This window comes from Ictalurus furcatus, chromosome 5 (assembly GCF_023375685.1).
Source record: "Ictalurus furcatus strain D&B chromosome 5, Billie_1.0, whole genome shotgun sequence".
NCBI classification, from domain to species: Eukaryota; Metazoa; Chordata; class Actinopteri; order Siluriformes; family Ictaluridae; genus Ictalurus; species Ictalurus furcatus.
In genome coordinates, this window is record NC_071259.1 from 9,683,805 (window position 1) to 9,755,893 (window position 72,089).

The 72,089-nt window shown below is 39.2% G+C and overlaps 2 protein-coding genes across 2 annotated transcripts; both read right to left on the reverse strand.

Moving 5' to 3' along the window:
- Window positions 1-10,295: 10,295 nt before the first annotated feature.
- On the reverse strand, window positions 10,296-15,125 carry LOC128607653 (ATP-sensitive inward rectifier potassium channel 1-like). Its single transcript, XM_053624728.1, has 2 exons — window positions 14,702-15,125; window positions 10,296-11,627 (listed from the first exon to the last, which is right to left on the reverse strand). The coding sequence occupies exon 2, from the start codon at window positions 11,609-11,611 to the stop codon at window positions 10,490-10,492; it is 1,122 nt and encodes a 373-aa protein (XP_053480703.1). The 5' UTR covers window positions 11,612-11,627; window positions 14,702-15,125; the 3' UTR covers window positions 10,296-10,489.
- A 5,102-nt stretch (window positions 15,126-20,227) lies between these two features.
- On the reverse strand, window positions 20,228-27,804 carry parapinopsina (parapinopsin a). Its single transcript, XM_053624729.1, has 4 exons — window positions 27,273-27,804; window positions 26,812-27,140; window positions 26,191-26,433; window positions 20,228-20,492 (listed from the first exon to the last, which is right to left on the reverse strand). Exons 1-4 carry the CDS (start codon window positions 27,610-27,612, stop codon window positions 20,364-20,366), a joined length of 1,041 nt encoding a protein of 346 aa, XP_053480704.1. The 5' UTR covers window positions 27,613-27,804; the 3' UTR covers window positions 20,228-20,363.
- Window positions 27,805-72,089: the final 44,285 nt, after the last annotated feature.

Consider the following 72,089-nt stretch of genomic DNA (forward strand, 5'->3'; position numbering starts at 1 on the left):
TCATGCCACATATTTTCAATTGTATTTTCAAAAGCCTGGGCTTTGATTTATCCATTAAAAAATACAAAAGCTTATTTTTTTTTCAAGCCATTCCTTGTGCCATGTGCTTTAGCTCACTGTTCTGTTGGAAATATATACAATACCCTCCAAAAGTAGATGTGTTATACAACTTAGAACATGGCACCTTTTGTTTGATCCCACCCATTTTTCAAATGATCAAAAATATTGAAACACATGAGTGAATGGTGTTTCTTGTTGCCTTTGCTGTTCCAATACTTTTGGAGGGGACCGTTTACTTTCCCTGAATGCAGATGTCTGGCTGATTGAAACAGGTTCTCCTCAACAATTTGCTTTTACATCCATCCATGTTGCCTGTGATGGCAACAAGATTTTCAGTTCCTCCTGTAGAAAATCAACCCCAGAGCATGATGCTACTACCAACATGCTTGTTCACAGGAATGGTGTTCCTTGGCTGTTGGGCTGTATTTGGATGCTTTGGCTTTCAACCAAATGGCTCAACTTTAGTTTCATGAGACCATTATTTTCCCAAAAGCTGTCATATTTCGTAACATGGCCTTTTTTCAGAATTAGCTTCCTTTTCTCCCCTCTCCCATAGAGGCAGGATCTGTGAAGGGCTGATGATATGGTTGAGGTCTGCACAGGTTCTCCAGTTTCACCCAGTGAGCTCAGAAACTCTTTCAGCTCAATTTTTTTTAACAATTGCCCTTCTTACCTGAGTACTCAGTTTTAGTAATTTCTGGGTTGTGCCATATTTTCTCCCACTTTCTTATAATGGATTTCACAGTTGTTCTAAGAAGATTCAAAGCTTTACAGATGTTTTAATAACTGTCTCTAGCAGGACTGATCGTGATACCTCTCAAAGTCAGAGATATTCACTGTGTAAGCATACATTTGCTTACAGGTAGATTTAAAATCGACAGGTGCACCCTGTTTAACATATTTAGTGCTCAAGAAACTTAAATGCTGCTCCTAACTTAGATTGCTAAAAGAAAGGGGGTGAATACTTATACATTTTGCAGTTTCTTTTCAGTTTTTTTTAAAAATTAATTCTGAGGACATCTGAATACTTTATTTAATTGTATTTCTGTAGAAAGCCACTTCAAAATGAGCAGGAAAAATTCCATTCCCATACCAATCCCATACCAATCAGCCATAATATTAAAACCAACAGGTGACATGAATATCATTGATTGATTATCTCGTTACAGTGGCACCTGTCAATGGGTGAGATATATTAGGCAGCAAGTGACCAGTCAGCTCTTAAAGGTGATGTGTTGGAAGCAGTTAAAATGGGCAAGCATAAGGATCTGAGCAACTTTGACAAGGTCCAAATTGTACTGGCTAGACGACTGGGTCAGAACATCTCCAAACCTACAGGTCTTGTGGGGTATTCCTGGTATGCAGTGGTTAGTACCTAGCAAAAGTGGTCCAAGAAAGGACAGCCAGTGAAACGGCAACAGGATCATGGGCACCCAAGGCTCATTGATGCACATGGGGAGCAAAGGCTAGCCTATCTGGTACAATCCCACAGAAGAGCTACTGTAACACAAATTGCTGAAAATGTTAATGCTGGCTATGATAGAAAGGTGTCAGAATACACAATGCATCGCAGCTTGCTTAGTATGGAGCTGTGTAGCTGCAGAACGGTCAGAGTGCCCATGCTTACTCCTGTCCACCACCGAAAGTGCCTACAATGGGCACATGAGCATCAGAACTGGACAGTGGAGCAATGGAAGAAGGTGGCCTGGTCTGATGAATCACATTTTCTTTTACATTATCTGGACAGCCGGATGCATGTGTGTTGCTTACCTGGGGACGAGATGGCACCAGAATGGACTATGGGAAGAAGTCAAGCCAACAGAGGCAGTGTGTTGTTCTGGGCAAACCTTGGGTCCTAGCATTCATGTGGATTCATTTGTGCACCTCTAATATATATATATATATATATTTATATATATATATATATATATATATATATATATATATATATATATATATATATATATATAATCTCATAAAAGTGAGTACAACCCTCACATTTTTGTAAATATTTGATTATATCTTTTCATGTGACAACACTGAAGAAATGACACTTTATTACAATGTAAAGTAGTGAGTGTACAGCCTGTATAACGGTGTAAATTTGCTGTCCCCTCAAAATAACTCAACACACAGCCATTAATGTCTAATCCACTGGCTACAAAAGTGAGTACACCCCTAAGTGAAAATGTCCAAATTGGGCCCAAAGTGTCAATATTTTGTGTGGCCACCATTATTTTCCACCACTGCCTTAACCCTCTTAGGCATGGAGTTCACCAGAGCTTCACAGGTTGCCGCTGGAGTCCTCTTCCACTCCTCCATGACGACATCACGGAGCTGGTGGATGTTAGAGACCTTGTGCTCCTCCACCTTCCATTTGAGGATGCCCCACAGATGCTCAATAGGGTTTAGGTCTGGAGACATGCTTGGCCAGTCCATCACCTTCACCCTCAGCTTCTTTAGCTAGGCAGTGTTCGTCTTAGAGGTGTGTTTGGGGTTGTTATCATGCTGGAATACTGCATACTGATCATGCTCTGCTTCAGTATGTCACAGTACATGTTGGCATTCATGGTTCCCTCATTGAACTGTAGCTCCCCAGTGCCGGCAGCACTCATGCAGCCCCAGACCATGACACTCCCACCACCATGCTTGACTGTAGGCAAGACACACTTGTCTTTGTACTCCTCACCTGGTTGCCACCACACACGCTTGACACCATCTGAACCAAATAAGTTTATCTTGGTCTCATCAGACCACAGGACATGGTTCCAGTAATCCATGTCCTTAGTCTGCCTGTCTTCAGCAAACTGTTTGCGGGCTTTCTTGTGCATCATCTTTAGAAGAGGCTTCCTTCTGGGACGACAGCCATGCAGACCAATTTGATGCAATGTGCGGCGTATGGTCTGAGCACTGACAGGCTGACCCCCCACTCCTTCAACCTCTGCAGCAATGCTGGCAGCACTCATACGTCTATTTCCCAAAGACAACCTCTGGATATGATGCTGAACACGTGCACTCAACTTCTTTGGTCGACCATGGCGAGGCCTGTTCTGAGTGGAACCTGTCCTGTTAAACCACTGTATGGTCTTGGCCACCATGCTGCAGCTCAGTGTCAGGGTCTTGGCAATCTTCTTATAGCCTAGGCCATCTTTATGTAGAGCAACAATTATTTTTTTCAGATCCTCAGAGAGTTCTTTGCCATGAGGTGCCATGTTGAACTTCCAGTGACCAGTATGAGGGAGTGTGAGAGCGATAACACCAAATTTAACACACCTGCTCCCCATTCACACCTGAGACCTTGTAACACTAACAAGTCACATGACACCAGGGAGGGAAAATGGCTAATTGGGCCCAATTTGGAAGTACTCACTTTTGTTACCAGCGGTTTAGACATTAATGGTTGTGTGTTGAGTTATTTTGAGGGGACAGCAAATTTACACAGTTATACAAGCTGTACACTCACTACTTTACATTGTAGCAAAGTGTCATTTCTTCAGTGTTGTCACATTAAAGATATAATCAAATATTTACAAAAATGTGAGGGGTGTACTCACTCTTGTGAGATACTGTATATATATATATATATATATATATATATATATATATATATATATATATATATATATATATAATATGAAAAGTACAATTGATCTTCATTGTAAAAATGTCAGAATTAAATTTGTTTTGGGTATGTCTCTCAGATAGATATTGCTTAAAATACCCTCAGGTTAATAAACATTTTTGAAGAAAGCAGATGTATTGGTGATATAATCTGTTGTGTGCAACCAAAACATGCACCCATGTTATTGCAGCCTATGTTTGTGTATTAGACAGGCAGAAAGACCAGCTCCTCAGTTCTGACACAGAAAAAATGTTTGTTTAAATCTGTGATGGTCTCAGTTTTGTGGATGGGTGTGTATATGTGTGTGTGTGTGTGTGTGTGTGTGTATGTGCGTGTTGAGGGGTTTGGGCAGGGGTGCATTTATATATGACTATTTCTGCCGTTCTTACGGGAACTGTGTCTGCATTATCCTATGCATCTCAGAAAATATGGATAAAGAAAAGGAAGACTAATATCCAGGACTGATATATTTTAACACACTTAGCATGGCTAGACTTTATAGTTTACAGTTATAGAAATGGAATGACAGTAAAACACAGTATAATCAGTATAATCACACATATAACACAGTATAATCACACAATCTGGTGTCACCCAGATGAAGATGGGTTCCCTTTTGAGTTTGTTTCCTCTCAAGGGTTCTTTCTCTTGTTGCCTTAGGGAATATTTCCTTGCCACCATAACTGCTGGCTTGCTCATTACGGATAAATTAAAATAAAAAAAAAATTATATCTTGATTTCTGTTAGGCTGCTTTGTGTTTATGACCATTGTTAAAAGCACTATACAAATAAAACTGAATTGAATTGAATATTTGGAAATTCATAATCGTTATATTTATGTGCCATTATCAAAATAATGATCGCGTTCAAAATTATATAATAAAATCAGGATTTCAGACTATACATTTTGACTGGCATAGATGGTAATATACTTTAGGATAGCAAGAGTTTGGAAATGTATAAAGGTGGTACCTTTGGCCTTTCTGATCTCATTCTTTTTTCTTTCTTTCTGTTTTTTCAAATAATATGGCACATTAATAGTTTAAAGGATTTTTACAGAAAATAGTAGAACAAATGTTTTATGCTAATATTTATTAGTGTTTATAAAATTTGTGAAGGTTTAACTATTTAAAAGTATTAATTCAAAGCAAACATTATTTCACCATAACTTTTATTCATAGCAAACAACATTGTTAATGTCCAAACTGGTTCTCTTCAGTAATTAATTACATTTTGATGAGTATCCAAATGTATTGTATTTGGACACAGCACAACAACGCATTAACAGGTTTTGTGCAAGGCAAGCCAGCATTTGGCATTTCTGCAGAAGACTGCACTATGTATTGCAATACCACTATGTAGTGTAATAACATTAACAAACAATCCTATTGCCAACATTGGAATATGGTAAATTTAATAAAATGTGCATATCAATTGAATTCCTTATACACTGACAAGGCTGTAATACTATAGTGTAACAAACAGTATTACTAACATATAGTATTGCCAGTTTTTATTAAGCATTCATTAATTCATCTTCAGTAACCAGTTTATCATGGTCAGGTTTGTGATAGTCATGTGCCATTTGAATTTTACACTGTGCCATTGCAGATGATATTTCATCAAACATTATCCCTAGTTATCAAATACAGTTTTAAAAACCTTGGTATTATGATTAAAAATTCTGCATTATGCCACACTGTAAACATTTAAAGTATTTATTTATTTTTACAGTTTGACACAGACTTCACCAAATTTGGCATTCTTATGTTTGAGGGCAATGTTTGGTCGCCCAGCAAAGCTGACTCAGTTTTGCCACATGGTGGCGCTATAATTATGAAAAGCATGAAATTGGCTGTAACTATGGAGCCGTTGATCCAATTGACTTCAAAATTTGGATACAGTGTCTTTGTTTATCTCAGTTGCCATAACTGTCTGTGAGCACATTCACGTATGTTGAAAAACATGGCCGCCATTGGCCAATCAAATTTCAGTAGCTATTAGACAAGGTTACCAATGGCCGATCGGAACAAAACTTGGTGTACCTTTTTGACTCTTGGTCTAAGAGGTTTGTGCAAAGTTTTTTAAAAAATCGGCCATTTTCAAGATTTATGTCGTGTTAACGGTGGTATATAACGCAGTGTTGTCAAAATACACAAGTAATATATATCATATGATAGATCTTTTCATTTGAAACAACTTTGCCTCAATATATCAAATGATAGGTCTTCTCTTCCTAAACATATTTGCCTCAAGAACCATTGGTGTCTGTCAAACCATTTGGTAAATATTTCAGATAATGTTAAAAACCTCCTTTTGAAAGTAGGTTTTAAAAATGGAGGAGTTTGGCCACTTATAATACTTTATAATAGTAAAAAAAATACTTGAAAATGGCTGTATGAATGGTGTGTAAATGATTGAATATCATTCAATGTTCCAGCTATACACATATTCTTTGTATCATTAGATCTTCTGATTCTGAACAACTTTGCCTCTAGGACCACTGCTGTCAATCAAATCGTTCGTTAAATATTTGAGATTATTTCAGAAACCTAGTTTTGCGAAGTAGTCCTAGGTTTTTTGCTCAACTGTAATAATGCTATAGCAGGATAATTCATTGGACTACTTATATCAATAATTATCAAAAAGAAATTTTGATTTACTCTTGTAAGGGCACATCAAAAAGTTTGAAGTGGGCATGGCCACTTTTACTTAAATGGCTATAACTCTTGAACAGAATGAGATATTTTCACCAAACTTGGGATAATTACATATGGACTCAATTTGAGGTTAGATGTAAAAAAAACATTACTGAGTGTGACCAGTTGGTGGTGCTATAGCAGAACAAAACATAAATAAATGTGGAACCATTGGTCCAATAGACTTGATAAATAAATCTTGCAAGAATTGTCCTTGTCCAAGTTCCAATCAGCATATACGAGGACAATTGTGAATCTTGAAAAAATGGCCACCATTGGTCGAGCAATGTTCAGCAGCTATTAGACAAGTTTAATGAAGGCTGACATTTCTTAAAATTATATTGTTTATTTATTTATTTTTATTTAGGTGCTTATAGGATTGCACAATATTAAGTAATATCTTTTATTGTCTTTAAGGGCCCTAAATGGCTTGAACCCCGATAATTGCTGCTTGCATATTTGAATATTTGCTTGTTTTTGGCTCATGCATTCTAGTATTAAATTATATATTTACATTTAAAGCATAAACTATATTTAGGTAATTTCACAAATATTAAAGGCATTTATTATGTTTTTGAATTGTATCTTACAAATATGGTAATATTACAGAAATTAACATAAAAATACATTTACTCAATGGCAGTATGTCTATTAATGTTGCCATATTTTTTAATGTAAGTATTTTTGCATTTTAAAGTAAGTATTTATTGAATCATAGTTGGAATTTTACACATTAAACAAATTGGGACATTTGAAATGTCCATCAATAGATCAAAACTGTCACAGCTATGGAGAGTTGGAGACGGATGCACATGCAGATTTAAAAAAAGTTTTAATGAAGATGAGGACAAAATATAAAAAGACAATACATATGAGGCAAGAAAGCATAACCTGACAACAGAGGAAAAACAAAGCAAGGCCAAGTGCACTGCAAACAGTGATTATATACACAAAGGTGCTCGTTAGCAGGAATAGGAACAGGTACAATTGGTCATGTGATTGTGATGTAGAGGTGCAGTGGCTGCAGAGCTCCCTCCAGCAATACATGACAAAAACAAGCGTGATATAATTTCACTTTCATTTCACATATAAGATACCTAAAATTATTTTATATATTTAATTTTATTTGACATATTTTATTGTATTATTATGTATTATTATATAAGTCCCCATTTTTAGGAGTGCACCTTTATTCATTTTAAATCAACCCTATATGTACAGATAATTTTCAATAAAAAAAAAGTAGAAAGAGGCATAGTATAAACCATCAAACCAGCAAACAGAGCAGACAGATAGATATATGATATTACAGCCTATCCTTGGAACACTGGGAACAAGGCAGAGAACAATTCATCCTGATAGAAGGAAACTGGTGAACCAAAAACAAATTTAGACAAATAAAGGAAGAACATTTGAAATTTCACACAGACCCAAACAAGGTGTGTTTCTTAGCACTAAGAGGTTTAAGCCCGGATAAATACTTTTAAAAAATCAGCTTTTCTTATGAATTTTATTCAAGCTGTTCAAGATACACAAGATAAATATAGAAGAAACACACATAACATATACATGCACAGAGGTGAGTTAGGGAAATGCTAACTAGGCTTTCAGTTGGCTAGTAATCTAGTTGCCAGCTCAAATATTTTGCAAGCTTATTAATAAGAAGACCAGTACTGTCCACAGGCTATTAGTGCTCTGGCTTAACCAGTAGGCCACCTAGGAAAAGTATGATAACAAAAATGATAGCAAATAGTCAACATCAAGCAAAGTCCTTTTAGTAAAGTCTGTCAATCTTTGCAATGCTGTTATTTACAGTGATTCAAGACCTCTTTAATGGGGAGAAACCAAAGACTGTATATGAGTGGACAACCATTCACACCACTCACTCCCATTGTGAGTTTTTGAAGCCATTTACGGGTTGAAATAGTAGTAACCATCTTGAAAAAAGTGTAGCCAGAGTCTGCGCAGTAGAGATGTTGGAGCCAGAGCATGAGCAGTAAATACGTCCAGGTGGACATTGAGTCTGCCTCTCACCCACCCACAAATTACAGGATGTGGGTGTGCATGCTGTAACCTGAATTGCAACATAAGCTGGTTACTAACTATTTATAGTAAACCACATTATCAGGGTCAGCTGAACTTGTGAAAACAACAGAACACTATTCCAGAAAATAATTTGATTGTGTTGTGTAATTTAAAATGAAAGATTTTAAGGGCCTCAGATATATTTTGGCTTCACTTTTGAATCTCTGTTGACGACCATCCATATATACAGTCACTGGGAGAAAGCCATATATCAGAAATGGACTGGCAAGATGCCATTTCAAAGATGAATTTGACATGAGTGTAAAAAAAAATAAAATAAATCCGATATGGGCCATTCCATTTGAAGACAAAAAAATATATTTTTATATTTGTATATTTGAAGACAAAAACAGATACAAATATTTTGAGCACTACACAGATTCAGATAATGCCAATGTGTTACACCCATATACACTCACCACTCACTTTAATAGGAACAACAGTTCACCTGCTCATTTATGCAGCCAATCATGTGGCAGCAGCACTATGCATAAATTCATAAAACCATGCAGATACAGGTCAAGAGTTTCAGTTAATGTTCACATCAAACATCAGAATGGGGAACAAATGTAATCTCTGTGACTTTAACCGTGGCATGGATGTTGGTGGACTGGTTTCAGTATTCCAGAAACTGCTGCTGAATATGCAGGTGTACAGGTGTTCCTACTGTGAGTGTATATATACAATATATTTGATATATTTACATATTCATTTTCTTTTACATGATTCAATGTGTCTGTGTATAGAACAATATATTCAACAGTCGGGGGGCATAGTGGTTAGCACATTTGCCTCTCACCTCTGGTGTTGGGGGTTTCAATTCCCGCCTCCACCCTATGCATGTGGAGTTTGCATGTTATCCCTGTGTTCGGGTACTCTGGTTTTCTCCCCCAGTCCAAAGGCATGTTTTGTAGGCTGATTGGCATTTCCAAATTGTCCATAGTGTGTGAACGGGTGTGTGAGTGTATATGTGTGATTGTGCCCTGCAATGTGTTGACACCCCATCCATGGTGTCCCTTGCCTTGGTCCCCAAGTTCCCTGGGATAGGCTCCAGGCTCCCCACAACCCTGTGTAGGATAAGTGGTAAAGAAAATGGATGGATGGATGGTCATTCAACAGTCTGCATAATATGGTAGGCTATTTGTCATAAAATAAACATTTAAACTTGATCAGGCCTCTGCCTCTGAAAAAGTAACTTCCTCTTTATGTTGAATCAGGAGATGCTATGGGGGTTTCAAAAGACATGCTTCTCCTAAGCACTTTTTCATGAACCAATATGTTAACATAATAGTGTACTACTTCCTACTTTCAGCAGCAAGCAGGAACTGGAAAATTCTTTAAGGTGCACTTTGGCTTTCCAGTAAGTTATGATGCTGATGGCCAGAGAGTTGCGGGCTACAATAATAATTAATGTTGCATTAGCTAATACTTGAAACATATGGTTAATATGGTGCACAACAGCAAACTGTGCTGCATTCAGGTAATTTTTCCTAACTGATTCATTCCACGTTAAAAAAATATCAAAAAACAAGTTTCTAATACACATACAGGGCTACAAAGCGCTACGTGACTCTGAAAAAATAAGAAGTTTACAGCAGAATAAGAAAAGCCATGTTTAATGGTTATATTCTAATGCAATGCCCGGGTTTTGTTACATTATACGCTGCTAAGAGTCAGAATGGATTATAGATCATGGAACAAACACTGTAATTGAGTTTCAGTTATTATACATTTATGATTGTTTTAATTGATTGAAAATGGAAACCTAAGGCACATATTATTTTTTCTGTGTGTGTTTTTGGTTACGTTATTTATTCATCCATCCATCCATCCATTTTCTGTTCCGCTTATAGTTAATAGGTCGCAGCCAAACCTGGAGCCTATCCCAGGGGCAAGATGGGGGACACCCTGGACGGGGTTTATTTATTCACATTTTATTTATTTATTTATTTGTTTGTTTGCTTTTTCTGTCGAGCATAATGGATAGAGCAAATAAGTCTTTTGGTGAATCCAGAGGTTCATCTTACATTTCGTTAGCACTGATTTGATCAATAATTTCAATCACTTCAAAACCCTGGTTATCAATACCATTTCTGGGACTATGATGATGACATTGGCCATTATAGAAGCAGTGAGCACAGTGTGCAGTTGGAATTGGGTCCACTCTGTCAAAATTGGAGAAGTCCACACAATATTTCCCTTCTTTACTGCGAGAGATGATAGGGAGGAACTTGTAACCCCACTTAATCTCCTGAGGGATGTAGGATGTCCTGACTTGGCAGGAGGAGCTGGTGGACTCATCAATGCCATCCAGAAACACTATCAGCTCAAACTCCTGTTGAAGCATTGTGTCTGAAGCAAATTTAAAAAATGGACTTGTCTTGTCAATTACATGATACAAGGTCAATGGACAAATGAAGAAGAGGTTGTCTTTTCCAGCATCAACACTAAAATCAATATTGACTTGGTCCATAATGATGGTCTCACCTTCTGGAGTTATTGTTGTCCTAAGCAGCTTGCCATATAGCTGGCTTCCAATCATTAAGGTTTTACGCAAGTTGGCCACCCTTATCTGCAAACACAGAGCTGCATTTTTGGGACAAATTACTGCCATTTTACTGAAGGTAATGGTCTTGGCTCTTTTCTTGGGTAAAGCGATTTTGGCCATAACCAATCCACACCAGAAGCAGTTAATAAATAAACCAATGATGGACTGGATAATAATTATGGCGACAGCACCAGGGCAGTATGGACTGAGCACTCGCTGACCATAACCAATAGTCGTCTGTGTTTCCAGTGAGTAAAGGAAGGCAGATGTGAGGCCAAAAACATTATATATACATGGTTTGTGGTCTGAAGGTGGATTTTGCCACCAAAGATCACCATTATCATGAGCAATCCAATACCAAATAAGTCCAAAAATGAACCAGCTAAGAGTGAAAGAGGCCACAAATAATAAAATAATGTAACGCCAGCGGATCTCCACAAAGGTGGTCCAGAGGTCCTGCACATACGCAAAACGATTGCTGTACCCCACGTTCCCATATTCAATGTTGCAGTGTCCGTCTTTGCGTACCAGACGGTTTTTGTAGATGTGCCACTTTGCTAGGTAGTCTCTGAACAACTGTTGCAAGGAGCGTGTCATTTTCCAAGTACAGAATCTAGACAAAAGGATAAAGTAAAGTTTTCTCAACTTAAAAGTTGCATTTTTGACTTTCATCAGAATAAGTTTTTTTTTTTTATATCAAGCAAGGATCTGCATGTAGTATTATTAAATATGGAATTAAATATATTGAGCATATTCAGAATAGAGCTATGTCTGCATGAAGACTTAATATCGTAATTGGTATAACACAAATTGGTATTTAAAGATTCCAATTCGACATCACTGAGACACATTGTTTAAAAGCAATTTGTCATTTGCATTTAATACAAAAATAAGATACACACATAATATTCTACATGTTAAACACTTTAAAACAGGAAATGTGTAATCACTTTGATTACTCATTTCAATTAAACTGTTCAGTGTTTGATATTATATTGGTGCTGAAATGATTACTGATTAAGTCAGAGTTCTGTTCTATTGGCTAAATATTCCATATTTTAATTAGGTCATTTAAACATTTTAAAACTTCTTCTGCTGTCATCTGTATCGAGTGTGTAAGCACTCGATATCAAGCCAATATCAAATTACAAATTGAATTGGTTGGGCTTGCTATGGCATGTAGCAAACAAACAGCGTGACTAAAGCCTGACATTCACTGTTTAAGGAAAGCACACTTAGTTAGCGATGTTTTAGACATCTTTAGACTGACTGCCTGCCAACTCTGAATTTTTACTCAATGCGATCTTATCAGAAAGCCTAGGTGAGATTGATTATAAAGCAAATGAGAACATTTCCACTTCATTTTGGCAGAAAAACCTAATTTTGTTTGATTTTGTTTGCCTAGTTCAGTTACACTGACAATCGATGTGTTTTCCAAGGCCTCCATACATATTTACTGTACAGCCAGGTCCATAAGTATTTGGACAGTGATACTCTTTTCCTAATTTTGCCTCTGTACACCACCACAATGAATTTGAAATGAAGTAATCAAGATGTGATTCAAGTGTAGACTTTCAGCTTTAATTCAAGGGGTGTAACAAAAATATTGCAGTTTAGTAATTGCACCCATTTATTTTACAGTGTCCCTCCATTTTCATAGGCTCAAAATTAATTGGACAATTGACTGATAAGCAGTTTCATGGCCAGGTGTGGCCTGTTTCCTCATTATTTCACGACAAATTAAGGAGATAAATAAGAAGGAATGCACTGGCGAGATCAGCTACACAAAAAGGCCTGAAAGACCATGTAAGACAACTAAAGTGGATGATTACAGAATGATTTCCTTGTTGAACATAATCCCCTTCACAAAATCTAGTCAAGAACACTCTGCAAGAGGTAGGTGTATCACTGTCAAAGTCTACAATCAAGAGGCACCTTCATGAATGTAAATATAGACGGTTTACCTCAAGATGCAAACCACTGGTAACACTCAAGAAAAGAAAGGCCAGATTAGACTAAAACAACCTCTAAAAAAGCCTGACCAGTTCTGGTGCAAGATTAACTTCTACCAGAATGGTGGGAAGAGAAGAGTATGGAGAAGGAAAGGAAGGGCTCATAATTTCAAGGGAGGAAATTCAGCATTAGATGATGTCCATGGGGTCCAGATTTCAGGCAGTCATTGACTGCAAATGATATGCATCCACGTATTAAAAATAATCCAAATATTTATGATTATGTTAGTTTGTCCAATTACTTTTTAGCCTGTGAAAATGATTCCTAAATGGTTAATGCAATATTTTTGTTAAACCATTTGAATTAAAGCTGAAACTCTACACTTCAATCACTTCTTGATTGCTTCATTTCAAATCCATTGTGGTGGTGTACAGAGGCAAAATTAGGCAAAAAGTATTTGTCACTGTCTAAATACTTATGGACCTCAAAAAAACAAAAACAAATATTATATATATATATATATATATATATATATATATATATATATATATATATTTAAAACATTTAAAAAAGTTCTAAAATATTTTTTGAGATGCACCTGTGTGTATGTATGTGTATGTACGTATGTATATATATGTGTGTATATATATATATATATATATATATATATATATATATATACACACACACACACACATACATACATACACATACATACACACAGGTGTATCTCAAAAAAATATTTTATAGTAATTTAATTCAAAAAGTGGAACTTCATATATTCTAGATTCATTACACATAAAGTGAAATATTTCAAGCCTTTTTTGTTTAAATCTTGATGACTACGACTTACACCTCATGCAAGTCATAAATCCAGTACATCAGAATATTAGAATAAAGAGTTTATAATACAGAAATGTCGATCTGAGAAGAGCTCTAATCAGCTAATTAACTCAAAACACATGTAACAGTTTCCTGAGCCTTTAAACTCTGTCTGGTTCAGTACACACAACCACAGTCAAGGGGAAGATGAAAGTAAATTTATCCCATTTATACACTGACACACCATATGAAATAAATGTGTCCCCATTCAATAAAATTGAATATCATACTGACAGAGATTGATTGCACTTCATACATCTGGCTTCAAACCCAGTGTATTCAGAATACAAAGTCATAAGTGATAATAAATGTTTTATTTCAATTCATGTAGGTGTCTAGTATTACTCAATAGGAATATGAGAGTAAACTGAACTGCTTAAAGCACAATGAGCAGTTCTGAAATGATGTGGGGACTAACAGAGATGCAGAAAAAGTTTTTTAAATGATCCTTTCACTGTCTGTGCTGCTCATAGTTGCTTTAAGGTGTTCAGTTTAATCTACATGACATACTCTTCTTGACTTTCCTAAACACTGTAATGCTCTCTTTCTTTTTTTTTTGTTTATTTTTACAAATCACATATGAACTGAGCCACTATTTATAACACAAATTAAAATGTACTCAACCTTGAAAAAAGTCACTCAATTGCTAATCCAGACACTCATTTAAATCACTGTATTCACTGTTACTAGTAAGAAAACCAGAGCAGATTAACAATAGAAAATTAAGGCAAATATGTTTATTTGCAATAATTAAATAGATTATTTAGAAGTTGGAAGACAATAAAGCAGTTAAAAATTTATTTGATTAAAATTAATTAATTAAGCGCTGTAGGAATTGATTGTTGAACTCACCTGCTATAGTTCTTCTACAAAAAAGTGCTCTTTCCTGTCTCTCACTCTTTATAATAAAACCAGCAAACACTTAAAACTTATGCATAAGGGAAATGTGTAAATTAATAGTGGCAATATTATATCTCTTGGGCTCCCTCTTTAAGTGTGTCTTGGCTTAGTATGGATCCTACCACTTAAGAAGGATATACTGACTGTGTTTAATGTTTACCTGTACAAAAAAAAAATAAAAAATCCAGTGCTTTTTTTAACTGCTGGGTTGGGCATATTTTTGCACTATGATACCACAACACACAGTGAAATGATAGTGTTACAGGGTTACCTAGAGGGCAATAAAACAAAAACAGCATTTCATTCCAATGTACTGTATATCAGCTATATAGAGGAATGATAATAAAAACCCACTTGAATTGACGAGCAGAACAGAAAGTGTCAGAAGATTACTACAAAAATGTTAATTACAACTAGCTTATTACAATAATAAGGACAATGCTGGTTTGTTATAAAACTTACAAAGTATGTGTGAGAATTATGTGGTAATTAAATCATTCATTTATTTACATGAAAATAAATAAACACATTTAATAGCAAATTTGTTGATGGTGATCAGTTTCTATACATAAATCTCAATGTGCCAAAAAGACAGTTGTTATCTAAAATTCCCTAGGCAGTCTATGTTCTGTTTATATTCTTGGGACATGCTACATATTAAGCTACACTCTAAATTCTCTCTACAGAATCTAAATAATTCTGTCTAAAATCTTTTCACCAAATAGCTCTGTAAATGTACAGGTCCTCTGGTGATTCTAAGGTAACATTTATAGCCTTAATAAATTCACTTTGATGTATGTGGTCAAAATTGTTTTTTGGAAAGTTAATTGAAGCATGATCATATTTGCAGTTATCTATAAATGCAGCTGTTACAGACTCACGATTCTGTTGTATATTTTCTTAATAAAGAATGTGATGCAAATGCATTAATTTAATTTGTTAAATTTTAATGTTCACATAAAAAAACTGGAACACTATTAACCATAAATTGATAACTTTACAAATAAATAGATAAAGACACTTAAATTAATACATGTAATCTTCCATGCTCCAGTTGCCATGGATTGTTATGTATTTTAGTAGTTAAGTTAAGTAATACAAAATGTGTTAAGGGTTTTACCAAGTTAATGCTCTGCTGTTTTACTGCATGGAAAGCCATGCTTTACCTGGAATAGCTGTAGGGGTTGCAAAATTCCATGTTCCAGTGAATGCCCAGAATGAGATGCAAAAAGCACTTTCTTTTATTGTGCCTAATTATGTCACAAGAAGAGTGCAGATCAAGAAATTTAATTTAGAAGATTTAAAACAAAACAGATCTTATAGATTCAGTTCCTAGCACTAGCATGAATTTAGTAAAAAGGCATTTCTGATAAACTTTGGAATTATAGTCCATTATAGTATAGAAAATGAAGGTTCCAGAACATTCAAATAGCATTTCTTAAGCAACAGAAGTAAAGGCTCCAGCTGCTTAAATGTTAACTAGTGTATATAACTTGAACCTCACATTCCCACTCTCTTAATAAAGCCCTCAAGGCCTATTTAGCACCTGTACGTGTTAACAGACCCATAAACACATTTCCATGACTACAATGAATGTTTTTTTTCTTGGAACAGCCACCTGAAAATTTTCATTGAAACAATTTATTGTTTATAAGTTATAAATCAATAGTGATAGTAAATAGAATAAGTAAACAAATAACATAATTCTGGAAAAATAACTTTTTAGAAGGTACCACATAAAATGTTTCCACACCCAATTCATCATAATCCCCAACAACAGTGACACTGGTTTGGTATTTAATCCTTATGTTCTGTTGGGGTCAAAATGACTGATATCCAAATTAGTTTAAATGTACAGTGCCCTCCACTAATATTGGCACTCTTGGTAAATATGAGCAAAGGAGGCTATGAAAATTTGTCTTTATTGTTTAACCTTTGTTTAACCTTAAAAAAAATTCACAAAAATCCTCTGCACTCATGGACATCAAACAATTGCAAACAGAACACAGGTTTATCAAAAAACATATCTTTGTTAAATATAGGTATGTAACAATTATTGGCACCCTTTTAGTCAATACTTTCTACCTCCCTTTGCCTAGATAACAGCTCTTCTCCTGTAATACCTGATGAGGTTGGAGAATACATGGCAAGTGACCACTATAGGTTTCAAGTCAGGGGACTGGGATGGCCATGGCAGAACCTTGATTTTGTGGTCAGTAAACCATTTTTGTGTTGACTTTGATGTATGTTTTGGATCATTGTCCTGCTGAAAGATCCAACCACAGCCTATTTTAAGCTTTCTGGTAGAGGCAGTCAGGTTTTCATTTAATATCTGCTGAGATTTGATAGAGTCCATGATGCCATGTATGCTCACAAAATGTCCAGGTCCTCTGGCAGGAAAACAGCCCAAAAACATTAAAGAGCCACCACCATATTTAACCCTGGACATGAGATACTTTTCCATATGGCTACCTCTTTGTGTGTGCCAAAATCACCTCTGGTGTTTATTGCCAAAAAGCTCAATTTTGTTTTCATCTGACCTTAGAAACCGATCCCATTTGAAGTTCCAGTAGTGTCTGGCAAACTGAAGATGCTTGAGTCTGTTTTTGGATGAGAGTAGAGACTTTTTTCTTGAAACCCTTCCAAACAACTTGTGGTGATGGAGGTGACATCGGATTGTAGTTTTAGAGACTTTCTGACCCGAAGACACAAGTAACTTTGGCAATTCTCTGGGTGTGATCCTTGCACAGTGCTTCACAGTGCGTTGAGACCATATAGACACACGTCCTCTTCCAGGTTGATTCATAAAATTTCCAGTTCACTGGACCTTCTTAATTATTGCCCTGATGGTGGAAATGGGCATTTTTAATGCTTGTGCTATTTTCTTATAGCCACTTCCCATTTTGTGAAGCTCAAGAACCTTTTGCTGCACATCACAACTGTATTCCTTAGTCTTACTCGTTGTTATGACTGACTAAGGGAATTTGGCCTATGTTACCTCATATTTATACCACTGTGAAACAGAAAGTCATGGTTGAACAATTTTCTGTTCCTAGTCACCCAGGTGTACTAAAATGTTTTTAAATATCAATGGTAATATACTTCAAATATTTTTTTCTCATATGAATTCATAGGGGAGCCAATATTTGTTGCACACCTATATTTAACAAAGATTTTTTTTGATAAACCTGTGTTTTGTTTGCAGTTGTTTGATATCCACGAGAGCAGAGTATTTTTGTGAAATTTTTAAACAAAATATCAAAAGGTTAAACAATAAATATAATTCACAACCTTCTTTGCTCATATTTACCAAGGGTGCCAATATTAGTGGAGGGCACTGTACCAAAATGATGTTCCTAAACATGAAATTAAATGAACTTTAGGATACATTAGATAACATGATTTAAAATTCATGTATATTACATAAATAATTAGCTCATTTTGATCTTAACTAACTAATATATGAACACTGGATAATCACCAGGAGTGGTGTTTGAACACCTGGATACCTTATTGACCTGTAGATACTAAGTTTCATGGTGACCATACTATAAAAAGCCTACAGCAGTAATGGCAGACATTCCATCAGGAATCATTTAGCAGAATTTGGCTTAGGTTCTGAATGATGGAAGACCCTAGTGGTTATCTAGTGTTCATAGAACAGCATCCATAACCTTACGTTTTTGTGGTGTTTCAACTAATGAGGAGCTGATTTGAAGCGTGCTTTGATTATGGTTACTGCTCTCTATGTAAAATTTTTATAAGATCTTGAGCAAAAGGTATATAGTGATACTCAGGTAGCTGCAGTGCAGACCTCCTAGATTGGCATGATTCTCAGTAGAATGGCCTGTACTGTGTTTCTAGGCCACTGTTATGAACAGTCATCCTGTAGTCCCACATTCCACATAGACAAACACAGTGCTTAATGAATAGTTGGTTCCATGACCAGTTAGGCAAGGGGCCAATCACATTGTCTGTGATGACGACTCTGCCTAGGGAAAGATTCCCAGGGTGTTGCAACCTCTAGTGAGAGCAGTGGTGGAAACTAGAGTTACATTAACCAATTTGGGACCTCAAGTAAACCACTGAGGTTGGGTTGTCGACTGCTGTGTAACATGGGCAAAGTCAATGAATAATGTAGGCACACATACAATCTGCTGCAGTTGTGGGCCATACAGCTCCACTATGGAGAACGATACCCAATATTAACCAGAAAGGGTATGCCTAGGTGATAACCGGCCTGCTTCTTGGTGGAAGCCCATCAGAGTTCTTCATTTAAGTATGGTTATACTCTTCTGCCTCTGGTACTCAGAGGTGGCAGGGCCATTTGTCTACATCCCAGCAAACTGTAAGATATTTAATTGAAATTGTCATCCTTGAAAAGACATCCATGAACGAAACTATGTTCCAGAGCGATGAGTGCACAGAGATGCAAGAATACGGATGTTACCCAGTCTAACAGATTAAAAGGCTTAGATGTGGACTATTGTCCTTCAGGAAGCATGTGGAGTAAAATCCCTTGTTCCAACCTTGGGTTCTATTTTTCTGCTTGTACCTCTAACTTTCTTGGGACAGATTTTTTCTCATTGGGTTGGAATTTTTCCCCTGCCCTAAGCCCCAATCCCTGGAGCCCAGTTGTCTGAATCCTTGGATGATGCAAACGCTGCTCAGTAAAGTAATTTTTTTTGGACCATAAACATCCCATTGCCAGCTCTTGCCCTTCATGAATGGCTTCACTGGGTCGAGGATGTCCAGTGGAGGTCCACCCAAGTGTCACACCAAGGTTAAGTCAGTGGTGTTCAGATGACTGTCAGGTGTCAGAGAGTGTGACACTTACCTGTATTGAGTCTCATACAAAGCCAATGAAAATAATGTGGGTGTCTAGCCGATAAGCCAAGTTGTGGCCACTCAAGTGTGCCATCTGGCCAATTCATTGGGTTACAAAGACTTTTGATTGATGACTGTGCTCCTCCTTACAGGACTCCTTTTGGCCATAGGGCAAAGAGAGCTCCAGACACAGCGGGTTTTCAGGTGTGTGATTTAATGCTACAGCGGCTACTGAGGAGAGCCTTTTTCTCAGCTCAATGTTACTACATGATTAGTGCAGAGAACATCTGCCCTGAAGATGGTCAGTGCAAAGACAGCTGATTCCTTGCTAGTGGCTATCCCTGGCCTGCAGAGAGGCAAGACATCATCTGCCTGAGCCCAAAGCTATAGTGTAGCTGGTGATAACACCGCTGAAGCTGTTTATATAGTGAAAATCAGCTTATTTAGTAGTTAACCATGGCTTGTGCATATCTCACTTAATTTGTGAAAAAAAGTGACAGAATTCCAAAGATAAAGGATCATAACGATGCTTTATTTGTCAATTTCTGATAAAATGTAGCAGGATAAGCTTAAAAAATAATATATGTTGTATTCTATGAATCCAGACATACCTTACAGACTATGTCTTTAAACTATACCATTCAGCAAAAATAAAATATCCAGACAAAATAAATTCCAGAACTAAATTACACTGCAAAAGATTCACAAATATTATACACATAGAAAAGAAAATTACTGAATATTTGAAACACCTGTTTTTTAGGTTATGATACTGTGATACTTATGGTTATAATGGTGACACTGAGCTGTTCTTGCTGACTGTAGTAGTTAATGTATTGATGTCTGAATCTCGTCCTTCTTTGGATGCCCAAGGGTTTTTTCCACAGAAAAGACAAGGCAAAGCATAGTCCCTGAACTGCAAGAGAAGGACAAGAGGGAAAGAAATAGTTTAAATATTAATAACCAGTGCCTATTACTCTGTATTTTGTTGAGTTCATACACTGCATATTTTCAAAGTGAATTATGATCAAAGATGTACATACATGACATTAAATTACCCCCTTTTCATTACACTTACATGTAAGCAAGATAATCCGAAGGTAATAATATGCTGTAAGTCATTATTTACTTGGTAGAAATTAGTACATCATAAATTTATCTTTCTGTAAGATACTAGGTATGTTGCAAATATTTAAGAGCAAAGATCACATTTAGGCAAATCATTTATACATCATGTGGTAAATCTGGTGTTCAAAATATATAAATTGCCAGTATTCTGCATATCAGTTTGAAGATGAACGTGAAATTGTTGCATGTTTTCAAGAGATTACTGCAATTCCACAACTGACAGACTTATTTTCCTCATTCATAATTAAGAGTCTAAATCCTGTATGTACCTTTTCATCTGCACTCTAAAAAGTAATTCAGAGGATCTATTACCACAACTTAATTAAATGTGTGGTTGCAAGATAAAAATGAAAATTTATTGATTTAATTAAATATTTTAAGTTGCAAACATTATTTTGGTGAGTTGTGTTGACATAATAATGTTGATAATTACATCAACTTAATATTGTGTGTTATTTAAACTGAAATTTCTGCATTATTGTTTTAAAACAAAATTAAAGTTGTAGTAACTTAATGAAATTGGCTTGATAACTTAATTTTTCTCCACCTTCAGTTCAGGAAGTCCCCTCCCTTACTCTATACATGAGTCAACTATTGTTCATATCCCACTTGAGAATATGTTCAAATTCATTGCTTTAGTAGAATTTATTTGTAAATGAAATGATACTCACCTTGAAATGTCATTTGTATAATATTTATTCAGTCTACATGTCCTCTAACACAGTCTTAACTGTCTAAATTTGTCCAGGCATGTTAAATGGTTACATTTAGGCTACACCTGCTAATACAGATGATGGACTATGTTGTACTACTACATGTAACTAATGCTAGTCATATTTAGCAGTGTAATTTGAATTTCTACTCTTTAGTTTACCATAGCAGTGGATTAGAATGATAGTTTCATTTGACAAATCTGCTCATCTAGAGAGGGCTTTTCATTTGTACTACAGGAAGGGAATGCATGATTAAATTTCTGCTTATTCATGTACCTATCAACTACATTGTGTAGTCTAATTTCATGTACTGACACATTAAAAAAAAAAAAAATTAAATCTTTTGTCATTCACATAGATAGCCTTCTAGCTCCATTGTAGTCAATTTGCTCTTTGACCAATATTAGCAGCCTTTGGACTGTGGATAGTTCTATGAGAGGGATAAAAGTATTATACGCAGAGTGTTTCTTTTTTGTCTATATTACTCATTTCATTCAGTGCTTTTATGTCTATAAAACCTGCCGAGATGTTAGGTATGATATTTGTATTGTAAATGACACTGGATTTTAGTTACTATTGTTATACAACTTAAAGTTAGTAATTTTTCCTGGTCTAAAAGGCTGCATTCTACTGGAGAAAATCTCATCGGAGCAACTTAATTTTTAAAGTGATTGAAAACTTTAAAAAATATGGTAATTAAGTACATAACACTTAAATTCCTTTTAAATAATGTGAAAAAACTTAATTTTTATGAGTAATCAACTTAAAAACTTGTGTTTATTACAATAAAATATGTGTTTATACAAATGATTAATTAAGTGTTCATTGAAAATACATTTGATTGTAGAGGAAAAGGTAATTTCTCTAACTCAATATAGTTTGTTGGTTGAACTTAATTTCATTAGAAGTTGTCATAACTCAAAGAGATTGATGCAAACTGTTGCATTGATTTTTTTTGTTGAGCCTAAACATTTGTTTTTAGAGTGTGTGATTAGGTTCATTTGTGATTTTGCGAAAGAAAAGCCTTCAAAACCAACTACAGTACAACCATACACATAATCAGCGCCATTTTGTGCTATAAGTGGTTGCTTAGGGCACCCGGACCACAAGAGGTCCCCATCCTTTTTAAAGTAGAGATGCAAAAAAGGACACTACTGTTATTTGTTGAAAAGGTTTATGTATCAGGCAGTCATAGGGCGCCTCCTAGTGGTGTGAAAAGAATAGTAACTGCAATTTAAATTACAAAATAAGATAACTAATGGCAGAAGATCATAAAGAATCGGTGATGCAGATGCATCCAAAACACTGGTAAAAAATTAACATTAATTAATTGAATTTAGTCAGTTTGGTTGCTATCATGCTTCTGCTTATTGTAATTAAAATGAAAAATTAAGAACAGCCTTCTCCGAAGGCTCATTGATGTGCATGGGGCGCAAAGACTAGCCTACTGTAAGACTGTAGCACAAATTGCTGAAAAGGTTAATGCTGGCTATAATAGAATGGTGTCAGAACACACAGTGCATTGCAGTTATGCGGCTGCATAGCCACAGACCATATGCTGACCCTTGTCCACCATCAAAAGCACCTAAAATGGGCACATGAGCATTAGAACTAGACCATGGAGCAATAGAAGGAGGTAGCTTGGTCTGATGAATTACATTTCCTTTTACATCATAATCCAATATTAACCCGATTAAGACAATACTCTGATTAAGAAACTACCATGTAATCAGCAATTTTTAATTACCTTAATCCGATTAAGGTCATACTTGAAGTAAGCACAAATCAAATTAAGTCGTGTGGAGTACTCCTGTTTTAGTCGCATTATCGACATGTATTACAGACATGTAAACACCTTAATCCCATTATTAACGTCGTGTGAGAGTTTTCACCGCATTTTGCGACATGATCACACACGGCAGTGCTCAACCATTTTACGGCAAACAAGAGAGCATGGCTGCGTCCAAAACCGCATACTTGCCTACTATATAGTAGGTGAAATACATGTATATAGTAGGCGAAATACATGTATCTCGGCTACTATATAGTAGGTAAGGACGCGGTTTGGGATGCAGCCCATGTCTTCAAGCAGTCGTCTATCTGCAGGTACAGCATGACAAATAATTAACCACACTTGAAGCGTTCGTAAAAATTTTACATAAAAACACCCAAAATTGTATACTGTACCATAACGAAGATGAACTGTATGTTGATACGTGAAATTCTGGAGGGAACGTCGGACGGCGTGGCGCGGTGACGTAATGACGTGTGCTGTTAATCGTACTATGTTCTATAACATGCAAAACGGGAACACGAAAGGAGTATTCTAAAAGTGACTCATGTAAACACCTTAACCACAATATTGTCTTACTCAGAATAAGGTCAATAATTAGATTATTGCTGTCCATGTAAACGTAGTCACTGTTGCAGACCAAGTGCACCTTTTCATGGCAAGGGTATTCCGAAATGGCTGTGGCCTCTTTCAGCAGGATAATGCGCCCTGCCACACTGCAAAAATTGTTCAGAAATGCTTTGAGGAATATGACAAAGAGTTCAGGGTGCCGTTTTATATCACGTGACGCGCTTAATTGCCTGATCAGTCACCTGATCAAGGCATGATGTTACACAAACTTCAGATGTCGGTCACGCGCAAGGACACGTCCCACAGCGTGAAGCTCACGCAACGTTGAGTTCACATTGAAAGGGAGCACATTATTAGCACATTATTTGATGAGTTACTATGTGAATTTAATTTATATTTGAAAATATACATTTAAAATCTCATGACTGCAATGCACTCAATGCACTAAAAAAATTGGGACAGTCGACAGTTTACCACTGTGTAACATTACACTTATTAAGTGTGTGGGCAGTGGTAGCTCAGTGGTTAAGACATTGGGCTACTGATCAGAACGTCATGAATTCAAATCCTAGCACTGCCAAGCTGCCACTGTTGGGCCCTTGAGCAAGGCCCTTAATCCTCAACTACTCAGATGTATAAATGAGATAAATGTAAGTTGCTCTGGATAAGGATGTCTGCCAAATGCCATAAAATGTAAATGTAAAGTGTTTGGGCACTGAAGATACCAGTTGGTTAAGTTTAGCAAGCAGAATTTTCCCCCATTCATGCATTATGCATTTCTTCAGCTGCGCAACTGTACTCGGCCTTCGTTGCCTTATTTTGCACTTCATAATGCACCACACATTCTCAATTGGAGACAGGTCAGGACTGCAGGCAGGGTATGCTAGCACCCGCACTCTCTGCTTACGCAACCTTGCGCTTGTAATCCGGGCAGAATGTGGTTCAGCGTTATCCTTCTCTGGATGGCAGCACATGTTGCTCCAAAATGTGTGTACATATCTTTCTGCATTAATGGTGCCCTCACAGATGTGCAAGTTACCACTGACACACCCCCATACCATGACAGATGCTGGCTTTTGGACCTGATGCTGATAACAGCTTGGGTAGTCTGCTTTGGCCTGGAGAACACAACAGCTCAAATGAGACTGAGCCCAGAGAAGTCGTTGGTGCTTCTGGACAGTGTTGATGTATAACTTCTGCTTTGCATAGTAAAGCCTTAACTTGCATCTGTGGATGCATTGGCGAATGGTGTTGACTGACAAAGGTTTACCAAAGTATTCCCAAGCCCATGTCAGGATATCCATTACAGACTCATGACGGTTTTTAAGACAGTGACATCTCAGTGATTGGAGATCATGAGGATTCATAAGTAGTTTTCATCCTTGCCCTTTACGCACCAAGATTTGATCAGAGTCCTTGAATCTTTTAATTATATTGTGAACCCTAGAAGGTGAAATGCCCAAAATCCTACCGATTTGTCTTTTGGGAATGTCTTGAAGGACTAGACCTTTTTTGGAGGCTCCTTATATACTATGATTCGACGATTGCCTCATCTGTTTCATATCACCTTCTTATTTCAACTTGTCACATTGCTATTAGTCCTACATTGCCCTGGTCCCAACTTTTTTGGAATATGTTGCAAGCATCAATTTAAAAATAAATTGATCTTTTAAAAAAACAACAACTATGCAGTTAATTAGGTAAAACATAAAATACCTTGTTTTTATATGTTTTTTGTTTAAATACAAGTCAAAGTACATTTACAAATCATTCCTTTTTGTTTTTATTAACATTTTCCATACTGTCCCAACTTTTTCTGAATTGAGGGTGTATATTAGGAAGTGAAAATATCTTGAATATAGGTATATTAAAGTAATATTATTTATTAGATTTTTTTTATTTGATTATTACTTATTTGATCTGTTCGTATTGAATTGTAGAAAATATTGGTCATGAATTTGGAAACTGTTGATGATTTTCTAAACTGTTATTGTTGTTATTGCTGTAAGAAATGTATTATAGAATGTTACTCAGACCAACATCATATGTCAATTTAGTCTATTCTGTTTTCAAATCCTGTTATTGAAATTTCATTTACTGATGCCATGAATTATTAATGCATTCTCATCAGTGTAGTTCTTTTTCAGATGGATTTATTTTATTGTTTGTTAAACTGTTTTCTCTCATCCAAGATAATAAATCATTGCTTCATATAAAATAATATGATTGGTATGGGTAAATTATTGGTTAGAGCCCCCTAAGGTTCAGAAATGGTCCTGTAAACAATTCAAGTAAAACTGAAGCACTGTTAGACTTTTAGTGTCAAACATGTGACAAACATGTCTATATATCTCCAGAAATGGCTCCTGTAAATTCAAATTGCAAGCTGTGATTTAGATTTTTTTACTCACCTGTCTGTTCATGAAAATATAAATGATGGGGTTGAAGACAGTGCTGCTCTTGGCCAGGTATGCGGGTATTGTGCCAATCACTGGGTTGATATAGATGTTTGAATCAATGATCACTGTCAGGGCAAAGGCTGCATATGGCAGCCATGTAAGCAAAAAGGCCATGACCATGATGACCACCATACGGGCCACTTGAACCTCAACCTTGGCCGTGCTTCCACTGTCTGCCACTTGCAACTTAGCCACCTAGGATGGAACAAGAAAAATAGAAGGAAATGGGATAATTTTTCCCCTTCCATTTAACAAATACATTACGATCCAATAAATTACCTTCTTCATTTGGGCTTAATAATCTTATCTTTCAACAGTTACTTACAAAAATCCAACAATCAATTGTAAACCAAACTGTATTATAATGAAATTAGATTATTCTGTATTAATAGAAACTGGAGTCAATGTTTCTGAATGTAGATTTTCACCAATTTACTTTAATAAAAGAAAAATATTAGCCTTTGTATTGCCACTGTTAAATGTGAGAAACTCATTCAAGCAACATAAGCAAAAGTCTTATACTTCTTTGGCTGTTAAGGAATTGTCTTATTTTAAGTTGAAAATTATACCTACCTGCCGTAAGGTATGAAGGAGGTGCATGTAAGAGAAGATAATGGTGGCAAAAGGCAGCGCAAAACAGAGCATGAAGTAGCACAGGATATAGGAGACATTGACTGGGTCTCTGCTGAACCAGTTGGGAGCACAGGAGGTCATCACACCCTCCAGCTGGTAACTGCCCCATCCAAACAGTGGTGGCGTGTTCCATATGAAGGACCAGACCCAGGAAAAGACCACGCCTGCCAGGGCATGTTTGGTTTGGAACATCACTGCACCTAATGGTCTGCATACCACCATGTAGCGGTCAACAGCAATAACTGCGACCGAGCACAAACCAGCTATACCTGGCAGAGGTACAGTATAACAAGATCTAGTGATTATTGTCATGATGTTTGCACTTTGTCAAAAACATTAGCACAGTACTGTATCTCAAATATAGAACTCAGGAAAAACAGAGCTTTAGAGGGGAGACTTACCAAAGAAGGCAACAGCAAATCCTTCCAAAACACATCCTACCCTGCCAAGACTGAAGTAGCCCATGGCATTGGTGACTGCTGTGAGTAGCCCCCCAAACACAGCACAACCAAGATCAGCCACTGCTAGATTAACCAGAGCATAGTTTAGTGGCTGACGCAGTTGTTTGTACTGCACTGTCACAATAATCACCACCATATTCAAGATGATGCCAAAAGTGGAGGACAAAGCCATAATTATTGACAAAATGGTGTAGCCTATTCTTGGCATGATGTGATCATTTACTGAGCCGAGATGCATTGTGTCAGTCTCTGAAAAGTTGAATAGATTAATGGATGCCATTTCTTTCTTTTTGATTCACACCAAAGAAGCTGAAGAAAGATCTGGTTGTTCAGGGTTTCTCAGCCACTTCCATAATAAGCTTACGCTTACGAGGTCATATTGGGATCCATCCTTGGTTTTATGGAGAACTGCTCCACTAAAAATGGCTTTTAAGCATACGTGACATATGCAGAGAAAATCCTTAGATCCGGATTGTCCATGGAATTATTCTACCAGCTTATTCTTTGCGAGATCTATGACTGCACTCTTCTTGATTGCTTTATCATTCTCTGTGGAAAGAAGGAAGAAAAATCAATTACAAAGGGAAAAAAGCTGGTTTGTAGTTATTTTTTTTAGGAGATTTGTATAATCCTTTTGCATTCTATCTACTTAACAAAAAAGCGTGGTAAATGGATAAGACTATACTATGCTACATTTTGTTCTTTCGCTTCTGAAGTTTCACATAGGTTATGAGACATTGCTGATGACATATTTTGCCCACGTCATACTGGATCTTTAATTTTCATTTCATTTTTATATTTTAAAACCACATAAACACTACTTGTGACTAAGATCATTGTTCTTTAGACATTTCCTAGTAATATGTATGCCTATTCTAGGAATATGCCAGACTGGGGAAGATTATATATGAACTACGTCAAAGATGAGAGGATAAAAGAAGAGAAGACAGAATGACAGCTGGGATTTAAATGGAGTTGCTTTGAAAGTATATAGGCCATCAGAAACTAATAGCTTTGGATGATATTTATTTTATGCACAGTAGAACAATAATTATAGAGATTAAAAGCCCTACATCAGCTAAACGTATTCACTGATGTTCACAAAGGTCCAACACATGGTGCATCTATAAACACAATTTGATGCAAATAACTTTTAGACACAGTCACATTAGTTACACAAATTACATAAATGATTAACATTTGGTCATTGTGCTATGGCTATGGTTTTCTCAGGCATCCCACACAGACACTGTGGGTTACTGGTACAGTTTATTTATTAAATACTTTAAATAAATGTAAATGCAAAAGCTGGTATGCTGATGTATCAATGCATGTATATTGTATGAATGTAGATTATACACCATCGAAAACCCCTCTCACATGAAACATGAAACACTTGTATACTAAGCAAGCAAGCCAGGGGCAAAGTTATCCTTGTAGAACCTAGAGAAATTGCATAGTGATGCCCAGGTAGCAGCAGCACAAACTTCCTAAATTCGGCATGCCTCTACATAATGCCATTCTGTAGGAGACACTCCTTGTAGAGTGGCATATGTCACAGTAGGTGTTGTGCATCCAGCCCATCAGTAGGCTATGGTAATGACATTCACCACCCAGTGAGCCAGCCTCTGTATGGACCACAGTGCCCCTGTGTCTTTGCTCAATGGAAGATGAACAGTTGGTCTGCAAATAGAATAATCTATATCATACCAAAAGGCATGCACCAGGCACAACAAGGATTGCTCTGTAGTCTCACCTTTATTGAAAGCATTGAAAATGGTTGGTATTACCTTGGGCAGGAATCCCGAGTTCAACCACAAGATCACTCCAGAATCATCTAGCCAGTGAGCTTATCACCACAGCATGCAGTTCTGCTCTTGTTGCTGAAGTGATCACTAGCAAAAAGGAAGTTTTCAGAGAAACCTTTTTTTTTTTGCATCCTGCTTAGGCTAAGGTGGAACTCTTACAGCTTCCAGCCCAAAGGAGGAGGCTGGACGTGTAGGTAACCATGGCTGATAGAGGTGCCTCACCTCTTTCAGTAATAAGTCTATGCCCTACAATACTTTGGTGCATTACCATGGCTGCCACATACATCTTATACATAGATCAGGACTTTCCAATGTCTTTGGTTCCTGAAGAAAAAAGAAAGTACCTTGGGAATAGGGCTATGCACCAAATCCAGCCAGTAGTTGCTGATTTCAGTGTAATGTTGGAAGACTCAGTTATAGAGGAGGTAAAGCATATAATAGGACAGCAGTACCTGGATCTTCAGGATCACTGATTATCAGGGGAGACAATACTGAATGCATACTGTCTAGGGTTAGTGTGAAACAGGCAGGACACTAGTGGGCATTAGTACATAAATGCTCCACACAAAGAGTCTAATTGGCCATGCTGGCTTAATGATTCTGATATCTGTCTCTCCTTTTGCTGGATGTGGGCATTTGCAACTAAAATAAAAAATATATATATATTTTTATTTGTTTTATGGGGCTTGGGTAAGATTCTACCCCAAATCAGGGTGTAAATCTGCCAGCTGAGTATGTCGTGTGTGAATTGGCATCACTGTGCAGGCAATGTCTGAGCCAAATACTATATCCTAAAGATTCAAGGTCCTTTTTTCGATCCTGAGCTCTTAGGGGTGTAATGGTACACTCTGGTCATAATTCGATTCAATCCACTATCCTGACTTCATCATTTCTTTTTGATTCGATTATCAGAATATTTTGACAAAAATGTAATGAAGAAAAATGATTATTGAAACGATTCCTGTGCATTTTTGTCTGGACAAAGCTAAGTAAACAAAAATGGCTATGAACAGAGGGGCACGGTGGCTTAGTGGTTAGCACGTTCACCTCACACCTCCAGGGTTGGGGGTTCAATTCCCACCATGGCCTTGTGTGTGTGGAGTTTGCATGTTCTCCCTGTGCTGTGGGGGTTTCCTCGGGGTACTCTGGTTTCCTCCCCCAGTCCAAAGACATGCATGATTGGCATGTCCAAAGTGGGTGTGTGAGTGGGTGTGTGAGTGGGTGTGTGAGTGGGCCCTGTGATGGGTTGGCACCAGGTGTACCCTGCCTTGTGCCTGATGCTCCCTGGTATAGGCTCCAGGTTTCCTGTGACCCTGAAGGAAGGATAAGTGGTATAGAAGATGGATGGATGGCTATGAACAGAGGTTTCATATTACAAAGAAAATTTACCACAGGTTCACAATATCTTAAAAATAAATAAAATTAAATATTCTCCCAAAACTTTGATTGAATAAACAAAGTGTCTGACCTGGGGACTTGAAAATGATCAATTGAAACATAATGAGCTCCATAGCAGAAATGGAACCCCAAAGTTGGCTAAAATGCCAGATATCTTCGGCCACTGGTGCTGTTTGTTAACTATGGAAGAGCTCTTTTTAACCATTATTTTGTGATTATGTAAGCACATAACTTATAATGCATGTTGGTTGTTGCAATCTGGAACTGTCAGGCTATTTGAAGTGCCAATCTCTAGCGTGCTCCCTATAAATTTTAACTACATGGGCTGCGCAGATTGCACAACCTCTGGTGTTCAAACAGTGCAACTGCATTGCTTGCATAATTAAAATAATGCTGATTTTTCGATGACATAAATTACACATTTGAAAGATGCACATAATCACATATGCATTCTCATGATGTATCGTTACATCCCTATGAGTGTGACCCCTACATATCAGTTTCTGCTAAGAAATTCTGGTGCCGGCCAACGTGTCCGGGAATGATAACGTTTACCGGACAAACTGAAAATAATCCAGTCATCTCATTTCGGTGTTTATTTTCACTGTAACACTTTGGACTATGCATTAGTACAGTACATGTGATAGTGCCGGCGGGGACAGAGAGGAGATGTGTCGAACATGTGTTGGATTAGAGTTTACTTGTGTGTGTCTGTTTGTGCTTTCAGTGCCTCCCGTAATGAGCAAGAGCAAGTGAGACAGACCAGCACCGAGACGTGTGTGTGTATGTGTGTGTGGTTGAATGAGTCTGCTGAAAAGTGAAAGTAGAAATAGACAGAATTAAAAGCCCTTTTGAATTGTAATCAGCCTGCCTCCCGCCTCCTCATTCTCGACCCAACCCAAACGTGTTACAGCGATATAATAATAACAAAACAATTACATCAAATGAAAGATAAAAGTTTATTTATTACATTTCCTTTCCACACTATTCAAAATAACAAATGGCGGTCGTGGAATTAGCATCTAATAAAACAAATATTCAATAAATAAATAAATAAATAAACAAGGCACAGCAAAACGTTTGCAAAATATGTTTTCGTTTATTTAAAAAAAATAATTACAAAAATCATAAGCCTATAATAACAAAGTTGTTTCTTTTCATTTTTATGACAGTTTTCTAAGATTTTTCATGGCAAAGAAGAGTTTTGCTGCTGCAGTGAAATTGTCTGGGTTACACATGTAATCCTGTTCCCTGAGTAGGGAACGAGACGAGTCGGGAATGAGCATTAGCTAAACGCTGTGGGATACACCCTCGTGCGTGACCGATATCTGAAGCTTGTGTAACATCATGCCTATTTATAGGCCTGCTGTGATCAGGTGACGTGGCAATTGAGCGCGTCACGTGATATATAAACGACACCTGTGAACCGCACTGTCAGCCTCTATTATCTGAAGCGAAGACACAATTCACAGGCATGCCCCAGTATGACAAAGCTAAGCAACGTCTCGTTCCCTTCAAAGGGAACAGGGTTACATGTGAGTAGTTATATCATACACTTTCTGTCAAACTGTCAATCAAAGTAGTGTGTTTGATAATTTATGGCCCCTCTCTTTCCCTGACTGACAGGTCTGTAGGTACACTCTAATTTATGACAGGTCTGGGGGGTAACCCTATCCACTGTATCAGTGGGTCAATCTGGCTAATTTGTGTCTGGTAGTGGTGGAGAGGGGTGTGTGGGGGGGAATAGTCCCCCTTCCAACAGAAGGTGTTTATGTTAATGAGTTTGGTTTTTTGGTTTGGGTGGAATACGTCTGAAAAGAAATAATGTTTTATATATGGGCATGTGTTTGTGTTACTGTGTGGGGTTATTTCGTTTGTGTAAACGCATTGTTAGAAAAGCATTATGTTTGAAATGTGTACATATATGAGTAGAATATTTGTTTTGTGAAATAAATGAAAACAAAATGTTGATTACGTTTAGGGAGGCTGGTCTGCCTTTGAATAAAAAAGTTTAGGAGGTAAAGCGTTTTTTAAAAAAAGAATCTGTTTAAAAGAATCGCGTGTATTACATACCTTGTAAAACATAAACCTTTAGGAACTAAAAAGATTAAAAGAGTTGTTTAAAAAGAAATCCGTATTGCATGTCTTCCAAAAAAACCAAAACCACATAAAACCTTTAGGAGGTAAAAATGTTTAAAAGAGTTGTTTAAAAAAAGAATAGCGCGTATTACATGACTTCTAAACAAAGATCCTTACGAGATAAAAACGTTAAAGTGCTGGCTAAAAGAATCTCCTTAATGTTTTAAACTAGGAGATAAGTTTTTTTTTTTTTCCTTCCAGAGGTGTATTCCATTCGCTGTGTTAAGCGTTAATGAAAGTTAAACCGAACCCACCTCACTCTCTCGCTAAACCCCGCCCACACGAGTGTTTTCAGACACGCCTCTCTCTCTGTCTCTCTCTCTCTCTCTCTCTCTCTCTCTCTCTCTCTCTCTCTCTCTCTCTCTCTCTCTCTAAACACGCCCATACATGTGTTTTCATCGTAGACAGTACGTTCTGTCAAGCTGTCAATCGTAGAGGTAGAAGTAGTAGGGCTAATTTATGGTTTGTGTTTTTCCTGACCGACAGTTCTGTAGGTACACCTAATTTATGACCAGGGGTGGTGGGGGTAACCCTATCCACTGTATCAGTGGGTCATTTTGGCACCTGTATGTCTGGGTTGTGTCCTTCCTTTCCTGGGGGTGTGTGTTTTGTGTATTGTGGGAGATCTCCCCCAACAAATGTGTTTATGTTAATGACACTGTTGTGAAACGTGTTTCTCCCTGAATTAATCACACACAAATGTATACCTTTTGGTGGTATAAGAGAATGTTTGTTTCTGAAATTACTTTTGTGGTATTGTTTTATTTTGAAGCTTAAGGATGGTTTAGGTGAAATATGTCTGAAAAGAATATCAATGTTTAATATGGACATGTGTTTTTGTTACTGTGTGGGTTATTTCGTTTGTGTAAACACATTGTTAGAAAAGCATGATGGTTGAATGTGAATATATATGAGCAGAATGTTTGCTTGTGAAATGAATGAAAACAACCGTTGATTACGTGTTTGGGAGAATGGCTTGACTTTGAATAAACATTCACTGAAATAAAACCCCTGAAACAGATAAACCATCGATATGGCCAAAGAAATGTAAAAAATGTTTTTACATACATTCTAAACATAAACCTTTAGGAGGTAAAATGTTTAAGTGCTGTTTAAAAGAATCGTGCGTTTTGTTTCAACTATAAACAAGATTTTGGAAAATGGTTCACCAACGAGGATACTTATACAGAACTGCCGTTAAATACATACAATTTTGTCTATGCTTTGACATCTCATGTTCCCACTGGCTGACAGTCAAGTCGTGTACATTTAGGCCCTCTGTAACACTGTTTGATCTGAATGTGTGATCTTTCCTGGCAGTTGTCTGTCTGTGTGAGAGAGAGACATGTGATTCCTGGGGGTTTTGCTGACCAGAATGCTTACAAATGTGTTTATGTTAACGAATTAAGGAGAGAGTCGTGCGTCTCAGAGCTTAAATAATGGTTAAGAAGTTGTAGTCAAAACACAGAAGAATCTCTGCAACTATCTGTTACAATGTCTGCTCCGAGAAATCCTAATACCCCTAGAGGAATGCTGTGTATTCACCAACAAGAAAACCTGTTGAAATGAGAGAGGACCTGACTTCTGCTCCAAGAAAAAAAACCCAAGATGTTAGTTTGGCTATTTATTCATGAAGATATTGTAAAGACGTTGTTGTTTAACCCTGAGCAGGGCATCAACAACTCCAAAGATCATGTCTTAAGGCCAAGGGTTTTTTTAGGAGGTAGAAAAACATTTAAAGATGATGTTTTAAAAGAAATGGGTGTTTCGTCCATAATGGTAAAAAAGAAAAAATGGTTGTACTGCAATGTGAAATAAATCGGTGCAGACACACTGAGTACATTTCTGTTCCACAGTCTATAAGGATCCCCACCGTTAATGTAGTGTGAAAAATGTACATACCTCCCGTGACTACATTAGTTAAAGTTTAAACATTTTTATTTTGTGATGGCAGAAAGACAAAACTGTTGTACATTTGGTATCTGGTGATTTTAGAATTAGACCCCAACTGTCAAATATGTTTTGACATAGAATGTGAATTGCTTTGTCAGGCAAAGAGCACGATGGTATGGAAAGAGTATGATGAGGTGATCTAATGCTTAGGAGTTCTACAGTACTTTGACTTGGGAACATTCCAACATGGCCCTCAGAGAGGCATTATCTAAAGTACGTATATATAATATAGATCAGATCACCAGTATGTCTTTACCCACTCCTGATCTGGAGTCAAAATGATTACTGTTTATTTCCTTGTATGGGTTTATGACAGTGAGCAGTCATATACACTATAAGCCAAAGTTAAAGAAACAGGAGAGTTATTTGTAAAGGTTCCAAAATATTTTAACAGTTGAGGCATATTTCCATATTGCCTGTATTTGGACTGCTGGGTGCCAAACCTCATGAAATGTACCTCTGTTGCTATAAAGTTTCATTATAATGCAAATTTGTTCCATCAATGAATCATCATGCTGTAGAGATTTGTTAAGTCAATTACATCACATACACATCATATGAAGAAAAAACTTAACTCCATACATTAAATGTATTGTAGACTAGCATTACTGTCTGAAAATTAAGCTTAATTTCTGACAGGGGTTTGAATGTTTTCAGAGAGAGAGTATATATTTATAAGCAAAATGCTCAGGTACAGGTCTAATATACAACTCCTGGACTATTGTGGATGTTTAAAACTAGTTGTATGTAAAAGCTTGTTCAGAGTATCTCGTATCTGTCGTTGCAAATATTATAAATTTCATTTCAAATATTCCTGTATGTCTTGCCTCTGTGCACAATATCATACCTTCTGTATCTGCATGTGAGTGTTTATTTTAAATGAGGCACAATGCCTAGGGAATCGGTCATCAATTTCTTCTGAAGACATCTGTGGAAGAAATAGCCTTAACATGAGCTTCATTTCTTAATTGAATGTGAATTTAATCATAGATATAATCTAAATAGGTGATGTGTTTTTATTTTCCTTACTCCGGAACTGCCTGATCTTTTGAAGATTTGACATGTTTGACTTGCTTTTCAACTAGGGTGCCGGTGGAGCGCATGGTGAAAATCCATGTTCCTACATTCATACGTTATGTTAGATGACAGACTCTCCTAGGTTGAAGGTATTTCATAAAAAAATCATAATGAAATGAATTTAAAAAAAAATAAAAAAATCTGAATATGAAAATGAATCAAGACAGATCAAATTAAACAATAAAGTTCCAATGAACAGTAAAGCTACACGTTCTCTTCCTCCATCTTGTTCAGTACTCATAATACAGATTAAATACGTGTGGGCAGATGATGTAAACTATGGATCTGGTCCAATGTAATTTTGGAACAAAGAGCAAGCTGAATTTTCTCAACATAAATGTTGTGTGTAGTTTATCAGATTGTCTAGATGTACATCACACATCTGATGAACAAAGATTTCCTCTCTCGTGCTGTAATGATGGCTGGAAACTAGGACTTAATGTCATATACTGTAGAAAGGTCATATAGAACATGGAGAAATCTCATTTAGCACTTTGGGAATTAAGTCAGCTTTCACTTTGCTTTTTATTCTGATCACAACCAGACAGTTATATTGTTTCTGAGTTTAGTCTTTGTTTAGACTTTGTTGATGCTGAAGAAGCAAAAGTCTAAGGGTTCCTTAACCTTCAGACTAATGATTTGCAATTTCTGCACACAATGCTTGAAAAGAAACACGTATAACGAAGTTGAAAAGGTAGAAAGGGGGTCTATGAATTAGTTAATGGGCTATTAATCGCTATTAAAAGTAGTGCTTAAACAGATACATAGCAGACAAATATCCATATAGACAGTTTTATTTTGTACATGCATATGAACTTAATCTTCACCTATCATCATTCCCTGTTAACCAAATCTGTCACCACCTAATAAAACAGTTTAAGACACTAACCAAAGTAAGTATACAAACTGAAGCTATGATAAAAGAACAAAAACAATGAACCTTTCTTAAAAAAATTCCTAAATCCTCTGACCAAGTATACGGCTGTGCCATCTGTCTATTAAATAAATGCCAGTCCTTCACGCTGAAAAAGAAGGATCAAAATATTCTGCCAGTAGTTTGGCACTGTGACTCAAAAAGTTGTCTTTCATCTGACATCTGAAAGCTAACTACTGTCCTAACTGCCGCTAACTACTGTCCCCACTGCCGTACAATACTGATAATGCTCTTACACTTAAGAGGGCTGAATGGAAGACCTTGTTAAATAATATTATGTTTTTTCATTATAATGTCTTATATTTGATAAAATATATTCTTATACATCTCATATTACTTTTTGCCTTTTCTTATATGTTGACATGGTAGAAGACGTGTCAATGGGCAATGCTGGTGCGAAAGTGATCCTACACAAGGATATGTCTTTGTAACTGTAAGTGACTAGTCAACTTAATCCTTCACATGGTATTCATAAGGTGCCATAAGTTTCTGCTACTCTATGGATCACACTGAAGTTTGAACAAAATGGTTTGACTTAATATCCGCAGCAGTAGTGTACAAGTCATTTCTTCCTAATTTGTTTGTTAACTTTTATTGCATGCCTAAATGGAATAAAAGTTATTTGCCAGATTCAGATGCTCCTAAACAAATTGTTATAAAGTATGAGTTTGTAACTTATCAACAAAGACTGTACTATCGTTTCTAATATGATGCCTTTAAAATGGAAAAATATTTTCACCAATATATTTCAGAATATTTTTTTTTACCCTAGTTTGCACTAAATGTCTAATATTCTGTTCTGTTGGAAATATGCCTCAACTGTTAAAATATTTTGGAACCTTTACAAATAACTCTCCTGTTTCTTTAACTTTGGCTTATAGTGTATATGACTGCTCACTGTCATAAACCCATACAAGGAAATAAACAGTAATCATTTTGACTCCAGATCAGGAGTGGGTAAAGACATACTGGTGATCTGATCTATATTATATATACATACTTTAGATAATGCCTCTCTGAGGGCCATGTTGGAATGTTCCCAAGTCAAAGTACTGTAGAACTCCTAAGCATTAGATCACCTCATCATACTCTTTCCATACCATCGTGCTCTTTGCCTGACAAAGCAATTCACATTCTATGTCAAAACATATTTGACAGTTGGGGTCTAATTCTAAAATCACCAGATACCAAATGTACAACAGTTTTGTCTTTCTGCCATCACAAAATAAAAATGTTTAAACTTTAACTAATGTAGTCACGGGAGGTATGTACATTTTTCACACTACATTAACGGTGGGGATCCTTATAGACTGTGGAACAGAAATGTACTCAGTGTGTCTCCACCGATTTATTTCACATTGCAGTACAACCATTTTTTCTTTTTTACCATTATGGACGAAACACCCATTTCTTTTAAAACATCATCTTTAAATGTTTTTCTACCTCCTAAAAAAACCCTTGGCCTTAAGACATGATCTTTGGAGTTGTTGATGCCCTGCTCAGGGTTAAACAACAACGTCTTTACAATATCTTCATGAATAAATAGCCAAACTAACATCTTGGGTTTTTTTTCTTGGAGCAGAAGTCAGGTCCTCTCTCATTTCAACAGGTCTTCTTGTTGGTGAATACACAGCATTCCTCTAGGGGTATTAGTATTTCTCGGAGCAGACATTGTAACAGATAGTTGCAGAGATTCTTCTGTGTTTTGACTACAACTTCTTAACCATTATTTAAGCTCTGAGACGCACGACTCTCTCCTTAATTCGTTAACATAAACACATTTGTAAGCATTCTGGTCAGCAAAACCCCCAGGAATCACATGTCTCTCTCTCACACAGACAGACAACTGCCAGGAAAGATCACACATTCAGATCAAACAGTGTTACAGAGGGCCTAAATGTACACGACTTGACTGTCAGCCAGTGGGAACATGAGATGTCAAAGCATAGACAAAATCGTATGTATTTAACGGCAGTTCTGTATAAGTATCCTCGTTGGTGAACCATTTTCCAAAATCTTGTTTATAGTTGAAACAAAACGCACGATTCTTTTAAACAGCACTTAAACATTTTACCTCCTAAAGGTTTATGTTTAGAATGTATGTAAAAACATTTTTTACATTTCTTTGGCCATATCGATGGTTTATCTGTTTCAGGGGTTTTATTTCAGTGAATGTTTATTCAAAGTCAAGCCATTCTCCCAAACACGTAATCAACGGTTGTTTTCATTCATTTCACAAGCAAACATTCTGCTCATATATATTCACATTCAACCATCATGCTTTTCTAACAATGTGTTTACACAAACGAAATAACCCACACAGTAACAAAAACACATGTCCATATTAAACATTGATATTCTTTTCAGACATATTTCACCTAAACCATCCTTAAGCTTCAAAATAAAACAATACCACAAAAGTAATTTCAGAAACAAACATTCTCTTATACCACCAAAAGGTATACATTTGTGTGTGATTAATTCAGGGAGAAACACGTTTCACAACAGTGTCATTAACATAAACACATTTGTTGGGGGAGATCTCCCACAATACACAAAACACACACCCCCAGGAAAGGAAGGACACAACCCAGACATACAGGTGCCAAAATGACCCACTGATACAGTGGATAGGGTTACCCCCACCACCCCTGGTCATAAATTAGGTGTACCTACAGAACTGTCGGTCAGGAAAAACACAAACCATAAATTAGCCCTACTACTTCTACCTCTACGATTGACAGCTTGACAGAACGTACTGTCTACGATGAAAACACATGTATGGGCGTGTTTAGAGAGAGAGAGAGAGAGAGAGAGAGAGACGGAGAGAGAGGCGTGTCTGAAAACACTTGTGTGGGCGGGGTTTAGCGAGAGAGTGAGGTGGGTTCGGTTTAACTTTCATTAACGCTTAACACAGCGAATGGAATACACCTCTGGAAGGAAAAAAAAAAAAACTTATCTCCTAGTTTAAAACATTAAGGAGATTCTTTTAGCCAGCACTTTAACGTTTTTATCTCGTAAGGATCTTTGTTTAGAAGTCATGTAATACGCGCTATTCTTTTTTTAAACAACTCTTTTAAACATTTTTACCTCCTAAAGGTTTTATGTGGTTTTGGTTTTTTTGGAAGACATGCAATACGGATTTCTTTTTAAACAACTCTTTTAATCTTTTTAGTTCCTAAAGGTTTATGTTTTACAAGGTATGTAATACACGCGATTCTTTTAAACAGATTCTTTTTTTAAAAAACGCTTTACCTCCTAAACTTTTTTATTCAAAGGCAGACCAGCCTCCCTAAACGTAATCAACATTTTGTTTTCATTTATTTCACAAAACAAATATTCTACTCATATATGTACACATTTCAAACATAATGCTTTTCTAACAATGCGTTTACACAAACGAAATAACCCCACACAGTAACACAAACACATGCCCATATATAAAACATTATTTCTTTTCAGACGTATTCCACCCAAACCAAAAAACCAAACTCATTAACATAAACACCTTCTGTTGGAAGGGGGACTATTCCCCCCCACACACCCCTCTCCACCACTACCAGACACAAATTAGCCAGATTGACCCACTGATACAGTGGATAGGGTTACCCCCCAGACCTGTCATAAATTAGAGTGTACCTACAGACCTGTCAGTCAGGGAAAGAGAGGGGCCATAAATTATCAAACACACTACTTTGATTGACAGTTTGACAGAAAGTGTATGATATAACTACTCATGTGTAACCCAGACATTCCCTTTTAAAGGGAACTCCACGTTGCATTAGCTGAACGCTATGGGAACGAGAATACCCACTCCGTCATACTGAGGGTACGGCCTATTCAAAAAGATCCAAGCCTGAGGGTCACTGCAAGACACTCGAGCCCAAGCTGGAATATATATCCAGGCTGTAAAATCGAATGAATGTATGCGGTGTAGACCAACCCGCCACAGCACATACATCCTGTAAGGAGACCCCTTTGGACGAAGCCTTCAAGGAGGCAACCCCCCCAGTGGGATGAGCCCTTATGCCCAGAGGCGTTGCAAGACCGTGCGCCTCATAAGTGATAGAGATTGCTTCCACTATCCAATTAGAGATGCGCTGTTTCAACACAGTGTCACCTCTACTGTCGCCGCCCAAGCCGCCCAGCAGCTGCTCTGACATACACCACTGGCCGGAGCGGTGGACATAAGTACAGAGAGACCTTACTGGACACAGCCGGTGCAATTTCTCTTGCTCCGGTATGAGGAACGGAGGAGGGCATAAAGCCTGCAACACTACTAGCTGAGCAGCAGATGTAGGCACTTTAGGAATATAATCCGGCCTAGGATACAGGAAGGCCCTGGCTAATCCAGGGGTAAAGTCAAGGCAGGAAGGGGCAACAGAGAGCTTGTAAATCTCCTTCTCGCTTGAGATATGTCAGGGCCAGCAGAAGAGCTAACTTTAGATTCAGAAGCCTCTCAGAAGCTGACTCCAAGGGCTCAAATGTGGCACCTGACAGACCTTCCAGGACCACAGAAAGGTCCCAGAAGGTATGCATGGTCTGCAGATGTGCCTCAGCCGCCTGACACCTTGCATAACCCTCGAAGTTAGAGGATGTTGCCCCACTGAAGCTCCATCAGTAGGGGAGTGGTTAGCCAAAATGGCGGCCACGTAGACCCTGATTGTAGGAGGAGCCAACCCCGCTGAGAAATGTCCTTGTAAGAACTCCAGGACTGTAGCTATTGTGCAGTTCGCTGGGTCTAGCTGACGTTCCTCACACCACAAGACAAAAAGTTGCCAATTGAGCACATACAATTTCATCGTGGATGGCGTTCTAGCATTCTACATGGTTCTACAACCTCAGTTGTGAGACCAGAATCTATGAGCTGGTGGCCCTCAGGGGTCAGACCCACAGTTTCCATAGTTCCGGCCAAGGGTGATAAATCAGCCCTCCGGCTTGAGACACTAGATCCCTGTGGATGGGAAGGAGTGCCATCTAGCATTGATATAGTCTCTGAGAACCATATTCGAGCTGGTCAATAAGGTGCTACTAGCAGCAGACATAGACAGTCTTGGCAAACTCGGGGTGGAAAGCATATAGATGTGACCTCAGCCACATGTGCACCAAGGTTTCCAGCCCTAATGGTGCAGGAGTAGTGAGGGCGAACCACAGCGGGCAGTGTGTTGTCTCCTTGGAGGTGAGCACATCCACTTCTGCTTGGCCAAACCGTTGCTATATGGACTCCACCACTTGTGGATGGAGCCACCAATCCCTGGGCCTCAGTGCCAGTCACCCAGACTGTATATTGCACTCGCTGACAAACACTTTCCCTCTGCCCAGAGAAAAATTAGTTGCACCTGCCTGAACAGCGGGCACGAACATAATCCTCCCTGGTGGTCGATATATGAGACCACTGCTGTGTTGTCTGCCAACACATGGTGACCTCTCAATTGAGGAAGAACGAATTTCAGTGATAGAAATATGGCCCACATTTCTAGGCAATTTATATGCCACTCCAGATGAGGGCTGCTCCAGAGAGCTTGACCTGGATAGCCGTCTAAGACCATGCCCAAGCCCGTGAGGTAGGTGTCTGTCATTACCGTCTTGTGATAAGGAGACACCCCTAGAGCGTGACCCAAGGCTAGAAACTGGGGAGACCTCCAAATTCTCAGAGCCTGCAGGCATCGCCGTGTGACACTGATTACTCTGATAACTTTTCAGCCACCACTGAAATGGTCTCCTGTGCAATAGGCCCAATGGTATGACATTGGCTGCTGCTGCCATAAGCTCCGGTAGTCTCTCATGGAGACTGGAGGGGATGCCAAGATCCAGCTTTATTTTGCTCAATGTTGATAGGATTGACCCTACGCATGTTGGGGATAGAAATGCCCTCATCATAGTAGAAGCCTTGTAACCCCTAGAAAAGTTGTCCTCTGCACTGGAGAAAGCATACTTTTCTGAGGTTCAACCTGAGCCCCAAGCTCTTCATGTGGGCAAGAACAACGTCTCGATGTTGAACCGCCAGTTCCCTGGATCATGCTAGAATTAACCAGTCATCCAGGTCATCCTGGAGTCACAGTGGAGCCAGAATGACATCCATGCACTTTGTGAAGGTGCGAGGGGATAAAGCTAGCCCGAAGGGAAGGACCCGATATTGGTATGCGTTGCCTCCAATCGCAAACCCCAGGAACTTCCTGTGACTGGGCAATATTTCTATGTGGAAATATGCACCCTTTAGAGCCATCATCACAAACTAGTCCTCAAACTGAATCTGTGGAATAAGTTTGGGTGTCAGCATCTTGAACCTGTATGTCCGAAGAGTACAGTTCAGATGACGCAGATCTAAAATTGGCTGCATACTCCTTTCTTTTTTGCGGACCAGGAAGTAACGGCTGTAAAAACCTTCCTCCCTCAGGGAATAGGGTAAATGTTCTATAGCCCCTTTGTCCAACAGGGATCTTACTTCCTGCGCTAATGTTGGGCTCTGCTCTGTGCTGACTACCGGGGTGAGCACACTTCTGAACCGGGGGGGTCGAGCTGTGAACTTCTGAACCTGGGGGGTTGAGCTCTGAAACCCTTTTCTATGGTAGGCAGAACCCATGGAGACACATTTGGCAGTAGTTACCACGCTGCCAGATGGCCTTTTAGTGACGTTAACTTTTCCACATTCTATTGGAGGGAAAGCATCAGATTTCCGTTGCCCTGTGACAGCTCACTGACCAGAGAACACTGAAAACTTGGGACAGCCTTGGCAAAGGGAGGCCCTACAGTGGTACTGGGGGCTAACTGTCATAACAACCTCATGTCCCCTGATACGTCCCTCCAAGGCTCCTCCTTCTTTGTTTGCTTGGCCTTTATGACCATTCTCAGATCAGGCCTAGTAGCAGGCCATGACTTTGGCTGCCTGGTTCCCCTGGCTGTCTGCGGGGGGAGGCAGGCTGCCGTACTTGCCTTCTGTGCCTCCCTCGCACAAACACTGGCCCAGACTCCACTTGTGGATGCCCGGGTGATCTCGACACAACAGGGAAGGAACTGGATGAATGCCGCCGTATGTCAAGCTCACTCAGCAGGACTGCTTGGTAGGCCTGCAACACTTCCATTGTCTACAGTGACCCACAAGCAAGACCCACTACTGCATAGGCCTTGCCCACCAATGCCACGGTGGCCTTACATGGCTTGGATGGCAAAGCCGGCCCCCCTAAATTACCTGCCATCAATGGAGAGCGGTAGGCCGCAAGCGTCTCCTCCACCTTCATAGCTAAATAGCCATGCCGTTCATTCCCCATGATGGCCGAATAATCCGACATCGTGGGGTAATAAATATGGCTTATGCATAGTTTTCCCCCAGAAGCGTGATATTTTGTCATGCACTTCTGGAAAAAAGGGGAGCTTTCTGCAGTGTGAGGGATTTATTTTCACTAGAGAGAAAAAAGCTCATCCATCCTTAGTAAACACTTCAAGCAGCTCTTTATATGCTGCTCTCACTTTTTAGCACATCCTTCTGGCTCCCGTATACACACACACACACACACACACACACGCGCGCACCCACACCCCCTCACGGGCTGTTTTGAATAAAGATTTCTCCACGTGTGACACTGAAACGGCCTCCTGTGTGTCTGTGCTCCGCCCACCGCTGGCTAAATTCCCTACTATATATATATTCAACATTCACATTCAACTGCTTTTATTTCCAGCAAATTTCTTAACATGTGTAAATATTTGTATTGACATAAAAACATTCAACAACTGAGAGATAAACTAAACAAGTTTCACAGATATTTGACGATCAGAAATGTAATGAGTCCCTGAACAACATGGGGGGGTCAATATCAACAGTAACAGTAAATATCTGTTCTGGCCACCAGCTGCTTTAAGTACTTCAGTGCATCTCATCCTCATGGACTCCACCAGATTCATCAGTTCTTGCTGTGAGATGTTACCCCACTCTTCCACCAAGGCATTTGCAAGTTCTCGATCACGTCTGCAGGGACACATGGTTACATGTAATTTTCCACTGCAAGAACGATCATCTGACCTTCCTGTCTCCCTGTAGCACTGTCTTAGGCATCTTACATTACAGACATTGCAGTTTATTGCTCTGGCCACATCTGCAGTCCTCATGCCTCCATGTAGCAGGCCTATGGCATGTTCACGCAGGTGAGCAGGCACCCTAGGCATCTTTCTTCTGGTGTTTTTCAGAGTCAGTAGAAAGGTCTCTTTAGTGTCCGAAGTTATTGTAACTGTGACCTTAACTGCCTACCACCTGTAAACGGTTAGTGTTCATTGAACAAGCAGGAAAAACATTGTTTAAACCCTTTTGTTCGGTGCAGTGTTAGTTTCTCTTTGTAAGCTTACTTTGAGTTGCGTAAGTAGTTTGTGTGTGACACCTAGTGGTGAAAAATGTTATTACACTGCTCAATAAAACACAACCGGAAGCACGTAAAGTAGTAGAAGAAGAGACTCGTTTTCTGTAATCTGCATTTTGGATGCACATCATTGACTACGTTTACATGGACAGCAGTAATCTAATTATTGGCCTTTTTCTGAATAAGACAATATTGTGATTAAGGTGTTTACATGAGTCGCTTTTAGAATATTCCTTTCACGTTCCCCTTTTTACATGTTATAGACCTCCAGAATTTCACGTATCAATATAGAGTCCGTACCATATACAGTTTTGGGAGTTTAATTTTTAATTTTACGAAAGGTTCAAGTGCAGTTAATTTTTTGTCATGCTTTACGTGCAAATAGACGACTGCTTTGAAGCCATGGGCTGCAACCGAAACTGCGTACTTACCTACTATATAGTAGCCAAAATATGTGTATTTCACCTACTATATAGCGGGTAAGTTTGCGGTTTTGGATGCAGCCATGCTCTCTTGTTTGCAATCAAACAGTTGACCACTGCCGTGTGTGTACGTGTCCTGTTGTAAAATGTGGTGAAAACTCACACATGATGTTAATAGTGTGATTAAGGTGTTTACATGTCTCTAATGCACATCGATAATGTGACTAAAATAGGAATACTCCACATGTCTTAATTCAAATTGTGTTTATTTCAAGTATGACTTTAGTTGGATTAAGGTAATCAATAATCGCTGTTTACATGGTTTAATAGTTTCTTAATCAGAGTATTGTCTTTATTGGGTTAATATCGGATTATTGATGTCCATGTAAACGTACTGCGTGTTTGCTGTCTAATCCTTGGAGTAGATAGGAACGCAAGTTATAAATTTCACATTTGCCAGCCATCACTATATACGATCTAAGACGAGTGGCACAACTTGGTGAATCAGAGTGCGGAACAGACACCAAGGATTTTGTATTATGCAATTTCTATGTTGATGATGGCATCACATCTGTCCCTACTGAAAGAGAAGCTATTGATCTCTTAAGGCACACACAGATGATGTTGGCAAAGTTGAGCTTAAATCTGCATAAGGTGGCCTCCAACAGAGCTTTGGTTATGGAAGCTAGTGAGAGAGCCAAATGTGTAATGGGTTATGCGTAATGACCCGATGCCCCTCCAGCACAGCCTCAGCATAAGATGGAATTTCAAGGCAGACTGCTTTACATTCAAGGCTTCTCAGGATCACAAACCCTTCACTCGAATAGGAATCCTTTCTACTGTCAATAGTTTCTATGATTGTCTTGACTTTGTCTGCCCAATAACCATGCAAGGCAAAGCTATAGTGAGAGAACTTTCAACAATACAACAGGCTTGGGACACCATTCTTCCAATAGACAAAAGAGACCAGTGGAAAGCATGGACTTCATCTCTAGCAGAGCTTTATCAATTGCAAATACTATGAGCTTATGTCCCAACCCCAGTATGAGGAGCTCAGCTCAGAGAGCTGTGAGTTTTCTCAGATGCTTCTACTTTAGCTATTGTTGTGGTAGCATACCTACCGTAGCGTACCTAGATTCAGATGGACAGCCTCATGTGGGGTTTGTAATGGGAAGATCCAAGTTGGCCCCTTTTCCTGCTCACACTGTTCTTATGTGCTATGGAGCTATGTGCGGCTGTTGAGTTGATGGAACTCATAAAAGTAGAAATTGACACAGAGCTCCACAACATCCATTTCTATATTGACAGACGTATAGTGCTCGGTTACATTCACAATATGACATGAAGATGTGGCTTATAGGGTTGCGCACATAAGAAAACCCATTGAACCTAGCCAATGGTATTATGTCTGGGGCGGCTGTGGCTCATGTGGTAGAGCAGGTTGTCCACTAATCATAAGGTTGGCGGTTCGATTCCCAGCCCACATGACTCCACATGCTGAAGTGTCCTTGTGCAAGACACTGAACCCCAAGTTGCCCCCGATGGCAAGTTAGCCATCTGCTACCATTGGTGTGTGTGTGTGTGTGTGTGTGTGTGTGTGTGTGTGTGTGTGTGTGAATGGGTGAATGAGACACAGTGTCATTGTGACAGTGCGCTTTGGATAAAAGCGCTACATGAGTGCAGACCATTTACCATTATGTCTGTTCTGAACAGAACCCAGCATATTACGCCACCAGGTTTGTGGCAGCAGCCCACTTGCCCCTTACCAACTGGTTCTCAGGTCCAGGGTTCCTTAAGGAATGTGGCCCTATAGCATGTAGTGTAGAGGAGTCATATGGTCTTGTCAAAGTAGAAGAGGATGTTGAAATTTGCCCTCAGGTGAACACACTGGCAACTAACATTACAGAGCAGTCACTAGGCTTGAGCAGATTCAATTTCTCCAGCTGGAGATCCTTGTTGAGGGCTGTTACTGTAAAGATATCGCAAGCTAAGTCAACTATAATCAAAACTGTAGTGCGAAAAGTGTACAGAGAGGAATTTGAGAGCCTAGCCAAGTACGGTTATGTCTTGCCACTTAGCACAATCCAGAGACTTGACCCCTTTGTGGACAAGAAAGGTCTGTTAAGAGTTGGGAGTCGCATTCACTGTGCTGACATCTCAGATCCAGAGAAGCATCCCTTGATAATCCTGCCCAACCATCATGTAGTTGATCTTTTAATTCAGCATCAAGTGGTTCATCAAGGCCATCATTTTACAGAGGGTGCGTTATGCAGTGCTGGTTTGTGGATCCTCAGCAGCAAAAGACTCATCTTAAATGTTATCCACAAATGTGTGTTATGCAAGAAGCTAAGAGGTAGAATGGAGAGTCAGAAGATGTCTGCTTTGCCCTCGGACAGAGTTTCTGTAGATCCACCTTTTAGACACACTGGTCTTGATATTTTCGGTCCATTCACTGTGGTGACAAGCGATGGGCTGTCATATTCAGTTGTCTGAGTACCAGAGCAGTTCACTTGTAGGTCATGGAGTCCCTATCAGCATCAAGCTGATCCTTTGTGCTTTGCGACACTTCTTGGCTGTCAGGGGACCAGTGAAGCATTTTCGTTTAAATAGAGGGACGAATTTTGTTGGAGCAGTTAACTCCAAATTAACAGTAGCGACTCAGAGTTAAAAGGTTTCTTGCAGAATCAAGGCTGCACTTGGACATTTAACGCTCCACACTCCTCCCATATGGAAAATATAATTGGGATAAACAGACGTATTCTGGAGGGTCTCTTGATGAAAACTCCCACAAGACTCACGCATGAGGTCTTAACAATATTAATGGCAAAAGTCATGGCCATTATGAATTCCTGACCCTTAACCCCAATTTCAACAGATGTGGGCATGCCCCAAGTGCTCTCATCAGCAATGCTCTTAACTCAAAAGGCGAGTGTTGCTCCAGCTCCTCCAGGCAACTTTGAGTTAGGTCACCTGCACAAAAATCAATGGCGTCAAGTCCAGATGTTGGCGGATTGATTCTGGAAGCTATGGAAGTAGGACTACTTGTCTACCTTGCAACCCAGAAGGAAATGGACAGAGGAGAGATATAGTATTCAGGAAGGGGATTGAGTACCTAACTTAAAATATAAAATATATGCTTGAAAATTGGTGAAATCTTTAGAATTTTCTGATCTTCACAACCCATGTTTGTGGAAGTGTATCATGGCACAAACAAAGGAGATTTCTGAGGACCTTGAGATGATCATCAGACTAGAGAAGGTTATGAAACCATCTCTAAGAGTTTGGACTCCACCAATCCACAGTGAGACAGATTGTGTACAAATGGAGGAATTTCAAGACTATTGTTGATCACTCTAAGAGCAAGAAGTGTAATAGTCTGCAAGGTCACTAAGGAACCCAAGGTGTGTGTGTATATGTGTGTGTGTGTTATATATATATATATATATATATATATATATATATATATATATATATATATATATATCTGTTGTCTTGGTGTGACTCAGCTGTTGTACAAGTGGTCTCTGCACTGCTCTGATCCATACAGGAGACGCATGGAAATGCATGAAAGGACCGACCGTAAATGCTATCTCTCAACTCTCTGGCAACTCTTTGGCATTGTCAGTGACTACGTTTACATGGACAGCAGTAATCTAATTATTGACCTTATTCTGAGTAAGACAATATTGTGATTAAGGTGTTTACATGAGTCGCTTTTAGAATACTCCTTTCACCCAAACCTGTATACGGTACCATAACGAAGACGAACTGTATGTTGATACGTGAAATTCTGGAGGGACATCGGATGGTGGTGACGTAATGACATGCTGTTAATCGAACTGTGTTCTATAACGTAAAACAGGAACATGAAAGGCATATTCTAAAAGCGATTCATGTAAACACCTTAATCACAATATTGTCTTACTCAGAGTAAGGTCAATAATTAGATTACTACTGTCCATGTAAACGTAGTCTAAAATACATGTCGATAATGCGACTAAAACAGGAGTAATCCACATGTTTTAACTCGATTTGTGTTTACTTTGAGTATGACCTTAATCGGATTAAGGTAATTAAAAATTGCTGTTCACATGGTAGTTTCTTAATAAAAGTATTGTCTTAATCGGGTTAATATTGGATTATTGTTGTCCATGTAAACGTACTGAGTGTTAACTGGCCAAATAACGCCCAATATTCTGTATAAAAGTAGATCATGCTGTGCTGAACATGGCCACTAGATGACAGCAGATTGCTAGTGTTTTGCTACTTCTAGGTAACACTCAGCAGGCTTACATGACACTGTTTTGTCATTTATTTCTTCAGCTCCAATATTCAATCTACTTTAACTTCTCATAAAAGCACATGTATTTCCTGGCATTGTGCATGAGTATTATAAGTTGGACTTTTGAGCAGACAGTTGCAAAATTACAGTTTAAAAGTCTAGTCTGTTAATCCACTGCCACATGGAGTCCTGGCACAATTAACTGGTAATTATCTGTTCCCTCAAATGTGCATTATTATAAGTTCTTGATGATTTAATGGCATTCTTAGTGAATAATCAGTTAAATGAGATCATGTAATTTCAGGGTACACACACACACACACACACACAATCTGACTTGCTATCCTTACTCTTCTTGTGAGTCTCTTTTACTGATATAATTATTAACACAGGCAGTTGAGTAACCAAGGTAGCTGCAGTAAAATAAAAACACTTTATCTCCAAATGTCACTACCATGTGAAGCTTGTCATATTCCTATCCTTTCACACACACACACACACACACACACACACACACACAAAACCAGGACCATGGCTAGCACCTCAGCAGAAACCCTATATTCCAAACCACTGCAGATGAAAAAGCAGATGAATGCACTTTTCACATATATTTTGTATGTTACATTAAAACCCAGAGCATTTTAGAGGGTTGGGGGTGAGGGGCATAACATAAACCTCTGTCTGTGTGTGTGTGTGTGTGTGTGTGTGTGTGTGTGTGTGTGTGTGTGTGTGAGCATTCTTAGTTTGTAAGGAGCAGTAGCTAGCTTGGACTTGCTGACAGTCATGTGTTTTGGACTGATAGCAGAGTGCAGCCTGCAGCACTGGGGCTGTTGCTTTGAAAGACTTTTGCTTGGCCAGACCGTCAAGATTGCACCATGTGTCTTTTTGTGAGAGTGTGTGTATTTAAACTGCTTTTTACTCCCTTCAGCAGGAGTAACAGCCACAAACCATTACTATTGCCTGTCTGAATTTGGAGATCTGTGTAGTAAAGCTGCAGAAAACCTGACATGCTCTGTCTGGAATCCTTGACTGAATCCTGGAATTTAATGATAAAGGAAACTGGCAGAGGATGAATATATACTCATTTCTCTCTGTTTCTTTGTATAACCTTTACTCCAGTGCATATCATAACTGTTTACTTGGTTTGCATAAAACTGTCAGTTGCAACAGTCTGTTACAGACTGTTTATGAAGTATACATTTATTACATTCTCAGAAGCTTTGATTGTTTGTCAGACAGGCTGAGATATCACATATCAGAGCCATCCTGTCGGCACTGTGTATGACATATCCTGACTCAAAATGGAGGCTGTCCAATAATTTCTTTCTCTTGATGCACCTCTTTAATTTCCTGTTACAGGGAGCCCAGGTTTGGCTCTGCAGACTAAAGACTCACTTTGAAGAATGATCTCAGTAAATGTATTTTAATAAAGTGTGCCAGACCACATCAATTAAAGGGAATGAATACATCTGGAAGGAAACTAATTGTGGGTCAAAGATAAAAGAAGAAGGGGAATAAGGGGGGGGGGGGGGGGGGGATGCTTTTTAGAGGATGGTAAAAGTCTCTGAACTTGGTCCAATTAGATGCTTAAATCAACATCACACAGTAGATTTAATTTTAGCTTTTCAAAAATAATTTAAACATTTTTTAAATAATAAAACAAAATCAAAAGTTTTTAAATATGAGAAAAATATGAAGAACAACAAACGGTTAACTCAACTAAATTAAACCATCACTCTCACGGTTACTTTCAGTAACCGCTTAGTCAGGGTCACGGTGTATCCAGAAATTATCCAGGGAACATTGGGCATGAGGAAGGAATACACCCTGGCTGGGATGCCAGTCCATCCCAGGGCCCCATGCACACACATTCACATCTAGGGGCAGTTTATCTTACCACCCCACCTATTGGAATTTTTTTGGCAGGTAGGAGGAAACTTGAGAACCCAGAAGAAATTCACTTGGACATGGGGAGAACTTGCACAGAAACTCCACACGGACAGTAACCCGAGCTCAGCATCAAAAACTGGGGACCTTGGAGCTCTGAGGTGGCCTCACTACCCACTGCAATGCCCTAAATTAAACTAGCAATTGAGGGTTACTTTTAGTTTTTTAAAGATGCATTTATCTGGAAAGTATCCTACCTAATATGTTACCTATTCAAACAACACACAATTTCTTTCTAACATTATTATTATTATTATTATTATTATTATTATTATTATTATTATTATTATTATTATTAGGGGGCCAAGCACTGAAGGTGCATAGGCACCCTATTGTTATTCTACTTTTTGTTAATATAATTCTTCTGCTTCTTCTTCTGGATAGGGTGTCTATGGCAGCCCATAGAACCATCTAGTAAAAAGTTAACATGCTAATTGGGGCGGGTCTACGGAACATTCAGACCAAATTTGGGCCATGTGCTGCCAATTATCTAGCGCCACCATCAGGTCAAATTTTGACCTAATTTGGGGGTATATTTATGGTCATCATTTTTTAACCATGTATCCACTATTTTAAAGCCAAGCATTCAAGCACCCTATTTCCACCTAATGAGATTTTCTATCATCTTGGATTTTGTCAAAAACAGTTTTTTTGCTACTCCTCTTACAAATGTTTTCCAATCATCACCAAATTTGGCAAAACAACGTTAAATATTTTGTCTAAATAGCAATATAATATAATTTTCTGAATAACTGTCTAGTGACATTCTAGATGTTCAATGTGACAACACATGACTGACAGGGTTTAATATCAAATAGCATTTTTATTGAGCATTTAAAACAACAACAACAACAACAACAACAACAACAAAACATAGTATAAGACAGATATAAGTTTGATGCAGTACTTGCACAAAGTGGGAAAAAAAAAAGCCCAGACTGATGAAAAACAGACCAGCCCAACTCCCACTGACCAAGTACTTTGTCTGTCTGCAGTAGACATCAGGAAGACTGTCCAGAGTCAACCCATGGAAAGCTGCAGTTCCTGACAACATGTCAGGCTGGGTGCTCAGGGAATATGCTGATCAGCTTGCAGATGTTCTCATAGTCATGCATAGTCACTGCTCCAAGAAGTCGTCACTGTGTGCTTCAAAATGACTATCATCATCATCCCTGTGCTGAAGAAATCATCTGTGTCCTGCCTAAATGACTGCCGGCCCATTGTACTCACACTCATTGTGCTTTGAGTGGCTAGTCGTGAAACGCATAAAGAGCAGTCTTCCCACCACACTGGATCCATTTCAGTATGCATACCATGCCAACCGCTCAACAGAAGACATCATGTCTGCTACCATCCACCTTTCTCTGACCCATTTGGACAAAAAAGGACAACTATGAACGGATGCTGTTCATAGACTTCAGTTCAGCATTCAACGCAATCATCCCACAACTACTGGATCCTGGACTTTCTGACTGGGAGAACCCGGTCCATCAGGTTTGGCAACTCCACCTCCAGCACCACCACACTGAGCACCAGCGCCCCCCAGGGCAGTGTGCTCAGTTCACTGCTGTTCACATTGCTGACTCATGTCTGTGCTGCAAAGTACAGTTCAAATCATTTTATCAAGTTTGCTGATGATACTACAGTCATGGGCCTCATCAACGACAATGATGAGTTAGTGTACCGAGAAGAGGTGAACCAGCTCGCAGAATGGTGTAGAGACAATGATCTCTTGATGCCCATAAGACTAAAGAGATGACTGTCAACTTCAGGAGGACCCAAGTGGACCACTCAACACTGCACATCAATGGAACAACTGTGGAGAGAGTCAAAAGCTCCTTGGTGTGCACATGATGGAGGACCTCTCCTGAACTCTGAGCACCACCTGCCTAGCCAAGAAGGCCAAGCTGAACCTCCACTTTCTACAGAGGCTGAAGAGAGCCAAACTCCCCCTCCCATCCTCAACACCTTCTACAGAGGGATGATAGAGAGCATCCTGACCAGTTGCAGTTCCCATACTATGTGGTATGGGAACTGCACAGACTCTGCTGAAAAGATCATCTAAGTCTCTCTACCCACAATCTACACCTCACACCTCATTCAACAATCTGCATCAACAAAGCCACCAGTATTGCAGAGGTCTCCTCTCACCCCTCTCATGGACTATTCACCCTACTGCCATCTGGCAGAAGTTACAGAAACATTGTGTCACCACCAGCAGACTCCACACGGTTTCTTCCGTGAGGCAGGCAGATTACACAACATCCTGCTGCCTCCCAGCCTGGGCTAGTCAAACAGAGTGCTTGGCCACCAAAAATGCTGCTTGCAGCTTTAATTCTAGTGTAAGTGTATTCCAGCATGAATATCTACTTCGAAAAGATTATATGGTGGGGCAGGTACCCATTTTCTTGATCTAAAGTTCTTTAAAGATCTCGATGGTAATTTACCATACATGCTTCCATATTTAGGAAATCAACCGAACAAAATTGTCTGTCTTCTTAGGGCAGACAGTTTCCATCCTCCTTGATTGATAGATAACATTCCCTTTGGAACGTTTCAGAGACTTGAACACATCAGTGCCTCAGAAGACGACTGAAAGAAATGCTCGAAATATGAGTCAAAGATTTAAGAAAAGAGGATGTCTCATTAGAGACATATTAAAAAGTGACAATTCTCTTTGAGATACTCCCTACCATCAGCTTTAGATGAATCCCAACCCTTAATGAGAAACCTGTGAAGAGTCACCTTCCTCATGTACAACACAAAACTTGATTAGGCATCAGAGCAGGTAACCACAAGTGTAGAAATTGCAATCATTGTGGCAATACGACTAATACCAACTACTTTATTGAAATAACAGGTCATAAGTATAACAAAGTCATTTATAAATTTATAAATTATAGATTTATATACTTGAGTGTCCATATGGTAGTTTTTATATATGGAGAACAAAGCACAAACTGAGGGCAAGATTGGTTAAACATAAACAAGCTATAGGAATTGGCAACCCCCAATACCCCATGGCTCTACATTACAAAGAGGCTGAACACAGCAGTTGTAATATGTTAAAAATATCCTGTATAGACCATATAGCAAACTCAGTAAGTGGTGGAGTCAGATTAAAAAGGCTCTTACAAAGAGAATCTTTTTGGATATACAGTCATGTGAAAAAATAAGTACATCCCATGGAAACTGTTGGCTTTTTTGACATATTTAGACAAGCAAACATTTGATCATTGAAACAGTGCCTATTAATAAAGTTGATATACTTGAACAAAACCACAAGGAAAACAAGCTTTTTCAATCATTTATTCAACAGAAATATCAGTAGATGTGATATTCTTCTGTGAAAAAAGTAAATACACCCTTGGCCTCAGACGCTAATATTGCCCCCTTTTGCAGAAATAACTTCATGTAGTCGTCTTATAGTTTTGAATAATTGTCTACTAGGCTTGCTGGATTTTTTTTTTTTTTTGTAACCAGTTTTTTACTTCCATGCAATATTCTTTCAGTTGCAAGCTGTTTGAGGGTTTTAGTGCATGTACTGCCCGTTTCAAATCTCCTCACAACATGTCAATAATCAATGGGATTAAAATCCAGGCTATAACTGGGCCATTCCATAACCCTCCATTTCTTCTTTTTGAGCCATTCCTTGGTGGATTTGCTAGTGTGCTTAAGTGTGCATTATCCTGTTGAAATGTCTACTTTTGGTTCAACTTTCAGACAGATGGCCTCATATTATCTTCAAGCAGTCTTTGATTTGATGCAGAATTCATAGTTTAATCAATGAATGCAAGCTGTCCAGTCCCTGAGGCAGCGAAGCAACCCCAAACCATAATATTTCCGCCACCGTGCTTTACAGTTGGTATGAGGGGCTTCTTCTGAAAAGCTGTCTTTGGTCTGCACTAAACATGCCTGTGGTTACTGTGACCAAACAATGAATCTTTGATTCATCTGTCCAGAGCACATTATTCCAAAAGGCCTGGTCTTTGCCTATAGGCTCATTGGCAAACTGTAATCTTGCAAAGGCTTTTTCCTGGCATGCCTCCCATGCAGGTCAAATTTGTGCAATGTCTTTCTGATTGTAGAAGCATGCACTTTGACACCAACAGTTGCAAGACTTACTAGCAGATCCTGTGATGAAATTTTGGGGCTCTTGTAGACTTCTTATTGCAATAGACATTCTGCTCTTGGGCTGAATTTGCTGGGATGGACAGTCCTGGACCAAATGGCAGTCATTTGAAATCTGTGCCATTTGTAGATTATTTTACTTACAGTGGAATGATGTCTTTCAAATAATTTAGAGTTCTTTTTAAATCCCTTGCCAGACTCATGTGCATCCACAACCTTTTTTTTCCATGGAGGCTTTACAGAATTCTTTAGATCTTGGCATGATGACACCACACACCTCAATAGTGAAGGGAACACCAGACACTATATATGAGAAGGATATAAATAAGACAGGTTCCACCTGCACTCCCTAAGCAAGTTCTAATCACTGGCACCCAAACTTGAACAGCTGATTCTAATTTAATGGATTTAAAGGTGTGATAAATGTAGAGGGTGTACTTACTTTGTCCATGTGACTGATCTATTTCTTTGTTAATTTAAATTGTGAAAATTACTACAAAATGTCCATTTTATGTGTCATTTGATAGTGTATCAACTTTATTAATAGGCACTCTTTCAAAGAGGATCGATTGTTTGTTTGTCCAAATATGTACAAAAAATTAAAAAAAGCTAACAATTTCCATGGGGTGTACTTATTTTTTCACATGACTGTATACATTGAAAGCAACACAATACCCTGGTTTAAATGGGGAACTGGATATTCCTCCTTTTCTGTGATTGTCTCTGATTTAGTCATCAGGGTACTTTGCATAACATCATGTGCAGTCTTTTCTAGAAGTATTGAAAACTAAATAATTTATGTTTCTATATATATTCTTTTGCTTGTTAGTTTATTATTGTTCTTCCCTGATAGTATGTTTATTCTAATGTATGGTTTCTTCTAAATAAAATGGGTAGAAAACATGATAAGTTTCATGGCAGGATCTCTGTGTCTCAATTCTGAACATCTCCAGTCTGTTTCACAATGTTTCTATACCAGGGCAGATAGAATTGTTTTCTGTTCTTGCAATGTGTTGTTTTGTGAGCACCTAATCACCATGTCTCTCGTCCTTATTCTCTCTCTTGGTTCTTCTGCTTATTATCTGGTAGAATAAACGTCTTAAGTATCCCTTGAACCCACGTAATAATAATAGATGTAATAGATGTTCTGATTCTATCTGTGACTTGTTCCAATTGACATTTATTATTCTTTATCAGTATTTCCTGTGTGTATATATACTATGCTTTGTGAGCCTTAAACTAAGAAGCTTTTGCACTGAAGTCCGTGTGTCAGTGTGAAGCTCCTACCCAGTACTGGATGAGAGGAAATCAGTCACTGCGAGGTCCAAATTTTAGTTCTGACTGGTATGGGACAGAACTTAACAGTTTCCTGGTGTCAGAAACGGAGATATCTGGACAGAGGTAAGTGAATGATATTAATTCTTTCCACCGCTGTGTAGATATCAGGATAAATCTTGAAGTATTGGTTGAAATATCACATTTTGGCTCACTGTGTTTCCCTGAACACAATGTATTAGAGACGCTGTGCATACCTGATTTGACAAATTTTGTTACTACTTCAAAAGAAACTACATACAAAAGAAATATCATGCTGTTTTAGTCCTTGGTGCGTCTGCCAGTAGCTGTGATAGTACTCTCTTTACGTGATGGATGTGGGTAGTTTCATCAGGGGAATAGATCAGAATATCGTCAATGTAGGCGATAACATACTTCCCTAACATTTGTTGCAGCACATCATTGATGAGGCACTGGAACACTGGGCAGTGGTGGCTCAGTGGTTAAAGGCTCTAGGTTACTGATCAGAAGGTCAGGAGTTCAAGCCCCAGCCAAGCTACCACTGTGGGGTAGGCCCTGTTCAAGGCCCTTAACCCTCAATTGCTCAGAGAAATGTAAGTTGCTCTGAATAAGGGCATCTGCCAAATGCTGTAAATGTAAACACTGCTGGTGCCGAAGATAGCCCACATGGCATCACGCTCAAAGTGACCAGAGGTGGGGCTAAATGCAGTTCTCCATTCATCTCCTTCCTTGATGCACACCAGATTGCTTTGCAGATCAAGCTTTGTGTAGATTCTTGCTTCACGGAGCTGTTCTAGTGCTGCCGGGACCACTGGCAGGGGATAACGATATTTGACTGTGACTTGGTTCAGGCCCAAGTATTCAATACATGGTCTTAGTCTACACCTATATTCTCCACATGGAGCTGTGTAAGCTGCTCTGTTAATGTGGTGATTTGTCGCTGTTGCTCTGCTAAGAAACGGCCCTGTGCTACTAGCACCTGGTGCAACTCATCGTCGCCTGCTGGGTCCATGGTAGGCAAAGTATTCTGTCAGACTTCAGTAGAGGACCAAAGTGCAGGTACAGGCTGAATGTATTAAAGATAGCAAACAGAACAAAGACATGATCCAAAATCATGGTCAGTAAACAGGCAAGGTTCAGGCGATGAGCAAACATAAACTAGGGCAAGCAAGATCAAAAAGGTCACATCCAAAATATCTTACAATACAATGGCTTGGTATAGACTGGTAACGAGACACAGCGTGTATACTTTGCAGTGAGTGAACTGAATGTCCTTATATACTGTGAGGTTGCTGTGAAGGTGATTGAGTCCAGGTGTGTATAAACAGTAATCAGGTGAGTGTGAATGTGAGAAAGTCTGGTTGCTGTAGCCATGTTAGCAGGCCACATTTTATTTCAGGAAAGTGTAGTTATACGCATATTCCAGCATTGTCATAAAATGCTTGCAGGTAGGTTTTTCTTTAATAAGTTCATGTTAAAACATCGTTTACTTATAAGTAAATATTTCCTGGTTGGTTTTTCTTTAATAAGTTTATGTCAAAACATTGTTTATTTATGATTAAATGTTTGTTGCTGGGTTTTTCTTTAATAACCTCATTTTAAAGCATTGTTTACTTATAAGTAAATGTCTACTGGTTGGTTTTTCTTGAATAAGTTCATGTTCAAATATTGTGTACTTATGAGTAAATGTTTGGTGGCTGGTTTTCAGTAGCTTATAGGAATAAAATTGAAAGCTAGCTTTTAAAAAATTAAGTGGAATAAAGAAAACCATTTTAGGCTTATTAAGTGTTTATTTTGTACACAAAATCCAAAACAACTTGAAATCTGAGATTACATCTTTCTAAAGAGACTTACTTTCTAAGTTTGCATTTGACAAATTTGAATAGGAACTCTGATGTGCAAAGCTACTATTAGATATTTGTTTGCACAGACATTGAAGCAACAGATACATTTAAGTTACAGTGCGTTTTAGGAGTACAAAGACAAAGTGCTCTGGAACCCTACTGTTTTTTTGGGGGGGATTTTAATTTTTGTTCTTCATCTTTTTTAATGCAACCAAAACAAAACAATGTTCATAACCCCAGTTCTCTGAAACACTGAGTGGAGAGCACCACCAAGCTTGCCCCACTTACCACACGAGAAGTGAATATGCACACAGAAGAAGAGTAGCGTTGACATTGGACATACGCTCCTGTCTGTCAAAGCCAGACTTGGTGCAATTGGATGATTCTGCAGAGCTCAGGTATGGATGCACTTTCCCCAGGTGGAGCTCTCCAATCGATGTTTCAGCGAACCAAGGTTACCGGGAGCTGATCACTCCTCCTGAAAGGGTTAGTCCTATAAATGTAAGCCCGAAGTGCATGCACAGGACACAGCATTCAACTTCTGATCCTTTGCAGAGGATAAGGGAGGTGAGTGAAAAGCGGAACGCTCAATCACCTCACAGGTGAATGCTGGGAAGCATTTAGGCATAAAGGCAGGGTTGGGCTTAAGAGAAACCTGATCTCTGAGAGAGAATTTGGTGCACAAGGGATGAACAGAGACTGTGTGTAAATCATTGACATGTTTGGCTGAAGCCAGGGCCAAGAGCAAAACTGTCTTAAAGTACAGAATCTTTGGGGAAATGTCTCTCAGGGGCTCAAAAGGCTGTTGAGACAGAGCCTCCAGCACCATGCAGAGGTCCCATTCCAGAACAGCTCTTCTAGTGACTGGAAGGGAACAGTGAATGCCCCTTCATGAACATGCGAATGAGGGGGTATTGCCCCACCATCGTGCTGTCGAAGAACCCAACATGACATGAAGCAATAGCTGCTAAGTAGACCTTAATTGGGGAAAATTATTTACCACCATTATTTAAAACATCAGAAACCGAACATTGATATGATAGTAGCCAGCGCACATCACACCGGGAGCCCCCAGCACTCTGTCTGGTGGCAACCACATGTGAAGGGAGCCCCATTGCATTCAGGTTTGCCCTCTCACAGGTCAAACCCAACGGGCTATCCTGTTTGGGTGAGGGTCATAAATTTCCCCATTTGACTGAGACAGAAGCGCAGTGCATGGGAGGGACCATGGTTGGGCATACAAAAGAGGAATTGTCTCTGCCAGCCATGGTGCTTTGGGCCACCTGGGTGCTACCAGAATGAGGGTCAGGCTCTGAACTCTAACCCTGGCCATGGTGGGGGCTATTAGTCAAAGGGGAGAGAATGTGTAGAGCAGCACATGAATGGGCTTGTGCATCCAAACCGTGGGGTGCATCCCCATCCCCTAGCAAGTAGAACATAGAATAATGGGTGTTTTCTCGTGAGGTGAAGAGATCTATGGTTGCCTGACTGAATCTCTCCCCCAGCAAACCCACTACTTGAGGGTGCAGGCACCAGTCTCTGTTGGGTCAGTTCCCCCTTGACAAGAGGTCTGTGCCCCTGTTCAAAATGCCTGGGACATGGGTCGCATATAACAACAGAAAGTGCCACCTGCTCCATGCTAAAAGCCTGTGAACTAGAACATGAAGCTTGGGGTAGTGCATCCCTCCTTGGCGATTGATGTGTGCTACAGCTGTGGTATTGTTGCAACGTACCAACACATGATGGCCCTGGAGGCGGGGCAGGGAATGTTTCAGGGCCTTCCAAACTGTAATGAGCTCCAAATAATTTATGTGGGCTAAGCAAAGTTTGCTTGCCCACATGCCATTCACTGTTCTGCCCTCCTGGGTGGCTCCCCACCCTTTTAAGGACTGTCATCTGTCATTACCACTTTCAGAACATAATCGCCCTGAGCGGAGTGCCATGAGTATAAAACTCCATATTCTTCCAGTGGCGCAGGGCTGCTGAGCTGAAGCGTGTCACTGTGATGGAGCAGCAGAGATTGTATAAAGGGCTGAGGTAGAGAGAATGCCCCCATTCTCAGAAGGCCCAGAGGCAAAACCCAAATAGCTAATGCCATAAAACCCTGTAGTCCTCACCCCCTCCTTGAACTGTGAGAGGCAAAACATTACAGAGAGAATGCACTCTTGCGATAAACTCATATATAGATATTGAATTCAACTCCAGACCCAGGAATATAACATTTTGAGCGGGAGTGAAATTGCTCTTTCTCACATTTGCTCTGAAGCTGAGCGATTCGATATGCGCGAGCACATAATGAGTTTCTTGCACCACTTTCTATCTGGTATCGGCTATAATTAGCTAATCATCTATGTACGATAGGATCCTGAGACTTGTCAATCTAAAAGGGGCTAAACCCACCTCCACATACAGACAGAACACTCTCGGACTCAGTGAGAAGCTGAAAGTAAGAACTGTGAATTTGTAATGTATGCCTTGGTAGGCAAAATAAAGAAATTTCCTATGGAGGGGTAGATGCTTATGTGAAGAAAAAGCATCTTCAAATTGACTGATGGGAACCAGTCATTCTGATGAACTGAACAAGAAAGAGTGCCATGCATCAACATTCTGAAATGGTATTTTTTCAAATGTTTGTTCAACACTCTGAGATCCAAAGTTGGATGAAGAGAGTTGTCCATATTTGGAACCACAAAATAACAGGACTAAAACCCCTGAAGGAGATTTCCTCCTTCAGAACATGAGCAGAGATTTTCTCTGTATGAGAACTCACTGAAGTGCGGGGGTTTTCTAGCCAACCGAAGTCTGTACCCCTGAATTATATTTCAAATTTAACACCAACAACAGAAATCCTTCTCTTGGATGGCTGAACTAGGAGGACAGAACTGGAGTACAGAGGGCTGGGCACCTGGGAACATGGACTCAGGCCCACTGAGGCTGTGCATCGGGTGAGCCTATTCTATTTGGAGTCAGAGGAATTGGGATTAGGGGGTTTCCTGGCTACGGACATTCTGCCCCAGGCTTTACAGAAAGGGAATTATTCTGCTAAGCTGGTGGCTTGTTGCAGGACTTTGCTCTGCTGGCATTCTTGAAATGGCGTCCCGTGGCAGCGGGATTAGGTGGTTGCACAGTAGTGTTGGGGAGTAGCCTTCTAATAGTTCTAACGCTACTACCTTAACTACATTTTTCAGTAGTGTGACAGTAGCTCCACTATTTTAAAAGTAGTGTAGCTTTTACAGTAACAAGTTACTGGAACTGGCACCACATGGAATGCACCATGGCAGTTAAACACAGAGCTCAGTCGAATCTGTAAGGTGAGCAGGTGTAGGACTGGGGTCAAAAGCTTGAGAGGAAGCAGGCAGCCTAACAAGTAATGTAAGCATGGGTGGCTTGCAATGAGTAAACACAGCTAACCTGGTTAGCAAGACAAACGCATCTGGCAGATGCTGATCGAAGGGATATGTCATCCTGTAGACAAAAAATAGTCAGTAATCAGTAAAAATCAGTAGTCCAGTGAGCTGTGAGCACAAAATAAATCGGAGGTCATGAGAAGTGAATGTCAAATGAGGAAGAGTAGTGTGTGCAGTTTCTTTTATGCTCTCAGGAAAGGGCGTGCATCTACCTGGCATTGGACACATGTTCCTGTTTGTCAAAGCCAGACTTGGTGTAATTGGATGCTTCTGCAGAGGTCAAGATGATGAAAGAGAATTATACAGTACAGAATATCAACGTCAAACTTTATGCATAGGTGCAGTATTTCAACTGCTACTCAGGAAAATTAAATGACCAAATTGCACCTCTTATTGGTGCTATAGCACAAGCCTTTACTTTTAGGCCCATGTCTTGAGAACTGTATGATAATTATAATTTAAATTATAATTTAATTTTTTTAATTTCCCTCTTATTCCTTGCATAATATGCAAAACCTGCTTTTGATATCTTGTTCTAGGATTTTTGGTCTATTTGCACAAAAACTGGCATCAAACAACTCAGGAGAATCTGTTTTTCAAAAGTTGTTCAAATCATATTGAAATATAAAAAATATGGTTGCCAGATGCCATTCAATTTATGCAAGGAGGAGCCTACTCAAATAGCTGTAACTGTGTAAATTTGGGACATGGTCATACACAGGGAGCGAAGCCGAAGTCAAATAACTTTTTCTTGAGAACCATAAGACCTATCAAGCTAAATTTTTGTAGGCTGTATTTATGTGCCAATCTGTAAGTGAGCTTTTGATGATGACATGATTTCTTAAAAATTATATCTGACATTGGCCATTCAGCTTTCAACAGGCATTAGACAGTGTTCCCACTGAACTATTGTCACCAAACCTGTATGGTTGTTTTGGCTATGGACCTACTACCATCTGAAGCAATCTCACTTAAAATGGCCACTCAGGGCGCTATTCATGTTTTTGGCTTCAAAAACGTCTGTTCCCTGAGAAGGGAACAAGACGTTGTGTGAGCTTCACACTGTGGGAAGCGACCTCATGCGTGACTGGTATCTGAAGCTTGTGTAACATCATGCCTATTTATAGGCCTGCTATGATCAGGTAATGTGGCAATTAAGCGCGTCACGTGATATAAAATGGCACCTGTGAACCATGCTGTCAGCCTCTATTATCTGAAGCGAAGATGCAATTCCCAGGCCTGCCCCAGTATGACAAAGCTACGCAACGTCTCGCACACATCCTGTAAGGGTACCCCTTTGAGGAGGCAACCCCTGTAGTGGAATGAGCCCTTATGCCCAGAGGCGTCACGTGACTGCGCACCTCATAAGAGATAGAGGTTGCTTTTACTATCCAATTAGAGATGCGCTGCTTCGACACAGCATCACCTCTACTGTCGCTGCCAAAGCAGACCAGCAGCTGCTCTGACTTACGCCACTGGCCAGAGCAGTGGACGTAAGTACAGAGAGCCCTTACTGGAAACAGAAGGTGCAATTACTCTTGTTCAGGTGTGATGAACAGAAGAGGGCAGAAGGCCTACAACACTACTAGCTGGGCAGCAGACGTAGGCACTTTAGGAATATAATCCGGCCTAGGATATAGAAAGGCCTTGGCTAATCCAGGGGCAAAGTCAAGGAAGGAAGGGGCATTAGAGAAAGCTTGTAGATCTCCTACTTGCTTGAGAGATGTCAGGGCCAGCAGAAGAGCTACCTTTAGAGTCAGAAGCTTCTCTGAGGCTGACTCTAAGGGCTCAAATAGGGCCCCTGACAGACCCTCCAGGATCACAGAAAGATCCCAGGAAGGTATACGTGACCTGCAGATGGGCGTCAACCATCTCACACCATGCATAAACCTCGATGTTAAAGGATGTTGGCCCACAGAGGCTCCATCAATGATACGTCCCTCCGCGGTCCCTTAGGACCACTCCGTCTTTACCTGCTTGGCCTTTATAATCATTCTCAGATCAGGCCTGGTCCTTCTGGTTCTCTACAGGGGGAAGCAGGCCACCACACTCACCTTCTGTGCCTCAATTGCAATAGCGCTCGCCCAGACTCGAATCGTGGATGGCCGGGCGAACTCACCACAATAGGGAAGGAACTGGCTGAACACTGCCGTATGTCGAGCTCACTCAGCAGGTCTGCTTGTTAGGCCTGCAACACTGCCACTGTATGCAGTGACTCACAAACGAGACCCAATGCCACATAGGCCTAGCCCACCAACATCGAGGTGGCCTTACATGGCTTGGATGGCAAAGACGGCCCCCCAAATTACCAGCCACTGATGGAGAGAGGTAGCTCACAAACGCCGCCTCCACGTTCGGCATAGCTAAATAGTAATGCTGTTCATTCCCCACATTGGCCGAATAACCTGACATTACAGGGTTATAAATACGGCAAGTGTATGGTTTTCCCCAGAAGCATGATATTTCATGCACTTCTGGAAAAAAGGGGAGTTTTCTGAAACCCAACTCCTTTCGGCCAAGAAGAGAGTAAGTCGCGAGCGCAGCTGCCTAATTGTAACCTCTCAAGGGCTGCCCTGTCATGTACACCCCTAGACACTTCACACAGAAAATGTACAATTAAATTTCTTATTTATCTTGATTCATTTGCAGAAGCCATTTTTAGAAATTCCCCTTTGGATCATTTAGCCACACACACTCAAAGTTATGAGAATTTGTATAATATGCTAAAACTACTTTTGTTAACTAGTCCTAGGCATTTTGGCCTATCATGAAATTTGTCTCAAACTAATCAATGAGTCTGTTCTTTAGACATTATTCAAATCATATTGAGATATGTAAAAAAATAAAATAAAATAACTATGGCTTCCACATGCGAATCAATTTATGTGAGGCCTAATTTACTCAAATAGCAGTAACTCACGATAGGATAAATGCCTTTGCACGAACCAAAGTTACGTTCAGGACAAGATTTGGAGGAACTCTACAGATTTTGGGGCATGGTCATCATTAGGGGCAGACTTAAGTTCCAATAACTGCTTCTCAGGATCAGTAAATCCAATTTGCAAATTTACTTTTGTAAAGTAGGATGTGCTGTGAAATGTTTTAAGTCCTGATTTGATGTTTCATCCCTTAAATATTTGTCTTCACAGCATTTAATGTGGACACTCACATTTAAGATAATTTACCTTATATGCAAAACCTATTTGTATGAAATATTCCAAGGAGTTGGTCCCTACCCTCACACATTTGTCATCAAAAAACTCATGGGATGGGTCATACATCAGACCAGATGGGTACAGCTGAGTGAGTCCAGTGCTACTTACTTAAGATAATATTCAGACAAGAACTCAGACAACACTGAGCTCACCAATGAAGCATTTAAATATCTGAAGAACAGCGCTGAAGAGCTACAGCAATGAAAGACCAAACACAACATGTTTGGTCCAGTCTATGACTAACTTGTACCCTGGTCCCCTCTTTAAAAAAATCAGCATTTACACTGGGGCTTACTCCTCTACCCTGTGCATATTGCTCCTCTAGAACTCAATTAAATATCTTGTATGGTAGCACTGCTTGTATTTCCTCATTTGTAAGTTGCTTTGGTTAAAAGTGTCTGCTAAGTAAGCCCGGAAGGTTGCGAGTTCAAATCCCAGCACAGCCAAGCTGCCACTGCTGGGCCCTTGAGCAAAGCCCTTAACTCTCAACTGCTCAGTTGTATGAAATGAGATAAATGTAAGTCGCTCTGAATAAGGGCATCTGCCAAATGCCATAAATATGACTTGGTACATATTTACCCAGTTTTACTAACAGCATTAAAAACAAAAATTGCTTAGGTAACACTTATAGCGCGTCTGTGAATGTGCAGCTCACTGAGTCTGCACAAAAGTCTACACACCCAAAAGTCTACACACTACAATAAAATGGCCTTAATTTGAAATGTGATTACAACATATAAAAAATTAAGTGAAAAACAATCAGAAACATTTTAGGGAAAAATCTGAAAAATAAAAAAACTACCAATAACTAGGTTGCATAAGTGTGCACACACTTTTATTATCGGGGATGTGGCTGTGTTCAGAATGAGCCATATTCAATTATAGTCAGTCTCATGTTCAAATGTAAATATCATATAGCCGTCATCAATTAAATTATTCTGATTAAGCCCAAATAAAGACCAGCTGTTTCTGTAGGATTTTCTTGACATCTTCTTGAGCTTACAAAACATGTACAGTGTCTCACTGCTGAAAGGAATTGATTAGGAGAGGAGCCTTCTCAGAGTGTACCTATATAGTCGTTATTGTTACATTCTTGTCAGCCTACAAAACATGTACAGTGTCTCACTGCTGAAAGGAATTGATTAGGAGAGGAGCCTTCTCAGAGTGTACCTATATAGTCGTTATTGTTACATTCTTGTCAGCCTGATTTGTTTTGCTTTAAACAGATAACACAATACAACCAATTATTAAATACAGTACATTATTCCAAATGTATATTCTTTGGTAAAAAAAAAAAAATGTTTTATAATATTATGAATAACTAATAAATTAAATAATATTTGGCTATGTAATTTAAAGACATATAGGAGTAAGTGCTATAATAAATATTTTAGGAAAAATAAAAGTTAGGACAGGAACCACAGGGAAATACTGGTCCCTAGATAGCATTGGTGGTCCAGACAAATGTGAGGTGGTCCTTGTAATGTGTCTGTCAGTGGCCTCAATATTTCTTAGCAAGGCCATTTCTTTATATAAAAGGTATTAGCAGTCAGGCCACCAGTTAAGCTGGCTCTAAATAATTCAGGCTCTTTAAATAGCCTATTTCATGTTAACAGTTATCTAATTACTATTTATGTTTAAAAAAAAAAAAAAAAAAAGTTTTTAATATTTTAATTCTTTGCACTACAAAATACAAACATACCTGAGCATTTAAGCCCTTAGCATTTCTTTTCTTTCTTATAAACTTAACACATTATTAATTTGCATTTCTGCACACAAAACAATATTATTGGGGTTGAATTAGGACAGAAGTCCTCCTTCAGTTGATAGTTACAGATGTGGCTGTTTAGCGAGTACCAACTAGGTAGTGTCTGAATGCCACACTCAGAAAGCCCAGGCTATACTATTGGTGCTGCTATTGGTTTAGTGACTCTCTCTAAGCTGTGTTGTCAATAGAGATGGCAGTCTGGCAGAGGTCCCAAAGAAGATATGTGGGAGATACAGCTCCACTAAGCCTTAAACCTCTTGAATTAAAGAATCTCTAGCATCAGACACTCTGACTGGACACAGACTTACACACACACACACAGAGAGAGTTCTTAGGTAGTACTCATCTACTGTATCCAGGTAAGATTATCTGTTTGGGCATAAACTATTTTTCAGAAGTGCAATTTTTAGGCTATCCATGTGGTCCCTGTTGCAGAAACACACACACTTTATTTAACTCGCTAATAAATTAATAAAATAATTATAATCTTGTAAAAGTGAAAACAGTACATTGCTCAGTGCTGCAGTCTTCCAGGATGTAAGTTTGAAATGTGTGAAAAATAAGCACCGCCTCCCAAAAGCAATGATTAATATGTGGGAAGTAATGAAATGTCAGTGATGCATTGGAGGTGATTAATGCCGACCATATGCATAGGCATTAAATGAGGCTTAGCAGCTTCATTCTCACATATACACACTCAGAAAGGTTTCATCACAGAAACGTTATATTTTAGCTTTATCCCATGTACAAATCCATGTATAAAAGACCAAATGTGGTTCTTCAGTCTGCATACTGATAAGCACTTTAAGTCTCAACTCTAGGCTAGCTGTGCTTCCTGTATCATCCTAATAATAATAATCAATTGAGTTACTTTGTTGTCACAAATTACCCAGCGTGCATCGTGGTTTTCCACCCCTTTCTTTTTTTATTGGGTTCTTGTATTATCAAGGTCACCTGTATCAAATTTTGAGTTAATCAAACTGTATATAATTCCGGCTTGAGTTCATAGTCTTTGCATGTTCTTGTTTCTTTCAATCCAAGTTATTTTGCAAGTGTAATCTTTGTTTTTATGCTCTGTGATTTTTTTTTATTGTTATTATATATATATATATATATATATATATATATATATATATATATATATATATATATATATATATATTAAAATTTCTTCATATATTTGTATTGAGTGTTTTGTGTACTTCCATGTTTTGAGCCTTGACCAGTAGGCTCATATTCTTATTAAAGATACCGGATATAAGTCCATAAAAACATTTGGAATTATGCACGGACTTTAATCCAAAATACTACTTTTAGCTTTTTAAAACAACTTTACCAATGTTTTCACAGAATAGAAGTATTTTTTCCTCACCATGACAAGAAAAAAAGCAGTGACATAAGCAATATTGGTGTTTTGGAGTGCATTAGAGTGAGCAGTGAAATACATACTACAGATATCCTGTAATCTCACACCATATCTCTCTCTCTCTCTCTCTCTCTCTCTCTCTCTCTCTCTCTCTCTCTCCCCCCTTTCAAATTACTAGACTCTTGGTTCCACCTTCCTTTGCTGCTCTAGCTATTCTTAGATTAGACTAATTTAATTATACATGTTGTCATAGTGCTTTTAGTACCAAGCTGTGAGATCTAAAGATGAGGAAGGGCAAAGAGGTGGATGTTGGTTAGACCACTTCTTGTGGATGTGTGGTCAATGGTGTTTGTGCTTGTGCTAGCAGAGTGTATGTAGGTTTTGTGGTTTTCTCAGGGGTTCACTTAGTTGAAATAACTTGTCTATTTTATGTGATTCTAGATTTGAAAGCTCAGCATCACTAGCAGTAGGAGACTCAAAAATCAAATGTCCTTAGATTTCAGACCTTTTGGCTGAATTACGGAGATGGCTGCAGTTGCAGGTATAGACTTTATTATTAAAGCAGAAAGAAATCCAAAACACTAGACTGTCCCTTTGTCAGAATCAATGCAAGGGTCAGCTGATGAACAAACAGACTTAATGAAGCAAAACCAGAGTTAAACAATAAGTAAGATAATAACTGGGAAATCAGAACACAGTAGAAATGCTTGGTCTGTCTGGACACAAAGGAACGTCGGGGTTACACATGTAACCCTGTTCCCTGAGAAGGGAACGAGACGTTGCATTTAGCATAACAATATGGGAGCGCCCTTGTGCATATGGCGATATTCCCATGTGAAGGGAGATGTTCATCCCAAATTCAGTAAATCCAACTATGCCACCCTGGGGGAGAACCAGGGAAATACTCCCAAACAAAAGGCACACAAATAAGTTTCGCCAATCGGGGCAAGGAACATGAGAGTGAGACATGAGTACAAATATAAAAATTTGTATTTTATTATGACACTTAAGCATCATTTAAAACTTTACATGAAAATATAAAATTGCTTTTCACATGAAGCACAGCAAGTATTTTAAAAACTAAGAACTTCTCCAGGGCCAGGCTTGGCAGAGACACGGCAGGCCAGCTACAGCTCGGGAGGTCATCCAAACCCACTGCAAGTCACACCAAAATCACACACTACCTACACCATAAGGAAGTTGTTGTGTTGGCACACTGAGCACGCTGTGAAGCACACACCACCGAATAAATACAGCTAGCCTCCCCTGTCCCACCAAGACTCACTGGCTCCTGGAGAGAAAGAAGACACCAGTTAACACAAAATTACACAGACACTAAACAACAAGACACAGAAAGACAAATATTACAGACACTGTGGTATGGTAGCTATAACACCCAGGCCCACTAACACCACCACATGAAATAGAGGCAGTGGATAGCACCCAAGCAGAACCAGAATTATGGTAAACAGTACAAATGACAATTATGGCCAATATAGCATGGAGACAGTAAGGCTTAACATATACCCTCTCAGTAGTAAAGTGGTTAGGTGGAACAACAAACCTGAAACAGGTTTGAGGTTAGGAAACACTAATTTTACCACTCTCAAACTGCTCACTCTTACTATATGTGGTTACAAAACAAACCAGACATACATCCAAAACTAAAGTAAAACAAAATACATAAAACCATGAAGCAAAACAGTACATAAAGCAAAACAATTGTTGATGCACTAAAGCAAAAAAATCACTAAGAAAAACAGTTGTTGATGCACTAAAGCAAAGCAGCAGCGGCGTTACATGTAGCGTCTTCGGCTAGGGGTTTGTCTTAGAGAAGACTTAGTTAAACTTCCCACTCTCACCTTAACACAAAGATCACAATATCAACCTAAATCTACCAAGTCCCAATGTGAAAAAGGGAGAGGTGCACTTACCATTAGACTGAACAAACACCAGACGCGAAGTTGTATGATTACTCACAGGTACCGCGGCTCAACATACACACACACATCATTCAGCCACCGGCTAAATGTTGCGATCACTTTACGCGATCTCCAGTGCCAATTCGCCTCAATGCACGCGCCACCAGCGCCGCTCTAAGACTATAAAAACAACAAATTAGCCTTGAGGTATTCACCTCATTACGCTGTGACAAAGCCTGAACGTACCTGAATGGAAGTGGGAACCGGAAATGCCAGGGGAGCGAGGGACTCGGAATCACCAAGACACCTATCTGCTTACCAAAGTAAGGGTCCTTAAATAATCGGGTAGCTTTCATCCTATTGGTCTGCCGAAACCATATCCCAAGCAGAACCAATAGGACAGCCAAATCACTTATCCTGCCACACACACGTGACCGGTATCTGAAGCTTGTGTAAAATCATGCCTCTACTTTGAGGCCTGCCATGATCAGGTGACGTGGCAATTAAGAGCGTCGCATGATATATATATGGCACCTGTGAACCACGCCGCCAGCCTCTATTATCTGAAGCGAAGACGCAATTCACAGGCCTCCCCTGGTATGACAAAGCTATGCAACGTCTCGTTCCCTTCTCAGGGAACAGGGTTACATGCGTAACCCCGACGTTCCCTTTCAAAGGGAACTTCGATGTTGCATTTAGCATAACAGTATGGGAATGGGAATACCCACTCCGTCATACCGAGGGTACGGCCTGTTCAAAAAGACCCAAGCCGGAGGGTCACTGCAAGACACTCGAGCCCGGGGTGGAATGAATATCCAGGCTGTAATAACGGATGAATGTGTGTGGCGTAGACCATCCCGCAGCAGCACACGCATCCTGCAAGGATACCCCTTTGGACAAAGCCTTCGAGGAGACAACTGCCCTAGTGGAATGAGCTCTTATGCCTAGAGGCATGGCGAGACCGTGCTCCTCGTAAGCCATAGAGATTGCTTCCACTATCAAATTCGAGATGCGCTGCTTTGACACAGCATTACCTTTACTGTCGCCGCCAAAGCAGACCAGCAGCTGCTCCGACTTATGCCACTGGCCGGAGCGGTGGACGTAAGTACAGAGAGCCCTTACTGGACACAGCAGGTGCATCCTCTCTTGTTACGGTGTGAAGAACGGAGGAGGGCAGAAAGCCTGCAAAACCACAGGGTGGGCAGCCGATGTAGGCACTTTAGGAATATAATCCGGCCTAGGATACAGGAAGGCCTTGGCTAATCCAGGGGCAAAGTCAAGGCAGGAAGGGGCAACAGAGAGAGCTTGTAGAGCTCCCACTCGCTTGAGAGATGTCAGGGCCAGTGGAAGAGCTACCTTTAGAGTCAGAAGCTTCTCAGAGGCTGACTCTAAGGGCTCAAATAGGGCCCCTGACAGACCTTACAGGATCACAGAAAGATCCCAGGAAGGTATACGTGACCTGCAGATGGGCGTCAACCATCTCACACCATGCATAAA

What these genes read in the sequence shown, in the direction of transcription:
- LOC128607653 (XM_053624728.1), bottom strand. Translation starts at nt 11,611, where the DNA reads ATGACACGCTCCTTGCAACAGTTGTTCAGAGACTACCTAGCAAAGTGG.
- parapinopsina (XM_053624729.1), bottom strand. Translation starts at nt 27,612, where the DNA reads ATGGCATCCATTAATCTATTCAACTTTTCAGAGACTGACACAATGCAT. An exon ending in ATTTGCTGTTGCCTTCTTTG is followed by an intron (nt 27,141 to 27,272) that starts GTAAGTCTCCCC and finishes TACCTCTGCCAG; the next exon opens with GTATAGCTGGTTTGTGCTCG. An exon ending in ATATTTTCATGAACAGACAG is followed by an intron (nt 20,493 to 26,190) that starts GTGAGTAAAAAA and finishes CTTCTCTTGCAG; the next exon opens with TTCAGGGACTATGCTTTGCC.